We start from the raw sequence: 66,775 nt of genomic DNA, 5'->3' as shown, positions 1-66,775 counted from the left end.
ACCAAGTTACTAGGCAAATTAGTGGTGTTAGGTAAGTTATTAGGTGGTAACTTGTTTGTTTTGCTATTGTAATCCCTTATATGTATTGGCATCATGCCTTCTTAAAAGGTTAATGAAAATTCAGCTTAATTTTATTCAAATCTCTCTCTTTCTTTTCTGTTTTCCATTGTAAGTTTTTTCTTCCTTGATTGTTTCTGCTGCAAGCCTCGAGACTTGCTGTTTAAGCAAAGCTGAAATCAGCTTGCTGCTGCCTCTTGCACCAACAATTGGTATCTAGAGCCCTTATCTTAGTGGACCTGTTGCTTCAAACCAAGGAACCTGATGGCTTCTTCAGGATTTTCACCAGCAGCCCCACCAGTCTTCAATGGAGAAGGCTTTCACATATGGCTGGTCAAGATGAAGACTTACCTACAGGCCTTCGATCTGTGGGAAGTTGTCAACACAGATGCTGAGCCAGCACCACTGAGGGCTAATCCCACAGTAGCTCAGATCAGGCAACATGCTGATGAGAGGACCAAAAGGCACAAAGCCATGTCCTGCATCCAGAACTGTGTGTCAGATGTCATCTTCACCAGAATCATGGCCTGTGAGACTCCAAAACAGGCCTGGGATAAGCTTAAGGAGGAGTTTCAAGGCACTGAGAGAACAAGGCAACAGCAGCTGTTGAATTTGAGAAGGGATTTCGAGAACCTGAAGATGAAGGAAGCAGAAACAGTGAAGCAGTATGCAGACAGAATCATGGCAGTGGTTAACAGTATAAGGCTCCTTGGTGAGCACTTTGATGAGGCAAGGATAGTGGAGAAAGTCCTCTCCACTTTGCCTGAGAGATATGAGGCCAAGATATCCTCTCTAGAGGACTCAAGAGACCTTGCTACCATCTCTTTGACTGAGCTAATCAACACCTTCTATGCTCAGGAACAAAGGAGAGCTAGCAGAACTGAAGACAACCAGGAAGGTGCATTCAATGCCAAGGCCAGAGAAGCCTCGAGCATCAATGCTCCAAGAGAAAAAAAGCCTTGGAAAAGTAGACCTAAGCCTGATGCTGCAAGGAGCAATGACCAGCCCTGCAGACATTGCAAAAGGCCAGGTCATCCAGAAGGCAGATGCTGGTTCAGGCCAGATGCAGTATGCCAATACTGCAAGAAGAAAGGCCATGTTGAAAGGGTTTGCAAAAATAGAACCAAGCCAAGGCAGAGCCAATTTCAACAACCAAAGGTTGAAGCTCGAGTAGCTGAGGACAGTAGTGACCAAGAAGAGCAGGTCTTTGCTGTGTCTTGCTTAGCTGCTGAGAAGAAATGCTCAAAAGGCTGGTTATTGGACAGTGGTTGCACTAACCACATGTCACCAGATGCCTCCTTGTTTAAAACCTTGGATAGAAGTTGCAAAACCAAGGTCAAGGTTGGAAATGGTCAGTTCATAAGGGCTAAAGGAAGAGGAGAGGTGCTGATAAGTACTCCTACAGGCAACAAGATTATTCCAAATGTGCTTTTGGTGCCTGAGATTGACAGAAACCTTCTCAGCATAGCTCAATTGCTCGAGAAAGGCTATTCTGTTGTGTTCAAGGACAAACAGTGCTAGATTGCTGATCCAAGTGGATCAAGCCTTATGAAAGTCACAATGACTGACAAATGCTTTGAGGTGCACTGGCTAAATGACTCAAAGTCAGCATACACAGCTTCTGTTGATGATTCCAAGTTGTGGCATCAAAGGCTCGGACATGCCAACTTCAGATCACTGGCTCGAATGGCCAAAGAGGGCTTGGCAGAAAACTTTACCAGCTCAGTAAAGCATGATGATGTGTGTGAAGTTTGCCAAATGGGGAAACAGGCAAGACTGCCATTTCCTACAAATTCAGCTTGGAGAGCTTTTGAAAGACTGCAGCTGGTGCACTCTGATGTATGTGGCCCAATGAGGACTGAATCACTCAGCAAAAACAGATATTTCATCCTCTTCATTGATGATTTTACAAGGTTTTGCTGGATTTTCTTCTTAAAACACAAGTCTGAGGTAGCTCAAGTGTTTGTGAAGTTTAAAACTGCAGTAGAGACAGAAACAGGTTGCATGCTGAAATCGATAAGGTCAGACAATGGCACTGAGTACACTTCAGCTCAGTTTCAAGCCATTTGCAATGATGCTGGTATCAAACACCAGCTTACAAATGTCTACACACCTCAGCAGAATGGGGTATCAGAAAGAAAGAACAAAAGCTTGATGGATATGGCCAGGTGCCTGCTGTTTGAGAAGAAACTGCCCAAGACCATGTGGGCTGAGGCAGTAAACACTGCTGTCTACCTTCAAAATAGGCTTCCTACTAAAGCTCTTGCATCCAAGACACCTTTCGAGGCTTGGTTCGATTTCAAGCCTTCATTGGCACATCTGAAAGTGTTTGGTTGCCTGTGTTATGCACAAATACCAGCAGCAAACAGAGACAAGCTCTCTGAAAGGGCTCAACCAGGTGTTCTTATAGGCTATAGCTCAGTTAAGAAGGGCTACAGGGTGCTGGATCCTTTGACAAACAAAGTCCAAGTGAGCAGAGATGTCATCTTCGATGAGAAGGCTTGCTGGAATTGGGAAAAGAGTAAACCAGAAGCTGCTTCAGAAGACCTGGTTCCTAATCAAGCTGAACTCGAGCACCTTGGTCCTGAAATGGATGTTGATGATGCGCCTGTGAGAGGCACAAGACCCCTAGATGAGATTTATGAAAGAGCACAAGCTGCTATAGCAGAACCTAGTAGTTTTGAAGAAGCTGAAGGAGATGAAGGTTAGAAACAGGCTATGGTTGATGAAATCAACATGATTGTGAAGAACCAGACATGGGAGTTGGTTAAAAAGCCTGCCAACAGAAAGACCATTGGTGTAAAATGGGTCTATCGAGTGAAGCACAATGCAGATGGAAGTTTAAACAAGCTAAAGGCCAGGCTAGTTGTGAAGGGCTTCAGTCAAAGGTATGGTCTGGACTACTTGGAAACATTTGCTCTAGTAGCCAGACTCGATACAATCAGATTGCTGATTGCAGTTGCTGCTCAGAACCAGTGGACAATCCACCAAATGGATGTCAAGTCTGCATTCCTCAATGGATTCTTAGAAGAGGAGATATATATCGAGCAACCCCTAGGTTTTATAATGCCTGGTAAGGAACATTTAGTGTATAGGCTAAGAAAGGCCTTGTATGGCCTAAAACAGGCCCCTCGAGCCTGGTATGCTCGAATTGACTCATACCTGGTCAGTTTGGGATTTGAAAGGAGTGCTAGTGAGCCAACACTCTATGTTAAGAGGAATGGAGCTGAAACACAGCTTATTGTGTCACTGTATGTTGATGATCTTCTAGTGACTGGAGGAGACAAGTTTATGTTGGCTGATTTCAAAACAAAAATGAAAGAAATGTTTGAGATGTCAGACCTGGGATTGATGACATATTTCCTAGGAATGGAAGTCAATCAAGTAGAAGGAGGAATCCTCTTGAAACAAAAGACATTTGCCTTGAAAGTGCTGGCTAAATTCTCAATGGAGAATTGTAAACCAATGAGCACACCAATGGCTATTGGCATGAAGCTATCGAGCCAAGAGGAACATGAATCTGTCTGTGAAACAGATTATAGAAGTCTTATTGGCTGTTTGTTGTATTTGACAGCAACAAGACCTGATATTCTATTTGCTGTGAGCATGCTGTCACGATTCATGCATTGCTGTAATCAGCAGCATTACAAAGCAGGAAAAAGGGTTCTGAGGTATATCAAAGGTACCTTGAACCATGGTATATGTTTCAAAAGGGTCAAGGAGTTGAAATTGATTGGCTATACAGACAGCGATTGGGCTGGTTCAAAAGATGACATGAAGAGCACCTCTGGTTATGCTTTTACACTTGGCTCTGCAATGATTTGTTGGAGCTCAAGAAAACAAACAATGGTGGCTCAGTCAACAGCTGAAGCTGAGTATGTAGCAGCTGCTAATGCTGTTAATCAAGCTGTGTGGCTGAGAAAAATTTTGAGTGATTTAAACCTACACCAGAATGAAGCAACTGTGATACATTGTGACAACAAGTCAGCAGTTGCTATTGCCAAAAATCCTGTCTTCCATGGTAGGACGAAACACTTCGATATTAAACTGCATGTGATAAGGGAGATGGAACAAGCTCGAGAAATTGAGCTGATTCATTGCAGCTCTGAAAATCAGATTGCTGATATCTTCACAAAGTCTCTTGGTGTATCAAGATTTCTAAGCCTAAAGAGGGAACTAGGAGTCTGCTGCATAGAAGCTGAGGAGGAGTGTTGAAGTCAGCTCCCATGCAGCAGCAAAGGTGGCCATGCAGGGAACGTGCTTCAATAGCAAATTGGTGCAGCAAGCTGAAGCTATTCATTTAGTTTCTTTAAATGAATGTTTTGTATTTAGTTAGGATCAAACTTAGTTGGTAGCTACATTTTGATGTAACTAAGTGATGAATGACAAGTTTAGGTAGCTGTTTATGTATTCAAACAAGTTTACCAAGTTACTAGGCAAATTAGTGGTGTTAGGTAAGTTATTAGGTGGTAACTTGTTTGTTTTGCTATTGTAATCCCTTATATGTATTGGCATCATGCCTTCTTAAAAGGTTAATGAAAATTCAGCTTAATTTTATTCAAATCTCTCTCTTTCTTTTCTGTTTTCCATTGTAAGTTTTTTCTTCCTTGATTGTTTCTGCTGCAAGCCTCGAGACTTGCTGTTTAAGCAAAGCTGAAATCAGCTTGCTGCTGCCTCTTGCACCAACAAAATTGCATTCACTACAATGAATTTCAAGAAATTGGCCTTCTGTTCTAGCTTTTACTTCTGCAGCAAATGAGCAGACAATGTATTTACTGAATCTTGTTGTGTGAGATATTCATTGAGAATAAAGAGTTGGTCATCTTTCATCTGAATAATCCTTGTCCTATTAACCACCTTTAGTCATTAGTTGCATAAGTTAAATGTTATAGAGCTGGCTCATGGATTAAACATGTGTAGCTCATAATCCATTTACTCAAGACATTTACCTGAAAATTTAACAATTTCAGTTATGATTCTATGATCTGAAAATTTTTCCTCTCATAGTATTTATTACTGCCAGAGGATTCTGGATTAGTCTTGCCAATAATTTCAACCAGACTCTTCAGTTTGTATATCTGTACTGAAAAAAATCAGTATGCAACACTCAACATTAAGTTTGTATTACATAATGCTAGAATTGATGAATTAAAGGTACTCATTGACTGCAGGAACCTGATAACACGATAGAAAATGCAAGTGCTGAAGATGGTTTTAAGTACCCAACAGTGAAAGCTCTAGGATATAAAAACTGAAATGGGGTTAAAGTGAGTTTTTGGGAAAATCCTAGGGACAATTAAAGTATAAGATATTCACCTTTTGTTCTATCTTACAAGAACATAACCATGTTAAATTTGGCACATAAATCACTGATCAACTGAATTTCTGGAACCACGTACGTTGGCTGTAGTAACATAATATTCAGGATTTCATGTTAATACTTTTACTACATGTTTATTTCTAGAAAACTAACAAACTATCACCGAAAGTTACTATGTTGCTCCGACGATTCATTATTCTTGAAGTACCCATACAGCCATACATGGTACTTATGTTATCCGGACATTAGTATTGATCCTCATAAGACTCTCTAGATACATGAAACACATAATAAAATTGAAGATAACTGTGTTAGATCCAAGGTTTTGATTGCTTAAAATATTAGTGAATTAGAGTCTTTTCTTTTCAATCTTCTTCAGAGTTCCAATAATATTGGTCTCATGATTCAATGATTTTTCGGTTTATGGTAAGCTAGATGTTATATATTGAAGAGATAAGTAAGATATGTACACAAACCAGAATCGTTTGAAAATTTTTAGGTGCTTTTCTCATACTAAAGTACAAAATTTCACTAAGTGGCAAAAATCCCATAAAATATAAAGAAATCACCAAAGATTCTGGATGGCCTAAAACTCACAAACAGCTAAATTTTGAAGCTGACACTATAAATACTACAATTATAAATTGGTTATGTACATCATCGGCAAACATCAAACATATCCTCTGCAAAGTAACCAAATCCCAAATCACTTGAAATCATTTTCACATATGAATCTGTGGTTATTACAGCGATCCCACCAGAGAAGATGTTTAAGGCTTGCATCCTTAATGGTGACACTCTCATTCACAAGATTGTTTCACAGGCTTTTAAGAGCGTTGAGTACATTGAAGGCAATGGTGAGGCTGGTAGCATCAAGAAGGTCACCTTTAGAGAAGGTCTGCTCATTTATATAATTTTGAATCATATACATATATGTATATTAAGTCTGAAGGGAAAAAGGGTGAAAGCTATGTGTTAATTCTATATGCAGGAAGCCAATTCAAATACATGAAGCAGAAGGTTGAAGCAATAGACAAGGAGAATTTTGTGTACATTTACAATGTGGTTGAAGGTGATGCATTGAAGACCAAGCTTGAGAAAATCACTTATGAGACAAAGTTAGAGGCCTCTCCAGATTGGGGATCCGTATGCAGGACTACAAGTAAGTATTATACCATTGGTGACTTTGAGCTCAAGGAGGATGGAGTCAAGGCTGGCAAAGACAAGGCTTTGGGAATATTCAAGGCCATTGAAGCGTACATCCTAGAAAATCCTAATGCCTATTGCAAATATCCCAATATTGAGATTGCATCCACTGCATGCAATGAATATCAAACAATTGCCTTCTTTCTTCTAGTTTTTGGTGTTGCAGCATACGACCTTCAAACTGCTAATAAGAGTTCATAGTTTGCCCTAGTTACCAGGAAGCTTGAACTGAAATGTAAAGCATGTAATAATCAGAAGAGCATCCAATGTATTTTGTTGGAGTTTTTGTAAGAACAGAGGAAGAAAAATAGGACATAAGACAAGGCAGCAAGATACAAGAAAACATTTTTACATGCTCACAAATGTGCAGCAATGGAGCTTATGGCTTTTAGCTCATTTTCTCATTCATTCAACTAGAAAAAAAACAATACATTTATAGCCAAATACATCACCAAATACTACTTACTACCACTAAGTAGCCTAGTAACTTGATAAGCGTTGCTTGTACAATAAACAAGCCACCTAAACTAGTCATTCAACACCTAATGTATCAAGTTGTCATCAACTTGTTCATTTTCAACTAGTTTGATTACAATGAAACTAAACAAAAAAAACCTTGCTGTTACAGCAAGCATACGTGTTGCAACATGTTTACAAGCTACATGCACTTCAACCAAAAATATCATAGCAGCATGGTTGGCCAATTTTCAACACTCCTCCTTGGACTCCATGTTGCGAATACCAATCGTTCAACAATTTTTAACTTGGCAATCAAAAGATGCTTTGTTTCAAGCTGAACCTGCTCAAGCAATACATTTTCAACCTTGGCCTCATTTTCAACCAAATCTGACTCACACAATTGACCATACCAGTCTTTTGTGCCAAATATTTGTTCATTGTAATACCCAAATTTTGCCTGGCCCGAGCCCTAGTATTAAAACCAAAATATAAAATAAAATAAATAAAATGTTCAGTTCTTTTGTTACAATAGCAGGCCTAAATCCAAGTGGCCCAAACACTAGCCTAGCCCACTACACCCAGCCCAACAATCATACAGCCTAACACCAAAAAAGGATCAGAAACCCTAGCAGCTTGCAACAAGCTACGCGCCACAATCAGGCTCTGCCCTCTCACGTGCGCCTCCATGCACTGCGCCGAGCCGCACCACCTCACCGTACGACCTCCGTATACCTGCAAGAAGGACAAACAAACGAAAAAGGCAGAGAACGCAACAAAGAATAGCAGAAATTGACAGCAAATAATGCGAGATTTTTTAATTTTTCTTTTATTTTTCTGTTGTTTTTCGGCCATATAAAGCCACTTTTCAGCATTTGTAAGGGACACAGACAGAAATTTGAAATCAAAAATAAAAAATTCTAAATACAAAAGGTGATTCAAACTTTCGCTTCGTTTTTTGGTGTTTGTTCTTGGCTTTTAATCTTTTTCTTTGTTTCGAATTGATTGTTCAGCAAATTGATTTTTCTGCGACCGAACCTTTGCTCTTTCTCCACCGTCATCGGAGTTTGGGGCGAGGTTCGGAGAGTCTTTGAAGGAGACGATTCGCGAAACGGCGCCATGAGTGTTTAGTTTAGGTTTTTTTAGGTGAAAGAATGTTTTTCTTTTAAGGTTTCTTTTCCTTTTAAGCACGGTGACTAAAACACTGTCGGTTGGAGTCGATGCAATGACTTCAAAATGGTGTCGTTTGATGACCAGATCTGAGCGGTGACCCGATCCGGGGTAGGATCCACGCCTTATGGATCAATGGGTCTATTTGTTCAATAGGTCCTTCCATGTTTGCTGGAATTGCGGTTTAATTTCTTTAATTATTTGTAATCTATATCGCACATTTGATATTGCATTCATTTAGATCCAATTTCAGACGGTGCCGTTTCTGTGAATTGATTTGAATTATCATGATGTTTGCGTATAATTACCGATTTAGTCCTTCAATTTTGAAGCAGTTTTTTTAACTCAATACTAATTTATTTTTCTTTCTTAAAATTCAATGTTTTTTAAAATTATAACCAATTATATTTTTATATATTATAGTATTTAATATTCTTTATAATATTTATTATGATAGTATTTTAATTTATATCTTAAAATGTAATAAAAATATTATTTTAGTTTGTACTTTGTATTTTAAATTCATTATACACCAATATTTTGAGTCTATCGTGAATTTATTTTTATTTTATTTTTTCTATATTGTTATTTTAATTTTGTTTAAGATTGGATTTAAGTTTTGTTGATCATGGTTCTTGATTTTAAAAATGTTTATGTATTTAATTTTGTTTTCAAACTCCTTTTAAATAAATCAATTTTTATTAATTCATTATTTTAATATTATTTTAATATTGGCTTAATATAATTTTTAAACTAATTATTAGAATAATTTTTAAGATATGACACATTATTCTTCTAAATTATTATCCATATGGTTTAAATTTATCAACATTATTTTAAATTCTTTTGTTAATTCGATACGTTATTATTTATGACATTATTTTAATATATATATGTGTGTATAAAATATATTATAATTTGTAACTTATAAAATTTTATTCTACGTTTTAAAATATTTATTAATTAGATTATTTTGATTGGTTTACTTGTGATTAAATTATTTTTGTATTAATTATTCTCATTTTATTATTTGTAAGATTGATTATTAGTTTATTTGATTATAAATGTTGATGCATTATATGTTTGGTTGCTCCAAATTGTAGAATTAGTTTGCTATTCATCATTTGCTTTGTATATTGTTATTCAATTATATTGTTTGTAAGAATGGCATTTCATTAAAACATTATAATCGTTTTATTTCAAAATTCCTAAAAAAGCTTGGCGTTTAATAGTTCTCGAGAGAATTGTGCCCTAACTTACTGGGCTTCAATTCTTCTTGATGAATTTACATCATCAAGTATCCATTTCATTTAAACCATACAATTTTAAAATAAAGCATTTAAGATTTCAAGATGTTGGATCCTAACTTACTGGATATAACATTTTGTTATCTTGATTTTAAAATAAAGGCAATATTTGGTGTTTAGTAATTTTAAGAAATTGAACCCTAACTTATTGGGTTTTGATTTCTCGATTGACCCAAATAACCAAGTATCCTTCTCAAAACATATGATTTTTTAAAATTTAAAAAGACAAACTTAATTTTGAAGATTTGAAATGTTACACTCTAACTTACTGAGTGTGACAATTTATTTCTCTGGAATAAGTGAACCTTATCATCCAATTCATTTTATTCAGGATAAAAGGATCGAATTTTAAAATCTTTTCAAAATTTCGACATCAAGACATTAAACAATCAATTCGGTACCAATTTTGGGCGTCACGAGGGTGCTAACCCTTCCTCGTGCGTAACCGAATCCCGAACCTGTTTTCTCAAAATTCGTAGACCTAAAATTATTTTTGAGGTGATCCGATCACACCACAATAAAAGATCGGTGGCGACTCCCATTTTATTTTCAAAGTCGATCCCTATTTTTTAACATAAAGGTGGTTTCGACATTCATCAAATGAAGTATTCTCCTCCTTCACAGCCTTAGTTGACAACACATCTTGCCTTGTTCCCTTGTTCATTACAATCCTATTTCTTCTTGCATATACAGTTTACGACTATAGTTTGCTTGCCTTCAGTCTGCCATTTTGGCTTGCACCCACTCAAACTTGCATTTAGATCGTCCGCCACTTCGGTTTGCACCCATTCAAGTTTGCATTTAGACTGTCCGCCACTTTGGCTTGCAATTTTATAGGCTTACACTTTGACAGGATCGCACTTTGCTTACTGTCTTTAACAGGGTTGCAACTTTACAACTTGCATTGAGCTTCCACATGTTGCTGAGCTCGCACCTTTGACAGACTCGCATATTTGCATATTGTCTTCAGTTGGTGTCTTTAACAGGCTCGCAAATATACAGGGCTCGCACCTTTTGATGAGCTCGCACCACTTGCTGAGCTCATAGCTCGCACTTCTCGCTAAGCTCGCAGCTTTGACATCTTGCTGAGCTTGTAGCTTGCACATTTTTGCTAAGGTTGCAGCTTGCACATTGGAAAGCTTACATACTTTCCTTGAAACTCCTCCTTCAGCTTATTCAAGCTTGTTTGGGAGTCTCACAGGGTTGAGCTATTGTCGTCTTCTCTACAAGCAGATTTAAATGACATGCTTTGGCCACTCCTTTCTTTTTAACAAGCAAGCCCTCAAAGACTTAAGCTCATGATACCAATTGTTGGAGTTTTTGTAAGAGTAGAGGAAGAAAAATAGGACACAAGACAAGGCAACAAGATACAAGAAAATATTTTTACTTGCTCACAAATGTGCAGCAAGGGAGCTTATGGCTTTTAGCTAATTTTGCTCATTCATTCAACTAGAAAGAAACAATACATTTATAGCCAAATAAATCACCAAATACTACCTACTACCACTAAGTAGCCTAGTAACTTGATAAACATTGCTTGTACACTAAACAAGCCACCTAAACTAGTCATTCAACACCTAATGTATCAAGTTGTCATCAACTTGTTCATTTTCAACTAGTTTGATTACAATGAAACTAAAAAAAAAAAATCCTTGTTGTTACATCAAGCATACGTGCTACAACATGTTTACAAGCTACATGCACTTCAACCAAAATATCATAGCAACATGGTTGGCCAATTTTCAACATATTTATTGAATCTTGTTGTTAGATATCCACTGATAATAAAGAGTTCTTCATCTTTCATCTTTCAATTTTAAGAAGAAATTTGAAACTAATTCTGACATATACTCCTTAAAATTCAACCTGGAAGAGAAACTATATTGACATATATACTTCATACATTTACTCAAAATTTGAATAATTTCAGTCATAATTCCATGATCCCAAAATTGTTCCTCTCACAGTGCTAAAATCAAGTATCTGTTAGAGGACTACGGATTATTACCATCAATAACTTTCCATTTTATATATCTACTGTGGAAATATATCCATATCCAAAACTCATCATTAAGTCCAAGTAACATAATGAAAGAATTGATAAATGGAAGGTGCCCATTGACTGCAGCAACCAATAACTCAATAGGAAAATTGAGGTGCTGAAGATGGTTTTAAGTACCCAACACTGAAATGGGGTTAAAGAGAGTTTTAGGGAGATTTCACCATTTGTTCTATCTTAGGTGATAAGTGTTAAAAGTAACATGATTTAATCTCATTCTTAATGCTTTGATGTTAATGATGAATTTTATGCTCTTAATCTTTTAAATTCATGTTTTTATACTTTGGAAGAAAAAGAAGCAAAAACCAGAAAAATCGGAGTAATGTAAAGGAGCCATATGAGCTAACCCCTTCCACAAGGCCATGTGTGCCACACGGGATGCCACACGACCATGTAGCATGTCGTGTCGATTTCGCGAATTGGCACTCTAAACTGCGGAAAAGAGAATTTTTTAGATTTTTCGGGCATTTTAAGACGTATATATGACAAACATAAGAAGATAAAGGGAGGGTCACCATAAAATACTCAAGAAAACAACTCAAAAGATACCATTGAAGTCGATTCGAAAGCAGATTTTTGTCAAGATTGAAGACTCCCAATTGATTTTTTAGAAAGCCATCATGAGTTTCTTTATTTCTTGTGGTTATACTACGTTGAGATGTTTTTATTTTCAAGCATAAACTAATTTTCTAAATAACTAAGGGAGATGAACCCTAAAAGGAATTCTATTTTTTATTTTTATTTTACGAAATAAATTCTTAGTCTCTTATTCTCAATTATGTGTACTTAATTCTTGGTTTAATATTTTTAAAATATTGATCTATGTTTGATGTACTTAAATTAGAGGAGAAATAAACCCTGTTTAAGAATAGGTCTTGCGTAATTGAGTGGGGTTGCATACAATCCTAGAAATAGGGTGACATAAATCTATTGGATTCGAGTCAAATCTAATATAGGGGAATCTATAGATTGAGTTAGTGCGATAATATGGGTTTTAATTAGAAAAAAATTTCAATTAATCAACCTAAAGTCAGTTGCTCTTACTCTTGAAAGTGATGTTATAATTTAGAAATTTCTATGGACCAATATACTAAGTAAAGAAATCGTGTAATTTAAATTGATAGTGACAGATGAAATCTAGATGAATTCTTTCATTAGTATTGTTTTGTTTCTTGGTTGTTAATAATTTATTTACTTGTTTTGTTCTTTGTCATGTTCATTAGTTAATTAAACAGGTTAATTTTAGTTTTTGAATCATTCACTTGAATCATTTAAGAAAATGTGGGATTGTGTATATGAACGGATTTGAGAAAAGAAAACAATTTTTGCTTTGTGAAATGTAAGAGGAAATACACATCAAGGTAATTATTCCTGTTTTGGTAACTTAATATCTTATCATTAAGCTAACAGGTTGTTGACCACATTCATCTATATTTTTACTTAATAAAAATTTAAAAGGTAAACTATTTAGATAGTCACCCAAGTTTCATTGCGTTCCTGTTTTAGTTATTCAATTTTTTTATTAATTTAATTACTCATGTAACTGGATTTCATTTTTTAGCCACTCCATTATTAAAATGTTTTGGTCATTAAATAGAAATATTGGCATGACATTCTTTTGAATAATATAATCTTTAAAAGATATATAAGAACATATTTATATGGATTAGATTTGAAAATGAAGCATTTTAAAATATGGGGATAAATTCTAAAATTATAGGTGAACTTTGATTCAATGTGCAACTTGATATATGAACTTTAATTTGATGCAATTATACACATGAAACTTTGATTGTGGTTCAAATGTATACATGAAACTTTAATTTTGATTCAATTATATGCACATTTAAAGAAATAAATACATCAATTTATTTTTATATTGGATAAATATAATTATATGCGTATGTAATATACAAACATAAAATGATGCTATTAATAATTTATGAGAATTTGATCAAATCAAAATTTCATGTATAAAATTACACAAAATCAAAGAACACATATAGTTTTCAAATTTACCCCTAATTAATTCTATGAAATTATTTTAAATGGAAACAATTGATATAATGTCTAAACAATTTTATAGTATTAAAATATCGCATTTAAATCCCATACAACGTACAATATTTAGAATACCTTTTTTTAGTATTATTTGTAAAAAGCTACACATTTTTAAATTAAATTAAATATATTATAATTATCGACATTTATGAAATTTTGTTTCACATTGCTTTCTAGATTGCCAAGCATTTGACTGTAATTTTGATATCTCGGTTATAAGGATTGTCTGGAAACCAAGTTAGTCGCCTTTTGTTTGTACTTTTCGTTGGAAACTAGCCGCCGCCTTATAATTTTCCATGCATGCAGAGAAGAGGAATGAAATTACAATCTTTATGCAAGGTGGTATTATTTTGACTATTTCTTTGTCAATCAATCTTATCCAATGAAGAATAAGATGGAAATGAAATGTGAGTGTATAAATAGCATGTTAGTTTCTCATTTCTTCCCATATCGGATAGCATCAGTTCATAGATATTTGCGTTGAATCAATTTGTTTGTATAATTTGAAGAGAAAGATGGGTGGTTTTGCAAAAGAAGCAGAGGTTAGTACATCACTTCCCCCAGCCAAGGCATTTAAGGCATTTGCTGAAGATCTGGACACCCTATTGCCCAAGGTTGCCCCACAAGCAATCAAGAGTGTGGAACGCCTTGAAGGAGATGGTGGCCCTGGAACTATAAAGAAGATCACCTTTGCTGAAGGTAATTCAATTACTTAAAAAGGTAAACTACAATTTTAGATTATCTTTCCTCACATACCAATGTGCCTGTGGGGTGATAACAAATGCAGGGTATGGATTCAGTTATGCGAAACACAGAGTTGATGTGTTAGACAAAGACAACTTGTTGTACACTTACGTTGTGATCGAAAGCGACTTTTTTAACAACATGGTGGAGAAAATCAGCTACGAGACAAAGTTTGTAGCAGCAGCAGATGGAGGAACAAGTATTAAGGTAAATACCACCTTTTACACCATTGGTGACATTCAGATCACTCCAGACCTAATGCTCCAAATCAAGGAAGCATCCGAGAAGCGAGCCCTTATTTTGAAAGCTATTGAGAATTATGTGTTGGCAAATCCCGATGTCTAATTTGTCTTACCCAAAAACTGTATTTGATTTGGGTAGTAAGTTGTTTGTCTCTCTGGATTTCATCATTTCTGTTTCCATTGTAATAAAAGTCTTTGGAGTTGTTATCATCTTTCATATATACTTGAAACCAATGTTTTATGGTTCATGACACTTACACTCTTATTATTTGTAGACCTCTAGCTTTTGTTTGTGTTTTTAAGGTTGGGTTTATAGTTTTGTTAATTACTTATGTACTTTTTCATGTTTCTATGTATGGCATCTTTTGCTTGGTTACTAAACTCTTAGAGGGTTTTTAGAATCTCTTTAGTGTCAAACACTGTGGAAAAAAGTTGACATAAAGAGACTATTTTATACTTCAATTTTTATTGTTCCTAAATTATTTAAATTGTATCAATTCCTTCATGTTCCTTAAGTGTTTGAAGATTAAATTGATAAAATTTGTATAAATAGAGGATTACATTTGTTAAATTATTTAGAATTAGGAACTAATTGAGGACTAAATGTTATTTACACCAATTAAAAAAGGGTCATGTCATCATTTTCGTTAATGATTTAACGAAGGGTGGCCAAAACAAAATCGATCGAAAATGTTAGTGATGAAATTGAAAGTTTTTGTAATTCGATGACCAAAATAAAAACACGCTAATAGTTGGGTAATTAATGGTATAGTTTACCCAATTTTTTTTTCTTTTTAATAAGTTAATTTATAATAATTATAATTTCATATATAAATTTAGGATGAAACTTATGATAACATTACTGTGGAGAAGTTTAGCAGAAATTGGGGTCCAATTACTTGAAGATATGAGAAAAGAAAGACAATTTATTGCTTTGTGAGATGTAAAAGGAAATACATATGAAGGTAATTATTAAATATTGTGTTTACTATTTGATAAAAGCTTACAATTTTTTATAACAATGTTTAAACTTTCTAAAAAACAAATTTGGTCCTTTATAGCTTAGTAAATTTTGTGTATCCCATCCTTCATATCAACAAATGGTAAATTCTAGTAATATTTGAATAAACTTTATTCAAAACCAACAACTACTTAGAAAAAGGTAGGAATGGACATTTTTTCTAGGCATTTAAATCAAGTTTGAATTTTGATGTCATCATTGTGGGGAGCGTTTTACCTAAATACTGTCCTACCCGAACAAGATTATTCTTAAACCGTAAAACGGATGATGACACGTGTACTTATATAAAAAAATGAAAGCAAATTTCATTCAAATATTCTTATTTTATAATTAAAATTTTTTATTTCATGCGAAAATATATCTATATGTTAATGTTAAAATATGACAAGGTTTGTCTTTATTGGTGATATTCATTAGAATGGGAAGTTACCTTGTGGATGGTGGGGTAGGACCCCAAACTCTACAACAACAGTGGACGTAATCTATGGAGAAACACACACAATGGGGAATTTAGGGTCAAAATTGTGGTGTCTTAAAATGCCTTTCAAACTAGTAATGTTAGAACTATGAACTCGTGCCTCCCATGCAAAGTGGAAATTCAAAGAAGAATTGGATCAGCTGAGACGAACTGTGCCATCTGTCTTGAGGAAGATGAAAGTGAAGATCATCTTTTTCTATCGCGCCCTTTTACTAGAACAGTCTGGTTAGGAACATCATTTGCAATTAGAAGTGATGCTATAGGAACCACCTCAATAAAGAATTGGACCTATGAGATCAAGTACATGGGATGAACAAAGACAAATGGATACTCTACACCTGATCCCACTAGCATATGTATTGTGGGGAATTCGGACTCACTGAAATAAAGTTATCTTTGAAGGACAAGAGCCTAACTCGGTTGCAATAATAAGACAAGTGATCGATCAATTAAAACTGGCCAAACAAGCTTTCCTACCAAAGGAGGAACAAAGAAAAAGTACCATAATGGCCCAGAGTGGAGTTATCACACGACAGACTTCTCACCAGCTCATATTGGAAAGGAAACCATTAGGAAATATGATAGGTGCTAAATTTTATATAGTTTCTTTTATATATTGTGGCTTGGTATCGAAAAGAAAAGAGAAGAAATTAATGTCTTTTAAATACTTTTGTGGGATATGGTGCATTCATTCAAATGCAATTATATCTGGTGGCGGAGCTCAGTAGAGAACCAGAAGATATGATACTCTTAAAATGTTTAATTTAGGCTCTTTATAATTTATAAAATTTTAAATTATTAATGGTAAAATTACACATTGACTCCCTAAAAATAATAAAAATTTGATTTAATTTTTTAAAAAATTATAAAAATATAAGTTATTAAAATAATGAAATTACATTTTTATTATTGTAAAAATATACAATTTAATTTCGGCCCAAAAAATTTTATGATTCCACCACCTATTATAATGAATATCACCAATAAAGATAAACCTTGGCATGATGCTTGTAAAAAATGCATCAAAAAAGTTGAAATTGATGATGAGAACAAAGTATGGTGCAAGAAGAAAAAAGAGTTGATGATAATAAATCAAGATGACAAATTCTTTTTCATTGTTAAAGCAACACATTCTAATTTGTTGTGAAATTTCAAGATATCTTAAATACTCGGAGGATAAGATCATAAAATTTTTAATTTCTTAATTTCATTTAATAATATAATACTTATAAACTTATTGTCATTTACTTACAAGAAAAATAAAAAATAGAGAGCTATTATTAGAATAATTTGATTTTCAAATCAAAATAAATAATTTGAATTAATAAATTCATGAGACTTAATTTGTGTATTTCCGCATCTTTTGTTTTAATTACATTTTTTTTAAGTTTCTTAAGTATTCGGGCGATATTGGATAGTTTCGAATGATTGCCTTGTCAATTAGAATAATTAAATTTGTAATTATTCAATTCATTCTAATACTTTGATGAATTGTATAATTATTTATGTTGTAGTTTATGATTATGTGGTCTGGATATGTGATGTAGCTTAAATAAACTTCGTTCAAATAAATTTGTTCTATTCAAGACTTTTCCAAAACATACCATTTCTTGGCCATATTGAGATCGATACAACATATACCAACTTTGGTTATTTCTAAACATGCATCAAGTTGACCATATTAACCATAACCAACAAAATATCAATAGTATCTTAAGTACCTCAAATTCAAAGGCAACATTTCATGCTATAATTATCAACATTAGACATTAGACATATATATATACATATATACCAAACTCATCAATTAAACATTAGACATAATCCACCTATACATGCCATTATAACCTTAAGGTCTTACCACTTGAACATAATTAATCATTCAAATAGCATAAATTATCATATCAAAAATATTTTTAAAATTATATTTGACTCGTAAATATTAAATAATAACATTTATGAACTTACTCGTTGGATTTGGTTGACTCGTAATTTACTTATTTAAAGTATCAAATTTATTTAAATGGGTTAATTTTTTATTAAAATGATCATATTTGAGATCTAAGCTCGAAAAAATGTGTCTTAGAATATGTTGCGGAACTAAAAGACAACTTTTCATTCAGTGAGAGACAATTCAACCTAAGAATCCCGGGATCCCATCCGAAAATGAGTTGTAAGAAAGCTGAGTTCTAAACTTGAAAAATGACAATATTGCTAAATTTAATCTAATAAAGTCCATCCCATGTATCAAATTCTATTTAGTGTTATTGTTTCTTGCCTGCAGTCTTATGTTTTGTGTATTTATCCTGGATTTCTGTTTTGCCTTTGTTTTCACCACTTGCCCATGTCGTGGTCCTTTGCGTCTTGTATACACTGTTTTTATTTGCTTTTTTATAAATTTCTCACTTTCTCTTTAAAAAAAACAACTTATAATTACAATGTGCCACATTACTAATAGTCCAAGCACTTGAATTGAGTGTCTTATTGATGCGTTTAAAATATTGGAGTTCTTTTAATCATTCTTCTGATAGACTGCTTTCAAGATCCATGGTTTTGTTCTTTTTTGTAAGCTTATATCTATTCATATCCAAGACGATCTAATGCCAGTACACAAACCAGAATCAATATTGCAAGTGGTGATTTCCAATTTATATTACAAAATTTCAACTAATAAATTAACAATCCGATAAAATATGAAGAAACGAATCACCTGGCTAGGATTTGAAAGAGGCTATTCTTCATTATTCCCAGTCTATAAATACTACATCATCTGGCCTACGTCTCCACAGCTCAAAAACCTGTTTGATCATTTCTGAAATCAGTAGAAAGTCATGGGTGTTTTCACTTACGAATCTCAGGTTGTTACAGCCATACCACCTGCCAAGATGTTCAAGGCTTGCGTTCTTGATGGTGACAATCTCATTCCCAAGATTCTTCCTCAGGCTTTTAAGAGCATTGAGTACATTGAAGGCAATGGCGAGCCTGGTAGCATCAAGAAGGTCACCTTTGGAGAAGGTCAGCTCATTTATATAACTTTATACTTTGAATCATATACATATATGTACCTTAATTTTGAAGGGAGAAGGGTGAACATTATGTGTTTTTCTTCATGCAGGAAGCCAGTTCAAATACATGAAGCAGAAGGTTGAAGCAGTAGACAAAGAAAATTTTGTATATATTTACAGTGTGATCGAAGGTGATGCGTTCATGAACAAGCTTGAGAAAATCACTTACGAGACGAAATTAGAGGCCTCTCCGGGTGGGGGATCTCTATGCAAGACTAGTAGCAAGTATTACACCGTTGGTGAGTTTGAGCTCAAGGAAGAGGGAATCAAGGCAGGCAAAGAAAAGGCATTGGGAATGTTCAAGGCCATTGAAGCCTACCTCCTGGCAAATCCTGATGCTTACTAAGATAGCATTATCCACTTCAATGAATATCACGTACGCTATTGGCCATTTTTCTCTTCTAGTTTTTAGTTTTGAATTTGGTGGTTCGTATGAACTTCAGACTGCTAATAAAGAGTCAATAGTTTACTCTGATTACCGGGAAGCTTGAGCTGAAATGGGTGAAGCCTGTAATAAATAAATAAATAAGTAAATAAAAATCATACAATTTATTTACTGAATCTATCAAGATTTATATTATCCGCAACGTGTTGAATTTAGATTTTCAATTTATTCTGGTTTTACTTTATTTTATTCCCCAAGTGAAATACCACTAAAGAACAATTTGTGAAACTCGAAAGCAACATGCCTGGAACTTTACAACAAGAGCCGAAAATTTCTTTAATCATAGCTGGTTTATTGATCATAATTGTCCATTAACCTTGTACCTTGCAGAAATAATTACAAATATTGGAACTGGAATTGGGTGGAGTGCGCCAGGCCCGAGCTATAGTGCAAAGCCTGGGCGACGCCCGAGAGACCCAGTAGCAAGCTATTGTGATGGACTCTCCCCCTTCAAAAATAAATTTAATATCATGTGAGCCAATGGCCCACGTATCAGATATTAAACTGACAAGAACAGATACTACACTTGATCTTAGCCAAAAGGCCGAGAAAGGTATGCTCTTCTCTGTCAAGTATCGCGCTATTTAAAACCTGCTTCTCGCCTCTTCTTGCGTACGCTCCTTGATGTGGGATCTTATGCGAAGGAGCAAGGCACCATCCCAGCAAAGATTTAGTTTCCGTAGTTGCATCAGACAAACAAATTTAACATTGAAAGAAGCATGCTTAAGCTAATTAATTCAACAATAAAACCACTTTTCTAACGATCAAAACTTTGAAAAACAAAAGCTACATTTGCAATATCACGCCAGGAATGGGATTTTGGCTTTGCTCAAAGAAGCAGCAATTGGATTTTAGAATACAGATTATCTTGTTTCAAGACTTTTTATTTGGAACAAAATGGAAATTTTCTCTGGAATCCGGTGGTGATGGGAATCATCTGGAAGTAGATGATGGTGAAGGTTCTCAAGAAGATGTGGATAGAAATACTAAGAAGGAAGAGACCAACGGTGAGGCGAACACAGAAATGATGGTTGACCCAAGGCCGACCCCAAATCTATCATGGAAGGACAAACTAATGGGGATTGGAACCGGTAATATTGCTAAAACGGCGATGACAAATTCTGGCATGGGGGATGATGATGATCTTGAATTCCTTGAAGGAGATATTAACAGATCTACTATCAATGGATTCCTGCAATAGATTTTTCTGATAGGATTCCATGAATCTTTTAAGGAAATGGAAACTACGGTGGTTCTGAAACTGCTAGGTAGGAACATCGACTATGGAGCTTTAAACAATCGGATCAGTAGCCTTTGGAGACCCTCTAAACCCTTTCATCTTATGGCTATAGAAAACATATATTACTTGTCAAAGTTTCAGTGCACGAATGATTTTGTTTTATTGCAAGGCCCTTGAATAATCTATGGGCAATACTTGACTGTCCATCCTTGGACCAAAGAGTTTAATCCGTTACAACATATCCAAGCATGGTGATGGCTTGGATATGTCTACCAAGACTCAGGTTTTTCATATCGGTTCAATTAGTTTGTACTAGTTCGTGGGTCAACTAATTTTCTACTACTCAAGAGACCAATATCCCAACCCATTCTTGATCCAATCAATCTAATTTGGTTTAGATAATATTGAGTTTTAGATTTTTTTTATATTTTAAAAATATTTTCAAAAAAATATTTTTATTTTGAATTTTAAAGAGTTTTTATTTTTATTATTTTTAAATTATAATTTTTTGTTTAAAATATGACAAAAGTATTTTTTTAATTTTTTTTATGTACATCTAGGGTAATCAAACAATTTAACAAACCAAATAATTTTTAAAAAAGTAATTTTGAAAATAATTTTAAAAATTTTGTTAAGGATGGCTTGAATTTAACAAGCCATGACCTAGCAAATGTCAAAATTGGTGGCTAATAAATCTGCTCATGGGTTGAGTCATCTGTCCAGGATAGAAGGTTTGTCTAAAAAATGGGTGAGTTTTGGACAAAATACGAGGTCCGTAAAATGAGTTCGGGTAAAATTTAAGGCTCGTTTTCTATATGGGTTGGGCATTGGACAAGTCTTTTTGACCCAAGCCTGGCCCGAATATATATTATGTTATAAAAAATATTATATTAATTATAAATGTTAAATAATAATTATATATATTTATATTTATATTAAATCACTAACAAAATAACAATTAAACTCCCTACCCAAACCTAAAAAAAACTAACTAAATAACCCAACACAAAATATAAAATTTTAAAAATTATATTTAATACAATAAAATATTTATTATATTTATTTGTGTTTTTTAATATAATAAAACATTATTATATTTATGGTAGTGTTTTTTAATATAAATACTTTTTAATATATTTTTAATGTGTTAGAAAACTTCTATTTTAGCGTTTTTTCAATACACTTAGTGTATTATATTTTTTTTAAAATTATTTTAAAATAAAAACTAATCTAAAAAATCAAATATGAGAGAGCTGGATTGGAACCGAGTTTACCTTTCTTAAATTGGGTTGAATTTGGACAAAAAAATAAGCACACTTTTAAGTCGAACTGGAAAAAAACTTGAAAAATTGGTCTAGATACTATATATGAACCGACCCGACCCATGATGCACCAATTTTTATCGTGGAAACAATTTTTATTACCATCTTCCAATTGCCAAACCGTATTAAATGTGGCTATTAAAAATTATTATTACCATCTTCCAATTGTCAAGCTTTATTAAATGTAGCTATTAACTTGAAGCTCATGCAAACTAATATAAATACGGCTTAATTCTAAGCCACGAGACACTATTTTTTACGATTTTTCTGTGATGGAATCTTATCCAATGAAGAAAGGAAAATATGAGTGTGAGTACATAAATAGCATATTAGTTTCTCATATATTCCCACACCTCATACCCATAAAGTATCAATTCATAAATATTTGCGTTTAATCAAATTGTTTGTATAATTAGAAGAGAAAAATGGGTGTTTTTGCAAAAGAAGCAGAGGTTGGTACCCCACTCCCACCTGCCAAGGCGTTTAAGGCCTTTGTTGTTGATCTGGACACCCTAATGCCCAAGGTTGCCCCATAAGCAATCAAGAGTGTGGAGCTCCTTCAAGGAGATGGTGGCCCTGGAACTATCAAGAATATCACCTTTGCCGAAGGTAATTTAATTACTTAAAGGGTAAACTACTACAAATTGAGATGTAGTTATATTAGTTATCTTCATATACCTACGTGCAAGTCTGATTTGGTTGATATCAAATGCAGGGTATTGATTCACATATGCGAAACACAGAGTCGATGTATTAGACAAAGACAACTTGTTATACACTTACGTTGTGATCGAAAGCGATTTTTTTAATAACGTGGTGGAGAAAATCAACTACGAGACCAAGTTTGTAGCAGTAGCAGATGGAGGAACAAGTATTAAGGTAACTACCACCTTTTACACCATTGGTGACATTCAGATCTCTCCAGACCTAATGCTCCAAATCAAGGAAGCATCCAAGAAGCGAGCCCTTGTTTTGAAAGCTATTGAAAATTGTATTGGCAAATCTGTTGAAGTTGGCCAGCATGCTGCCTTGTTCTTTCAGAAACAGCTTGAGCCAGTGAAGTTGCTGCAGTCCAAGCTATTGTTTTGTTTTGTTACTTTTGAACTAATGTTTTGTAACTTAGTTGAAAGCTAAACATGTTGTACTTGATGTTTTAGGGGATGAAAAGATGAAAAATTAGCTTGTTTATGAGTGCAAGTAAGGTTTTGTAAGTTACAATGTAATTAGTGGAGTTAGGTAGTGTTTTAGGTGCTGATTTTGTTTATGCTGACCAGCTCATGTCTGGTATTTGTATTGGCTTATGCCATTGTTCATTTTTAATGAAAATTTATTCAAATTTCATCATCCAATACTCTATTTTTTCAGCTTTCATTTTTCTGCTCATAGAAGCTTAAATTTGTTCTTGAATTTTGATTATTTCTTTTGCAAGTCTCGAGCCTTGTTGCTCAAGTCTCAGCTGGCTTTGCTTATAACACCAACAATTGGTATCTAGAGCCATAATCTCAGTGGACCTGTTATATATCAACATTTAAAACCATGGCTTTATCAAGCTTCTCACCAGCTACACCACCAGTCTTCAATGGAGAGGGCTATCACATATGGGTGGTCAAAATGAAGACCTATCTGCAGGCATTCGACCTATGGGAGGTGGTCAACTCTGATGTTGAACCTGCACCACTTAGAGCCAATCCAACTGTGGCTCAGATCAGACAACGTGCTGATGAAAGGACCAAGAAGCACAAGGCCATGTCCTGCATTCAAAATTGTGTGTCAGATGTGATCTTTACAAGGATCATGGCATGTGAGACACCAAAGCAGGCCTGGGACAAATTAAAAGAGGAGCTCCAAGGAACTGAGAGAACAAGGCAGCAATAGCTATTGAATTTGAGAAGGGATTTCAAGAACTTGAAGATGAAGGAGGAAGAAACAGTCAAGCAGTATTTAGATAGGATTATGGCCGTGGTAAATAGCATAAGGCTTCTTGGAGAGCAGTTCAGTGAAGCAAGAATTGTGGAGAAAGTGACCTCAACCTTACCTGAGAGGTATGAGGCAAAAATATCTTCCCTCGAAGACTCAAAGGGCTTGACCAGTATCTCATTGACAGAGCTAACCAATGCTCTTTATGCACAAGAGCAAAGAAGAGCCAGTAAATTGGAGGAGCACCAAGAACGTGCCTTCCAAGCAAAAACCAAACCTACCTCGAGCACCTCTACCTACAAAGGCAAAAAGGCTTGCATAGACAAGCCTAAGTCAAATGCTGCAAGAAGAAGGGATTAACCCTGCAAGCATTGCTAAAAATCTGGTCATCTAGAAGCCAATTGCTGGTTTAAACCACATGTGCAGTGCCAATACTGCAAAAAGATGGGTCATGTTGAAAAGGTTTGCAGGAGCAAAGGCAGACCAAGGCAGTATTAACCACAATAGCCAAAGGCTGAAGCTCGAGTAGCAGAAGAAGGAAGTGACCATGAAGAGCAAGTTTTTTCAGTTTCATGCTCAGCCACTAAAGAAAAGGCTTCAAAGGGTTGGCTCATTGACAGTGGTTGCACCAATCATATGACACCAGATGCTGCCATCTTCAAGTCAATTGATAGAAGCTTCAAAACAAAGGTGAAAGTAGGAAATGACCACTTCATCAAGGTAGAAGGCAAAGGGGATGTTCTGATAAGCACTCCCACAGGTAACAAGCTTGTTTTAAATGTGTTGTTAGTGCTTGAGATTGACAGAAATCTGCTCAGCATAGCTCAGCTACTGGAGAAAGGCTATTTCATTGTGTTCAAAGGCAAGGAGTGCCAAATCGATGATCCAAATGGATCTAGGCTCATGTCAGTCACTATGGCTGATAAAAGTTTTGTTGTTGACTGGACAAATGACTTAAACTCAGCCTACATAGCCTCATCAGATGAATCCAAGCTTTGGCATCAAAGGCTTGGTCATGCCAACTACAGATCGATGAACCAGCTAACCAAAGAAGATCTGGTTGAGAACTTCATCAACTCAGTTGAAAATGAGGAGATTTGTGAGGTATGTCAGCTAGGAAAGCAGGCCATGCTGCCATTTCCTTCAAACAAGGCCTACAGAGCCTCAGAAAGGCTGCAGCTTGTGCACACTAATGTGTGTGGCCCTATGAAGACTTAGTCATTGAATGGCAGCAGGTACTTCATTCTGTTTATTGATGATCACTCGAGATTTTGTTGGATTTATTTTTTGAAGCATAAATCAGAGGTGGCCTCAGTGTTCTGGAAGTTCAAGGCTACTGCAGAGACTGAAACATGATGCAAACTCAAGACCCTAAGGTCTGATAATGGAACTAAGTACACCTCAATTTAGTTTCAAGCTTTTTGTGATGAAGCAGGCATAAACACCAGCTCACCAACACCTATACTTCTCAACAGAATGGTGTTAGTGAAAGAAAAAATAGAAGCTTGATGGATATGGCCAGGTGCTTGATGTTCGAGAAGAATATGCCTAAAACCATATGGGCTGAGGTAGTTAACACTGCTGTGTATATCCAAAACAGACTCCTAACCAAGGTTTTGGCTCACAAAACTCCATTTGAGGTCTGGTTTGGGTTCAAACCATCATTGGCTCACCCGAGGATCTTTGGTTCATATGCTATGCACATGTCCCAGCTGTGAAAAGGGACAAATCGTCAAAGAGGGCTCAACCTGGCATACTGGTGGGCTAAGCACAATTAAAAAGGGTATAGGATCTTGGATCCTTTGGCAAACAAAGTGATTGTGAGCAAAGATGTGGTATTTGAAGAGATGTCAAGCTAGAATTGGGAAAAGAATGAGCCAGAGGCAATTTCTGAAGATCTTGTAGCAAATCAGACTGAATCTGATCAGAATGGTCCTGAAATGGGCATTGATGATGAATCAGTCAGAGGCACTAGACCATTGGCTGAAATTTATGAAGGAGCTCAAGTAGCCATAGTGGAACTAAGCTGCTTTGAAGAGGCTGAAGCTCAGCAAGGCTGGAAATAAGCAATGGCTGATGAAATCAGCATGATTGAGAAGAATCAAACTTGGGAATTAGTTGAAATACCAGCCAACAAGAAGATCATTAGGGTGAAATGGGTCTATAGAGCCAAACATAATGATGGAAGTTTGAACAGGTTGAAACCAAGGCTAGTTGTGAAGGGGTTTAGCCAAAAGTATGGCATAGACTATCTAGAGACCTTTGCACTAGTGGCCAAACTTGACACCATCAGATTGTTAGTTACCTTAGCAGCTCAAATGCAGTGGAAAATTCACCAGCTCGATGTGAAGTTAGGCTTCCTCAATGGATTTCTTGAAGAAGAAATATATGTTGAACAACCTCAAGGCTTCGAAGTGGCTGGTAAGGAAGACATGATTTACAGACTGAAGAAAGCCTTGTATGGCTTGAAACAGGCACCAAGGGCCTGGTATAGCAGGATCAATAGCTACTTGGTCATTTGGGATTTGAAAGGAGCATTAGCGAGCCAACATTGTATGTCAAGAAGGAAGGGGTGCAAACTCAGCTCATTGAATCCCTGTATGTTGATGACCAGCTGGTGACACGAGGAGACCAAGCAATACTGTTTGACTTCAAAAATAAGATGCAACAGATGTTTGAGATGTCTGATCTAGGAATGATGACTTATTTTCTTAGCATGGAGGTTACACAAACACAGAAGGGAATATTCCTAAGTCAGGAAGCTTTTGCCTCCAAAATTTTGACCAAATTCTCTATGCAAAACAGTAAGGCAATAAGGACTCCAGTTGCCATGGGAGAACAACTATCGAGCCAAGGCAATTTTGAGCAGATTAGTGAAACTGTCTATAGGAGCCTAGTTGGTTGTTTGCTATACTTGACCACCACTAGGCCAGATATCATGTTTGCTGTAAGTTTGCTCTCAAGGTTTATGCATTGTTGCAATGAGAAGCATTTTCAAGCTGCAAAAAGGGTGCTCAGGTATATCAAGGGTACCCTGAGTTATGGAATGCTGTATAGCAAAACTGAAAGCTTGAGATTGGTTGGGTATACTGATAGTGATTGGGCTGGTTCGATGGATGAAATGAAAAGCACCTCAGGGTATGTTTTCACCCTCAGTTCAGCTATGTTTTGCTGGAGCTTGAAGAAGCAAACAATAGTTGCTCAATCTACTGCTGAAGCTGAGTATGTAGCAGCTGCAAGTGCTGTCAACCAAGTCATTTGGCTAAGAAAAATCATGGCAGGTTTCAATGTACACCAAAGGGAAGCAACATAGATCTATTGTGACAACCAATCTGCTGTTGCAATTGCAAAGAATCCAGTGTTCCATGGAAGACCAAAGCACTTCAACATTAAGTTTCATGTTGTCAGAGAAATGGAGCAAGCACAGGAAGTGAAACTGATTCATTGCAATTCAGAGGATCAACTTGCTGACATTTTGACTAAGCCCCTTAGTGTATCAAAATTCGAGCACTTGAGAATGATTTTAGGAGTTTGCAACATACAAGCCAAGGAAGAGTGTTGAAGTTGGCCAGCATGCTACCTTGTTCTCTTAGAAACAGCTCGAGCTAGTGAAGCTGCTACAGTCCAAGCTACTGTTTTGTTTTGTTACTTTTGAACTAATGTTTTGTAACTTAGTTGAAAGCTAAGCATGTTGTACTTAATGTTTTAGGTGCTGAAAAGATAAAAAAAAAAATCAGCTTGTCTATGAGTACAAGTAAGGTTTTGTAAGTTACAATGTAATTAGTGGAGTTAGGTAGTGTTTTAGGTGCTGATTTTGTTTATGCTGACCAGCTCATGTCTGGTATTTGTATTGGCTTATGCCATTGTTCATTTTTAATGAAAATTCATTCAAGTTTCATCATCCAATACTCTCTTTTTTCAGCTTTCATTTTTCTGCTCATAGAAGCTTAAATTTGTTCTTGAATTTTGATTGTTTCTTCTGCAAGTTACGAGCCTTGTTGCTCAAGTATCAGCTGACTTTGCTTATAACACCAACAAAATCCTGATTTCTGAAACTCTACTTTAATGGCGTTCAACGTTTAATGGTGTGGTTTGGATGATGTTTCATGTTTTGTCTTACCCAAAAACTGTGTTTGATTGTGTACTAAGTGATTTGTCTCTCTGGATTTCATCATTTCTATTTCCATTGTAATAAGAGTCTTTTGAGTCGTTTCAAAAATATATACTTGAAAGCAATGTTTCCTGGTTCAGGACAGTAACACTATTATTATGTACTAGAAATAGGCAATGATTGGTTGAATTAACAAGTTAATTATGTTCTGTTGACATACCTTGCAAGGTCAAATGGAAATACCAAAACAAGAAAAAAGAATTACAAATTGCCACATTCCAAGCAAATGAATTCAGGGTCTTACATTGGAACATTATCCAAGGTGTCTAGATTCAGATCATCCTCACGAACTAGATTAGGCCATCACTTATTTGACTTGTAAACATCATTGCCACAACTAATTATCTTCAACGATAAATTTATATAAGTGTAACTTATAGAACTGGAATTAGGTGTGGTGCGCCAGACCAAAGCAGTAGTGCAAAACCTGGACGACGCTCGAGAACCCCAGTAGCGAGCTACTGTGATGGACTCTCCCACTCAAAAAATAAATTTAATATCGTGTGATCCCTTGGATCACGTATCAGATATTAAACTGATAAGAACAGATACTACACTTGATCTTAGCCAAAAGGCCGAGAAAGGTATGCTTTCAATCATCAAGCATCGGGCAATTTAAAGCCTGCTTCTCGCCTGTTCTTTCGTACTCTTCCTGATGTGGGATTTTTTGCAAATCAGCTATAAAAGAGCCGCCTACTGGTGCTCCTATAAAGACTGAATCCTTCCTGAATAGACTGGTGTTGGGCCACTTAGGATTTGAATCAACAACCAAGGCACCTTTCAACAAGAAAACCACTGCATTTGCAATTTGTAAAACACACCACGAATAGGATTATGACTCTGCTCAACGAAAGGCTAAAATGACTCATTTTATAAAGTTAGTGGACTAAATAAGTTATTATGTCAAAAAATATCAATATTTGAATTAGGGGTGACCGTTCGAATAAACCGAGTTAAAAAGTTCGAGCTGACGAGTCTCATTTTATCATACTAACTTGATTTGAATTTTTTTCAAATCGAGTTCAGTAAAATGAAATTCGAGTCGAGTTGAATCGAATGAAATTGTTCGAGTTAAATTAAAAAAAATTAAACATGTCAAATTAAAATTTTGTTACAATATACAAATTCCATGCTACAACACATAAATTTAAAACCATATATTTTTGAAAACTCATTCAAAGCAAAATAAGAGGGAAAAGAAAGATACTTTAGTATGATAAACTTGAATCATTAATTTATAAGGTCCCAAAAATTATTATTTTAGATTCTTTTTTATGTTCTTTAGATTTTTTAAATTTTTGTAATATTTTGAAATTTTTATAAATATTTTGAATTTTAAAATTTATTTTGAATTATTTTGTAATTATTGTTGAGAGAGACCAATTTGCTCATTTTCAAAATTGAAAAGGATCAAATGTGTATTGCACCAATATGCTATTTGAATTATTCGAATTGTAAAATTTAACTCAACTCGAACTTGAAACTCTAATTACTTATTCGAGTTGACTAAAAAAACTGAATGACTCAATTCAATTAACTTGGAATTCAATTTTTTTTAATTGAATCAAGTTTTGCTAACCCCTACTTTGGCTTACGAAAATTGTAATTTTATTCAAGGAAGGTTGAGAAAACTCGATTCGACTTGAAAAAATGAATTCTCTTTAGAATTTGAGTTAATCAAATTGGGTTTTTTGGTTTTTCAAACCAACTTGAATAAGTGATTTAGCTTCTCAAGATTGACACGAGTTGAATATTACAACTCAAATAACTCGAATTGTTGGGGATCAACCCGTGCAAACAATGAGAAAGAAGGAATAGAGAAAATTGGGCACACAAATTTACGTGGAAAAACTCATCCAATCAAGAGGATAAAAAACCATGGGCAAATGAGACTTCACTAATGAGCAAACAAATGAAAAGTACAAGATGGAGAAATTCAAAACAAACCTAACCCTGAATACAAAGTTCTCTTTGGTTAAAACACAAAATTCCCTTAAAGCTCTCTAAAACTCTCACTTGATTTTCTCTCTAATGTTTTATTATTGTCCCCCAATTTTAAGGTTGTTATGGCCCTTTAAATAGGCTAAGATTAGAATTCTAATATGATTTAAATATCTTTAAAATAATCAGAGTTTAACTAGAAAAAGTAACCCTGCTAAGAGTCTAATACGTAGCTGCTTTAAGTTTGGAATTCGTCACGTTGTCGTGACGTCCTAGGCTCCTTGTCACGATGTCGTTTCTGTTTTGCCTCTGTTTCGAACGTTGTCGCGTCGTTGTGACGTCCTGTGATTCCTCGTCGCAACGTTGCCTCTACTTTGACCGAAAAATGCGAGACACACTCCACACAAATAACTCAAATAACTGAAATTAAAAATTGGTGTAAATACCTCTTGGTCCTTATCAATTTCAAAATTGAGCAAATTGGTCACTTATAAACAAAATTACAAAAAAACTTCAAAATAATCCTCAAAATTTCAAGCTATTTATTAAAAAAATTCAAAATTCTATAAAAATCTGTAACACCCCAAACTCGACCTAGACGTTATGGCTGAATCCTAAGGAGTTACTTTAACTCACTTGAAAACTTGAAAATTTACTTTGAAATCATGTGGTTAAAACAATGCTCACATTGATAAATCATTTTTCAATTTTAGGGAATATTCTTGTTAATATTGTTATTTTATTACAAGAAAACATTAAATTGATTATAACGTTTTGCAGCGGAATTTATTGAGCTATAAGGTTTTGAAAATTGTGGTTTAGTTTGCATCAAATCATTTTGCGGATAGAAATTTAATACTACTTAATTCGGAAAAGCACGCTAAAATGAAAGTAAAGTCTAAAACAATTTACAGTTCAAAAGTCTGAAAAGTCCAAATTAAACATAAAGTCCATTTAAACCATTTTATCGAAAGAATCCTATTCTGAGTTCCCACACGTTGTCCGCTCCTAGGTTTGCTAATTACCTGAGAGGATTAAACAAAAGGGTGAGTTGACGAGCCTAGTGTGAAACTTAACCCAACAAGCAAATAAAAAATATAAAATTTAACAGATACATATACAGTTGTAGTTTAAGTACAAAACCGAATGCATATTTAGATACAAAATCAAATGCATATTCATATACATAATTAGATCCAACCCCCATCCGTTATACATCATCTCCGTCCAACCCTACACACCAATTAGGGTAATAAATATTCATCCAACCCCACACACCTATAAGTGAACGAATGTCATTTTTCAGAACAGTGCAGACAAGTTGTCAGAAATAGATAAGTGTGGCAATGCCACCAGAACAGATATGTGGTCTTAGCCACCAGATAAGGCAAATTATTAAACTGTCAACACTTCCTCCACCTTTTTCAATATCCCACCCCAATGCTCATGCCATACTAATAAGATATTAGATACATACATGCTATACATGTTAAACACATCAAATTACAAAATCATGCTTTCAGAAGTCATGTAAACAGAGACAAAATATCAGGTTTTATAACTATATATCATACATAACACATATCGAAGCCTAGGAAGTGGCTAATCTCAATCGCACTTCAAATACGACCATAACTAAATTTTACGAAAATTGGGCCCACAAGCCCGTGTGGCCTACACGGTCTAATTGGCCTAACCCGTATGGCCCACATGGCCTAACACATGCCCGTGCGGCCCACACAGCCCAAATAACCCAACCAGTGTGGCTCACATGGCCTCACACATGGCTGTGTGACATCGACAGTCCACTTTTCAACTTCGTGTCGTTTGCTATTTTTCAAGTTTTTCGTTACACACCTAGTTAGTTTTCGATGCAAATCCAATAGCGAGAATTCCAGTAACTAAAAACGACATTCACCTAATGAATTAGCAAACAAAATGAGAATCAATTAAGAGAATATGACCCTTGTTTCCTAAAATTCTACCCAAAATAATAGGGCATTCAACCCAAAACAACCACAACAACCCTCAATTTGGCATTTCAATGCTTACCCTTGAACAAACAACAGCCTCACGAACCCTTAGCTTGCCGAAAGGTTAATTGCCACACGATCTTCACCTAGGAAACCCACACGATTAAAAAATGAGGTTCATAGCAAACTAAAACGACAATTGGGTGTAAGGGAAAATTTAAAACCCCAGCATAGAAGAACAACAATACTTACACCAATAATTAATTAATTACAATCAACTCTAATGAACATCACTCAATCGATCGCACCAAGTGATAGCAACACAAAAGCAATAACGCTAGCAAAAGGCAAAAACTAGAAGAATAAGAGGAAAAGAACGATAAAAGGAAAAGGAAAAGAGATAGAGGAAAATGGAAGAAGCTTGGAACATGTGAGAAAAAAAGGGAATGAGGAAGTAAACGTCCGTTTTGGGAGAAATTTAGGGAATAATTTTGGGATAATTTCAAAAAAAATTAATGAAACTAACCACCTCTCCACTAAATTTGGTACACTAAGTTAATCAATTTTCCCTTAGAATTCAAATTCCACCCAACTACTACAACATGTGTGGCACACTCATGGAGAAGAAAAAGTTATTTTTGTTTACATGCGCAAGGATTTAAACACTAGACCATAGGGTAAGCTGAAGTCTTACCATTACACCAGCAGGCTCATTCTATCATTAGTTGAGCGAAAATAATATAAAAATCCAATATCCAAAGTCAAGGGTTAGGCAAAAATTAACAAAATTTAAAAGAAAAAATGTTCTAACCCAAAACCTTTCACACACTATTCACAATCCTTAACCACTAAACCAGGTCAATTCACTTTGATAATTTTTTTAACAATTCAAAAACTAAAATTTTAGGGTGTTACAAAATCATAGTAAAATATTAAATTAAAAAATTACATAAAATTCTAAAAAATTATATAAAATGTTAAATAATAATAAATTCAAATGATAAATTTGAGCCTTAAACAAGTAACTTACCAAGTCAAGTTTATGATACTAAATTTTTCTCTTTTTTTTCTATTATTTTATTTTAAAAGAGTTGTCAAATATATATATGGGCTTAAATTTATATGCTCTAGCTTGAAATTAGTCATATTGTCAACAAGATTTTAATTTGTCATTTTAATTCTTAGAATTTAACTTAAAAAAACAAATTCAACTTGACTGGACTTAAATTTTGTTAATGAACCAACAAAACATTAATCTTGTCAAGGAAATTCAAGCTAAGAACGAAATCATAATTATTTAAATAAATTAACTTGAAGTCTTTCTTGCTTTTTCATTGGCCAACCTGTACCTCGAAGTCTTTCTTGCCTTTTCATTGGCCAACCTGTAGCTTAACTCTTTGTGTTACTACCACAGTTGAGACTTTTTTAGAATTAACAGTCTTGATCTTTTTAGTTGATTTGCTAATTGAGAGACTAAGTTTACCCATAACTTTCTCCGATATGAACAAATCAGATTCCCCTATCAACAAGAGCACTTCTCCTTCGACTAGCAATGTCGATGTCCATAAATATCAAGCCTTTCTTCTTGCAATTCCTCTTCGCTTTCGCAAAACTTAGTATCATTGATCCAAGCTTCAACACCTCTTCCTCATCAAGCTTTGCTTTCTCTATTTTACTAATCGCGGATATCTTAGATCGCTTTGGAGAATCCTATTGGATTTGGTTCCCTAAGTATGGTATATTCATTTTGTATACTTGTATTTTTCAAACAAATTAGTTTAATAATATCTATTAATTACATTATACCCTTTTTATTTTGTCCTCAATTGTTTTTACACTCAAAGAAAAAATGGAAGCAAATATTGGCTCACTGGTTATCTAATGTTTAACTATTATTAAGCGGTATTATGTGGTAGGATCGTAATATGAAAGACAACTTGAACTAGTAGATGAACCTAAACATGTCCTTAGTTTAACCGAAACTAAGCAACCCGATTGAAAGACTAATATGTCGTCTGTCAAGTTCAACTGGAGAGATATTTTGTCTTGATCATCGAAGTGGGTGACTCCCAGAAGAAAAAGACATAGATGTGGCTGACTAGATTGATAGTACATTGGACAAGACCCATGTAGAATAGATCCTATATCCGTTTATGAATTTATTCACTTGTGACGTTCATAGTGTGACATACATTAATTCTAAGTTGATGATGAACTATGTATGTGTGATTCGTATTCTTTGATGTAAGTAAAAGCCTGAGTTTAAATAGATAAGGAACTGAAAGCTGATGTGTTGGATATACGACTTCTGCAGTATATAACATCATTCACAATAGTGAAATTCATAACCCAAGAAATGGGTAAATGATATTCTCTCATTAACATTACATGATAGATGAAAAGTAAACGTAGTCATGAGTCGTTCATCTTTATATCTACAGCAAGGGTTGATGTTTGTGGACATCGACATTGCCAAATACAACCAGTGATTGGTTTCAACCAATCTACTAATTTTAACCAATCTCTATATTTGCAGAGCCTAGTTCTATGAGAAGAATATACTATTTTCAACTAAATACAACCAGTGAATCTAAAAAAAAAAGAATCTATTTTTAACACACCCTAGTGAAGAATTCTCACTCTTGTACTTCGAAGACTAGACCTCTCACCATTAAATTCTCCCCTTGAGAATTACAACACAAAGGTTTTATAATTAGGGGTGAGCCTTCGATCAAATTGAATCCAATCGAATTGAATCGAATTGATTGAAAAATTTCAAGTTAATTGAGTTGACGAGTCCTACTTTATCATCCTAACTTGATTTAAAATTTTTTTCGAATCAAGCCGAGTGAAATGAAATTCGAATCGAGTTAAATTAAAAAATTTAACGTGTTAAATTAAAATCTTGTTACAATATAACTAATTCTATGTTACAGCATGAAATTTGAAACCATATATATTTAAAAACTTTTCAAAACAAAATAATAATAATAAAGATACTTTAATATGATAAACTTGAATCGTTAATTAACTTATTTAGGTTCCCAAAATTATTATTTTAGAAAATTTTTAAAATTTTAACTTTTTTTATATATGATTTAGAATTTTTTTTAATGATTATAATTTTTTTAAAATATAAAATTTTGAATTTTGAAAATTATTTTGATTATTTTGTAATTTTTATTGAGAGAGATCAATTTGCTCATTTTCAAAATTGACAGGGACCAAAAGAGTATTTACACCAATCTGTTATTCAATTACTCGAATTGTAAAATTCAACTTGATTCGAACTTGAAACTCGAATAACTCGATTCGATTAACTCACAATTCAAATTTTTTTTATTTTTTTAATCGAATCGAGTTTTGCTCACTCCTATTTACAACTATAAATGCACTCACACGAATAATGCTCCTCATTTGAATAGATAAGTGCTCTCAATAATCAATACATTAGTCTATACAAGTCTCTCAATTATATAATTTTTTTCAAGACATACTAACATAATAAAGATCTATCACAATCCACAATAAACAACATTTGAAATAGTTATATACAATATAATATTAACAAACAACATAAAATAGGCTATTGACAATATAGGTCTTCAACGTTTCAATTCAATCTAATTTTAATTCCTCTATTAAAGGGATTTGATTCGCATGATTTGACCTAATATTCTAAATAAGATTCTGCAAGTGATTTGATCTTCATTCTATAATATCAACTCAGCCCATATATACAATTCAATAAATTATCAGTCTTCTGAATATGACAAATTATTTTGTTGCAATAGTTAAGGAAATGAACACTTCCCTAACACATTTCAACAACCTCAAATACTTTAACGAATCATATTTTAAAACCCATATCCGTATATGTATATGACACAGATTCACAAGGGTTAAACGATTTACAGGAAAATCTTAACTTCAGAATAGTGTACCATTAGTAAATTATTATAATTATAAGATTTATACTTGATGCAATAATCTATTTTTGTTTGTAAAATTTTTAAAAATGTATATGTGTGTAGCTTATTGTAACGTATAAATTTATACTCTAACAAGGCTCACTACACCAAAACAGACTTTTAGCGGCGTTTGGATAAAAAACGCAGCTAAAGATCGATCATTAGTGGCGCTTTACGGAAATCGCCGCTGAAAATAAGCATTAGCGGCGTTTTTGAGAAAGCGCCGCAAAAAAACTAAGCCCAACGACGCCGTTTTGTGAGCTTTTGTTGATTTAGCGGCGTTTTTAAGAAAGCACCGCTAATGCTCAGGGCTTTAGCGGCGTTTTGGAGGAAGCGCCGCAAAAAAACCTAAGCCCAACGACGTCATTTTTGAGCTTTCGGGGATTTAGCGGCGTTTTTAGGAAAGCGCCGCTAATGCTCAGGCCTTTAGCGGTGTTTTTGGGGAAGCGCCGCAAAAAAACCTAAGCCCAACGACGTCGTTTCCTGAGCTTTCGAGGATTTAGCGGCGTTTTTAAGAAAGCGCCGCTAATGTTCAGAGCTTTAGCGGCATTTTTGGGAAAGTGCCGCAAAATCACCTCAGTCCAACGACGCCGTTTTCTGAGCTTTCGGGGATTTAGCGGCGTTTTTATGAAAGCGCCGCTAATGCTTAGGGCTTTAGCGGCGTTTTTGGGAAAGCACCGCAAAATCACCTCAGTCCAATGACACCGTTTTATGAGCTTTTGGGGATTTAGCGGCGTTTTTATGAAAGCGCCGCTAATGCTCAGGGCTTTAGCGACATTTTTGGGAAAGCGCCGCAAAATCACCTCAGTCCAACGACGCCGTTTTATGAGCTTTCGGGGATTTAGCGGCATTTTTATGAAGGCGCCGCTAATGCGCAGGTCTTTAGCGGCGTTTTTCGGAAAGTGCCGCTAAAAATATTTTATCTTAATTGGTTTATTCATATTAAATAAAATTCAATTTATTTCTAATTGAATATTTAAAATCTTCAGAAAAAAGTAATGACACGTAGAAATAATTTGAAATAAAACACAGGGAAAAATTAAAATGCTATTATTTAAAATAATTGTAAGAGAGATAATAATAAATTTGTTTAGGGTTTTTGGTTTAGGGTATATGATTTATTTAAGATTTAAGGCCGGTTTAAGAGTTTATATTTTAAGGTTTATGGAGTATGGGTTTAGGGATTATGGATTAGGGGTTGGTATTTAAGGTTTAGGGGTTTAGGGGTTAGACGTGCTAGGGGTTAAAAGTTAGGGATCCAGGGTTCGAGTTAGGGTTTTGGGTTTAGATTAATTATTTTTTAATTTATATTTTAAATATGTTCTTATATAATTGTAAAAGAGATAATAATAAATTTGTTTAGGGTTTTTAGTTTAGGGTATATGATTAATTTAAGATTTAAGGGCATTTTAATAACTAATATTTTAAGATTTAGGGAGTATGGATTTAGGGATTATGAATTAGGGATTATGGTTTAAGGGTTGGGATTTAATGTTTAGGGGTTAGGGGTTAGATGTTAGGGGTTAAGAGTTAGGGATTTAAGGTTTAGGGATTCAGGGGTCGAGTTAAGGTTTTGAGTTTAGATTAATTATTTTTTTAATTTATATTTTAAATATGTTCTTATATAATTGTAAAATAGATAATAATAAATCAAATATATTGAAATTATGAGTATTGTTTAAATTATTTAAGAGATATATAATAGATAGGCTTTATATGTATTGAATGGTTAATTTAGAGGGTTTAAGGTTAAGGTTTACTTGAGATTTGTTAAATGATAAAATTTTATACAATTAATTAATACTTTTATATTTAAAAAATTTAATCTAAATCATTTGATATATTTAAATATTAGTTTAAATAGAATTAATAAATAAGTTAAAAAAGTAATAGATTGATATGGATATTTATGCATAATTATTTATTTTGGAGAGGACCAAATTATAAGAAAAAAATACAAAAATAAAAATGAAATAAAAATGATATGAATATATAGGAAATTATTTAATTTAGATAATTCTAACTTAATAATTAATTACAACCATTTTATCATTTGTTTTCTTATTAAAATATTTATTTTGAGAGTACTTGTTTTTTTTTATAAAAACTATTTTGTTCAAAATAAATCAATTAATAAAAACCAAAATAGCAAAACGGCGTCATTTTGTTCAAAATGAAATAGCGGCGTTTTTAATAAAAACGCCTCAATAAATAAATAAATATATAAAAAATAAAATAAAAACTAGCGTCATTTTGTTCAAAATGAAAAAAAATTACGCTGCTAAAGGTAAGCAATAGCGGCGCTTTTAAGCAAAAAATAAATCAATTTATAAAAAATTAAAATAAAAAATTTTTAGCATAGCAAAACGGCGTCATTTTATTCCAAATGAAAAAAATTTTGCGGCGTTTTTTTGGAAAACGCCGCAAAAAAATCAATTTATTAAAAAAATAAAATCAAAAATTTTAAGCATAACAAAATGGCACCATTTTGTTTAAAGTGAAATAGCGGCGTTTTAAAAAAAACGCCGCAAAAATAAATCAATTTATAAAAAATAAAATAAAAAAAATTTTAGAATAGCAAAACGGCGTCATTTTGTTCAAAATGAAAAAAATTTTGCGGCGTTTTTCGCTAAAGGTAAGCAATGGCGACGTTTTTATAAAAGCGCCGCAAAAAGTAAATCAATTTATAAAAAAATTAAAATAAAAAAAATTTAGCATAGTAAAACGGTGCCGCTTTTTTAAAAAACGCCGCTAAAAGTGAGCAATAGCGGCGTTTTTTATAAAGCGCCACAAAAATAAATAAATTTATTAAAAAAATAAAATAAAAATTTTAAGCATAACAAAACGTCATTTTGTTTAAAGTGAAATAGCGGCGTTTTGTAAAAGACGACACAAAAAACATTTCACTTTAAAAAAATTAGCGCCATCCTATAAAAATTCCCCCTCCGAAATCCCCAACTTTCCCCCCTCCGAAACGTCTTTTTCTTGTTCCTTACTAATGCAACATATTCTGTTTTTTATATGATTAATTTTTTCGAAAACACTGTCATGGCTATGCAAACCGGAGTAGGTTTGTCGAAGATCTTGATCTTAGCCGGCGCCGGTACCGTTCCAACTGAATTTCTTACTTCAATTCTTCTTTTTTATTTTTCTTACTGTTTTAATTTTGACTTCAACTTGTTAATTTCGTTTTCAGGTTATACGGGTACTGTCCTCCTGAAAAACGGTAAATTATCGGACATATTAGGCGAATTGCAGGTTAGTTTTGATCGTTTTGTTTGTTTTGATTTGCTAGTTTCTCCCTGCCGTATGATTCAAATATTTTTCCTTTCGATTTTGTGTTGATTGACTAGGTTTCTACTTTTCATTCTTTTTCGTCTATTAATTTTAGCTTTTAACTCCTTTTTTCCTGATTTGGCAGTCACTGGTGAAGGGACTCGAAAAATCGGGGGAGCAAGCTGATGATTCAGATGCACTTCTAGCTCAGGTATATGAGGAAATAGAGCTTAAAGTTTAAATCTTTTGGTTGTAATATTGATCTTTTTCTATCAATTTGTAGGTGCGTCGTTTGTCAACGGAGAGCAGGCAACTGGCATCAGCACGGCAGATAACTGTTCTGAATGGGGATTCTGGCGGTATTTTCTTAATTATATTTGCTTAAATAGTAGTTCTTTTAGGCGCATATATGTGAAACCAGTTTATAATTGCATTAACGGGATTAGATGAACCATTTTCTAAGTGGATTTGCTTTGGTTGTATTAGTAATACGGAGACCTCGCAGGTAATTTAACCAAATAATTTAACCAAAAAGCAATTTAAGTATTTGAATTTTGGTTCTCAAAAGAAAAAAAATAGTGATTTTAATGTTAATGGAGTGTTTTACATAGTAAATAGTTAATAAAAATAAGCATAAATTCTGTGTTTTGTTTTAATGTTAATGGAGTGTTTTTAAGAAAACAATTTCAGTTGGTTCACTTTCATATATAAGTCAGTTTCTAAATTACATTCTTTCTCTTCCAGTTTAATTGCTGCACGGCAAGATCAACTTAGTTCAGTCTGCTATATGTGTCTTTTATCTTTTTGTTACTAATGATGTTGCTCTTGTGACAGGAAAAGTATGTATTCAAACACACCCGGCCAAAAAGACCAAAATCACTTAGAATTTATGAGTCACATGTTGGAATGAGTAGCCCAGTATGCATCTCCCTTTTCCTTGGCATGTAGCAAATTGTTAGTTAACTCTTCCACAAGTTCAGTTGCATATGGTTTTTCTAATTGTGAAGGAGGATCATAATAAGTTCTATAAAATCTTCATTCAATGCTATAATATGTGGGATCTTATTTTATATTCTATTTCTTTCTAGACTTGTTAGAATAAATCTTCCTCCTAGGCATTAGGACTGAAAGTAAAGCAGTAGTTTTTTAATAAAATACATTTTACAGGAGAAGTTTTCTTTACATGTGCAGTCTTCTATTCGTCAAAGTTGAGCATCCTGTTTCTTTCTCTTCACTATATGAATTGTTCTGTTTACAGGATGAAGATTCATTTATGATATGTATAAGGTGATTGTTGTGCATTTTAATTTCCTAACTATGAGTAGTTGATATTTAAGTTTGTGATAATCACACTAGATCTTTCTTTATACTAGTTTTGGTGGTGATGGCATTTCTTAATAAGCAGAGAATATTTCTAAAGTTTAGGTTTTAGCTTCGGTGACATTTTCAAGAATTAACCTTGAAGCTTTGTTTTAGCTGCTAGTTAGTTCTCCTGCAATTTCTTCGAGTTTTCTTGATGATGGATTGAAAAAGATACGAAACATTGCAAAATTTGTTTGTTCTCAAATGTTCGCCTCTATTCTGTTCTTTGCAAGTGATGACTGCTGCGTTGTGTTTAATGTTTGTATCTTAAGACTGATCATTAGGATAGCATGGCTCTGAATGGAATTGAGGCTGGTTATTTTGAGCTATAGATCTAGTTGCCTTATTTACTCTTCTTTCAACAGTGTGCGGAGAGGTTACCTGCTCGGATGACTAGTTAGATCAGATAGCTTTCTTGATTTTTACTTAAACAACATTGTGAAGTTGATTGTTCTGGCAATTATCATCTTTGAAATCGACGGCAAGGATTTACATTAGTTAAAAAAGCAAACCTATTTGTCATTCACCATTTGAGCCTTGCATCATTTTTGATCTTTCCTTTTTTTTATTTTTTAGTTTTTATCTATATTGATTTTTGGGCAGCTATAATAGAAACTCCTCTTTTTTTTTTCCTGGCAGGGATTAGGACCTTATTCAACCAGCATAAAAAAGTTGAAAAGGAGATCAAGGAGATGGCAAAGAAAGTAAACGATTTATGTGGTATGTGTTTCTACTTTTTCTAGTGCTTATGTTTACGAATCCATTTGCTGGCTTTATTTTTCTGTTTTCACTTATTATTTGGAGTTAGACATAGGATTGTGTTTAGGCATATGTTTTGGCTTGTTTTTTTATGTTTTTCTTTACAGCATCTTGAATGCAATAAGATACATTTCTGTGTACTATATGCATCTTTGCCCGAAAAGAAAAAAAAAGGGGGTCTATAAATGTTTATATTTCCATGTAATAATCTGCGCAAACGGTTAATGTAGATCAAGCGTAAGCTAGCTGCCTGGGAAATATACAACCTTCTTGTCTCTAAATTCCATAATTTGCAGTATCTAACCAGTTTTGAATTGGAAATGCTTCCCTAATGCCATTGGCACATTTGTACAATCTCTCTACCTTTCGTTCTGCTTTCTCTCTATAGCATTAGGTGTTATTGTCACACTAAGCTATTTCTTAATGAATAGCTTGTTTAAAGATTTTGGCTTCCTCCCTTCCAGTTGTAAATATTATTTCTTAATTGTTGCTTTAGGTACTGAGGTATCTTCTTTCAAATGCAAGATGGTGGCTGGAGGAGTATAAGTTTGATGGGTACAGATTTGATGGTGTGACTTCAATGATGTACAAGATTTTCTTGATTAAGTAAATGTATTATATCTTTTATTACCAAGATTTACTTGATTAAGAAAATGCATTGTATGTTTTATTATCTTGCATATGTATTATTTATTTTAGTTTTGATTCTAAATTTTTATTTTTACTTAAGAGTTCTAACTTTTAGATTTTAATTGTGTTATTAATTTATTATTTTAAATTCTAAATTTAAATTCATTAATATTTAGTTTTAAAGTTAAAATTTTCGTAGAAAATTTCATTTAAATAATATTTTTTATTTATCCTTAAAACATAATATAATATTTATCATAGAAATAAATATTATTTAAAAAAATATTTTTTAAAGATATGTTTTTAGCGGCGTTTGTGTGAAAAGCGCCGATCTATAGCGGCGTTTGTGGAGAAAGCGCCGCTAAAGGTATTGATCTATAACGGCGTTTGTGTGAAAAGCGCCGCTAAAGATATTGATTTATAGCGGCGTTTGTGGAAAAATCGCCGCTAAAGGTCCTGATCTATAGCGGCGTTTGTGAAAAAAGCGCCGCTAAAGATCATGATCTATAGCGGCGTTTATAGAAATAAACGCCGCAAACATTTGCGGCGATTGCAATAGTGGCATTTTTTGCGGCGCTTTTAAAAACGACGCAACTACTTTTAGCGGCGCCGCTAAAGGCATAAAAAAACGCCGTTAAAAACTTATTTTGGTGTAGTGGCTTTTTCTATTTTTATAGACAACTTAAACATGAAAGATACTTTAGTCGTAAAAAAATTTTAATATGTCATGTGGAATGCTTTCAATGAGTTTATTCGAGACCGCTATTAGTATACTTTAGTTATAGAATACTTCAAAAACACGAAATTCGATCCGCCTAAGTGTTCCAGAATTTGACCCGATCAGGAAAGGACGACACCACCTTGTGGCTCTCTGCTAGCTCATCACTCTGCTAGCTCGCCTCCTCCCTAGCTCGCAAGATCTTAGCAGAGATAATTCTAAGGATACATGTTGAGTCTAAGGGGGGTAACGTGTCATTATGCATGACATCTAGTTACCCCTAACATGTCACATCAAAGAACCGTACATCATAAATATGAAGGATAGCCTCCATGAGAGGGGGACCGGAAAGATTTCACTTTGGCTCTCCTAAAAATGATACAAAATTGATTTAATCCTTGAAAAATTATAAAGATATTAGCTATTAGAATGAAGAAATTACTTTTTTAATGTTATAAAAATTATAATTTAATTTTTACCCGAAAAATTTTCTGACTTCGCTGTATAGAGAATTATATATTTCTCACTTTAAAAAATATATATTACAATACGCCACATTACTAATGGTCCAAGCACTTGAATTGAGTGTCTAATTGATGTGTTTAAAATATTAGAGTTCTTTCCTTTTAATCTTTCTTGTGATAGACTGCTTTCATGATCCATGTTTTTTTTTATTTGTAGTAAGCTTTTATCTGTTTCATATCGAAGAACATCTAATGTCAGTACGCAAACCAGAATCAATATTGTAAGCGGTGATTTCTAGATTGTATTACGAATTTTCAACTAATAAATTAACAATCCAATAAAATATGAAGAAACGAATCACCTGGCTAGGATTTGAAAGAGGCTATTCTTCATTGTTCCCACAGTCTATAAATACTACATCCACTGGTTTACATCTCCACAGCTCAAATACCTCTTTCATCATTTCTTAAAATCACAAGAAAATCATGGCTATTTTCACATATGAATCTGAGGTTATTACAGCAATCCCACCGGCAAAGATGTTCAAGGCTCAACCTTATACCGAAGATTGTTCCTCAGGCTTTTAAGAGCGTTGAGTACATTGAAGGCAATGGTGAGCCTGGTAGCATCAAGAACGTCACCTTTGGAGAAGGTCACTTCATTTATATAACTTTATACTTTGAATCATATACACATGTCTATATTAAATCTGAAGGGAAAAAGTGAAAGTTACGTGTTTTCTTCATGCAGAAAGCCAATTCAATTACATGAAGCAGAAGGTTGAAGCACTAGACAAAGAAAATTTTGTGTATATTTACAGTGTTATCGAAGGTGATGCATTGATGAACAAGCTTGAAAAAATCACTTATGACGAAGTTAGAGGACTCTCCAGATGGGGGATCCATAAGCAAGACTACTTGTAAGTATTACACCGTAGGTGAATTTGAGCTCAAGGAAGAGGGAATCAAAGCAGGTAAAGAAAAGGCATTGAGAATATTCAAGGCCATTGAAGTCCATCTCCTGGCAAATTCTGATGCTTACTAAGATAGCATCATCCACTTCAATGAATATCAAGCAATTGCCTTTTTTTCTCTTCTATTAGTTTTTAGTTTTGAAGTTGGGGGTTCATATGAAATTCAGATTGCTAATAAGAGCTCATAGGTTGACCAGGAAGCTTGAACTGAAATGCATGAAGCCTGCAATAAAGCATCCAATTTATTTACTGAATTTTTCAAGATTTATATATTGAACTTATAAACTCAAGTTTAGTTGGAAGATTGTTGAAATTAATTGTGACACATTGTTGAGTATTTTTCTCTCTAACTCTTAAATGGTGGTGATTGTCTATTTATATGATATAGATATTGTTCATTGATATGACATATTAGATAGGTTTCATGCACATCAGCACTTAGCTTACTCTAGGCTTAACACATGTTTATGTAGTTTCATGCATGACCTTGGAGGAGAACATAGGTATCCATCCTGTGAGCTCAGTTTGCGAGATCAATGTACGAGCTCAATGGAAACCGGCCCATCCAACCCAAACCATTCGGGTCTTGGGCCGGTGATAACAATTATTATAACACACTTCAATTCCACATCATGAATATTATCGAGAATCAATTCAGAGTCAGATCATTTCAAATATTAGGTGATTGGATTTAGGCCTGAAAATTGTGGTGGTTTCTTTATACACTGCCATTTTCATTATGCAATCATCAACAGATCTTACCTGAAACTTTGCTGGTAATCTATAGACTGTCAGTTGTTTCTTTCTTCAGAAAAAAAAGAACAACAATCAAGCTTTACCATAAAAGAACAAATTAGTGAATCTTAATAGCAACATTGTTGGAATTTGGAAAAAAAAAGGAAGGGAAAACAATTCTAATAGACTATGTATTGATGACAACATATCAAATATTTGCATTTTTTTAAACAACTTTTTTAATTCAAATTTACATAATTGCTTCAAAAATCGAATTTACATATTAAATTCAAGTGTTATTATTCAAAAATTTAAATTAAATAACAATATTAGTCAGATATATGAATTCAAGTTAAAATTTTAAATAAGTATAAAAATAAAAAAAATTATTTTAAATTCAAAATATAAAACAAAACAATTTAGTAACTTAATTAATTTAATTTTACAATTTAACATTTATATATTCATGTATAGGTATTAAATATTTGTACTCCTAAAGTTTACTTTCTTTCATGTTTCGGCTTCTTAAATCTTTTGTTTTATATATATTAGTAATTCTTTAGTAATATTAATTTAATTTTTTTAAGTTTACATTCTTCCTTGTTTAATTCGGTTCCTTAAAGTTCACTTATAATTGTATAACATCATACCTGAACAAAAGCTAATTTCTCATAAATGATAAAACTTGTTAATACCACACAATTGCTAAAGATACAATTTTTTTTAATATAACATATAACATTTCATAAATCAAAATAAGTAAAAGATTCATATCTTGTCCATAAGCATCAGTCTTCAATAGAGACAAAGGGTCCCTTTGAGTAGATATCTACTTTCAGTGCATTTAGCTTTCTTTATGTCTCACTTTACAATATAATCTAATCGTCGTTGTTTTTACACTAACTATAGATAAATACACCACCCATTTAAAGGGTCCCTAAATACAATTACAAGCTTCCATACAAATGAACAAAAAGTCCCTAATACAAAAAGTCCTAGAAATTCATTGTGGAAAGCTGCCCCCTAGCTGAGCTGTCATATCTGCTCACTGTTTTTCATCCCTATCAGATATGATTGCAGCCATCCCGAATTTGGACATGAGTGACATATAGTCATTTACAAGTACAGAGAAGATCATATTAGAATCAACATTTTTAATGATTTTAACATAATGATTTTAACAACAATTTCAGCATCAAATTTCAATCTCCAAGTGTGAAATATTCAACTGATGAAATAAGGAGAGTCCATCTCTAAGCACCCATAATTCAGCATGCCTATATGAACCTCTCACCCACTCCCCTTTCTTATCTTGTATAATTGCACGCACACCACCTTTCCCCGGATTACTGGAGGATCCATCCGTATTAACTTCGAAAGAGCAGGCAGCTGGAGGTTTCCTAGTCACCTGAACTATCTGTGGAAGGGAGCGGGATATCAACCTCTGTTCAGCTGAAAAACTAGATAAACGAAAACAGGGCAGACTTTTCGTACCATATTAATTCTACTACACATTTTTACATCTACAGTTAAAATTTTATTGATTATACTTGAAATTCACTTTCTAAAACCAATGCACTCGAGGCTAGTGAAAGAGTAGAACAACGTTTTAAATTCAGTGCTAGGTCATACCATGTTATTAATTTTTTTACTGAAATTGGGTGTGGTGCGCCAGGCCCAAGCAATAGTGCAAAACCTGGGCGACGCTCGAGAGCCCCAGTAGCAAGCTACTGCGTTGGACTCCCCCACTCAAAAAACAAATTTAATATCATGTGATCCAATGGACCACGTATCAGATATTAAACTGATAAGAACAGATACTACACTTGATCTTAGCCAAAAGGCCGAGAAAGGTATGCTGTTGCCCCGCAAGCTTCGCGCTATTTAAAGCCTGCTTCTCGCCTCTTCTTACGTACGCTCCCTGATGTGGGATGTTATGCAAAACCAGCTACAAAGGATCCGGGTACTGGTGCCGGAATAAAGAGTGAAGCCTTCCTGAATACCCTAATTCTGGGCCACTTGGAGTTGATTCAAGAACCAAGGCACAATCCCATCAAAGATTTAGTTTTCATAGTTGCATCAGAAAAGAAAATTTAATATTCAAAGAAGCATGCTTAAGCAAATTAATTCAACAATAAAACCGCTGTCCTAACGAGCAAAACTTTGAAAAGCAAACAGGCATTTGCAATGGTAAATCACACCAGGAAAAGGATTATGGCTCTGCTCAGAAAAGCAGAAATGGAAACAGCATTAGTTTGAATCAGACACCTTCCCATAAATAAACAATACACAGTTCTGGATCAGGCACCTTTCTTTCATTGTAACAAAAACAAGTTTAGCTTGATTGAATCCCAATCAAAGTCGGCAATTTTGTTCTAAGTTGAAAACTATTGCAGCTTTGAAACATTATATGCATGAACATGTTCTGTGCTGCTTCAGTTCACATATGACTCTCTGCCAGACAATTGGCAAGCCATCCACAAGTTGTAATTTAAGTGGTTTACTTTCTTCCTCGTTTTGGTTTTCTATATCTTTTGTTTTATTATTCTTTTCTGTTAAGGATGGATTGAATTTCCAAGCCAAATAGTCAAGATTTTGGTTTGAATTTAACAAGCCACGAATCCTAACAAATGTTAAAATTGGTGGCTAATTTATGCACCAATTTTTACCACCCAAAAATTACTACTATCATTTTCCAATTGTCAAGTCTTATTAAATGTGGCTATTAACTTGAAGGAGATGTAAACTAGTATAAATAGGCTTTAGTTCGAACTAAGCCATGAGACACACCATTTTTTTTAGAGTGAATTAGCTAGTGAGTGGTTAATTTGACAGCAATTGAATAATAATTTTTGGGTAATTTTTCGGGTGTGAGTTGTAAACTTTCCGGGTTGTGTTTTGAGTGTCAAAACACTTATAATTCTCACATTCTTGTTATAGTGAAATTTCTTGTCGTCCTTGCCCGTGAAGGTAGGCTTTAAAGTCGGACCACGTAAAGCCTTGTGTCTATTTTTTTTTTCACACATTATTTCTTGTGGTGTGTCCTATTTAGTCTCAGTAAATTTATTTTTGGTTGTATTGACATCCTTAGTCTAATCCATTCTCAACAAACTGGTATTAGAACTTTGTTTCGATTACTTTTGTGGTATTTGCAAAGTGGTTGTGCTCTTAAATTTTTTTTTTGGCTTCCATTGTCACTTAAAACATTGATATGACTACAAGTGTATCATTGACTAAATATGAAGTCAAGAAATTCACTAGGAAAAACAGTTTTAGTCTATGGCGCATCAAGATGCAAGCAATATTGGTTCAACAAGGATTGCTTAAGGCGTTGTTTGGTAGAGACAAATTGCCAAACATGCTTTTAAAAGAGAAAAACACAAAAACACACATCTGGCGTAATCTATTTTAAAACATATTTCTTTTTCATTTTTTTCTGTTCGTTAATATAAAGAGGATATTAAATATTTACATTAAATCTTTGAATAGCGTAAGATGTTACAACATAAAACTTTATTAAAGCAGACTATTCATGGTGTAGTGTACTATACGCCACACTCCTATGATACCTTTGTATGCATAATATCGCAACTCACTGCTACCTGGTGCAATCCTGGCTTGATCTCTCCTAGCGTACCCACTCTACAGTAGAACTTGAAACGTGAACAAATACCTATAAGTTCAAATAAACTTAGTGAGTTTTAATTCTAGATTACCTTGAAACATTTCTAGTTAAATTCATCATCTTGAAGGTTTTGGGTTTCATCTCTGTCTTTTGCGGATATTTTTCTGTAACGGCGTATACATATTCATCAATTTCCATGCTTGACCAATCTATTCACAAGTCACTATTTGAACTGATTTCAAACTTCACCAATTAATACAAATCTCATTTCCTTCTCAGAAAACAAATGTAATTCTCAAAAGAATATCCATACAGAACCTATCTTTGACAGAATCTTCTTCAAACAAACATTGAATACTTTTCCCCCAGGATGAACTCCATATTGATCTTACCTTTGGTGGATTCTCATATTGATTATGATAACTATCAAAATACCAAAAAGATCATATCTTAAATTAACCCCTAATCACTTATACTAATAATGAAATATTCTAAATCATTTTAAGAATTCTAGATAACTACGTAACATATCATGATAACGTCCAACTTGACAAACAACTTAGATTCCAGATAGCCTCTATGCATAACATGAAAATTTTTCAGATTTGGCAGATACCAGATAACTCAAATCACTTTGTAGGAGCCCAATTTTGCCCGGGCCCAATAATAAAACAAGACCAAATAATAAAAGTCCATTTACAAATAGGGCTTGATATATTACAAGCCCAAATGGCCCAAATCAAAAAAAACCCTAAGCCCATAACATTAAGTTTTCAGAAAAACACTAAATAGAAACCCTAATTCCTAAGCCTCTAGCCGCCACCGCTCCTATGCCTTCGCTATGTTAGCACGAACGTCGCTTGAGGTTTGACGCCTCAGGAGCGCCTCTTCGTACTGTCGGTCAGGGACACCTACAAACAAAGAGAAAAATTGAATACAAAAAAAACACAACAATCAACAAGAAAACAGAATACAAAAATTCCAAAAGTGATTTATTCTATTTTTTCGAAGTAAATAAATAAAAAAATTTCACCTGTCGTTTGATTGTCGGTGCCTCCTCCAGTTCAAAAGGTCGTCGAATCCCTAGGGATTCGACCGAGGCTGCGGCGGAGGGCATCAGGAACAGAAGGGTTTTCTTCCTTTTTGGGAGTTTCGGCTTTAGTTCGACATTTTTAACTCCGAATCGGAGTTCTACTCAAAAAAGGGGTTAAAATGGGTTTTTCGAGCGATTTCCGGCCACCGGAGACTGTGTTCACCGTCGCCGGCGACTGACGGCCACGACGGACATCCGTAGTTCCTATGGCCGAACTCTGAGACCCCTTTCAAAAAAAATGAGAGAAAAGAGGATTTCTTTTTTAAAACAATTCAAAATGATTTTTTTGAAACATTGTTTTGACTTAAATAAGGTCCCCTAAACAACGTAGTTTCGTCTAGGCCCTAAACGCCCCAAAATGGCGTCATTTTGGGCTGACTCGGATCCCCTAGGATCCGTGTGTTTTTGTAAATGGGTCTATTTGTGCCTTTGGTCCTTCCGCTTTTGCTGCTTATTTTTCTATTTAGCCATTTAATTTCATTTATTTTCATTTTGGTCCATGGACCATTTTAAGAAAAGGGCACCTGAAATGGAGTCGTTTTAGTCGACCCAATGACCTCACCCGAATCGCGTAGGATCCGCATGTTTTTTATGTGGGGATCTATTTGTGCCTTTGGTCCTTCCGCTTTTGTGACTTGTTTCATTTAGTCATATTCTTTTTTAATTATTTTATTTCTTCCCCTGTAATTTTAATTTGTTTGCAAATCGATCCCTTGACTCAGCATTGACCTTCGGGGAGTGACACGTATCTTGCGTTTTGGGATATTTTCCCGTTTACCCCCTGTTATTTTTCGCATGTTATATTTTAGTCCTTTATTTACTTATTTATTTATTTAGAATTTATGCTTTTAATTTCATTTTTATTCTAATTTAGTCCTTGTTTTATTTAATTTTAACCTTTTTTTGAATTTATTTATTTATTTCTTCATTTATTTGTGTATTTATTATTCCTTTGACCCCTTTTAATAATTAAATTCATATCATTCATATTTCCTTTTACGATGCATTTTTCATCCTTATTATTATTATTATTATTATTATTATTTTATTAGTCATGTTAATATTATGATAACAACTATAGTACAATGATCACTATTATTACTAAATTGTCTTTTTTTTATTGCCATCATAGTCGTGTTATTATTACCCACTTGCATAATACTTTTATTTTTACTTATTTATTCATTTATCATTTTAACGTCACCATTCCATTTTTACCTGTTATTATGTTATTTCGCTAACACCCGTGTTGTATATTGTGTTAAAACATATTCGTCCATTTTATTCTTATATCTAGATAAATAAGAAATATATCATCAAAAAGTAGCATTCGTTTTACCACATGAACAGAAAATATTTTAAAGGAAAAAAAAGGCAATGTTCATTTTTTTTGGAATTAAAATGGTCGTGTTTCTAACTCACGGAACATGGTTTCTTTCTAAAACCGAGATAGTTGAATATCAATTTTAAAAATAAAAAACGAGATTTAAATAATAATCAAATGGTGTTTATTCTCGATTTCGAGGATTTAAGGCATTGTGTCCTAACTTACGAGACATGATCCTCTCTTCTCGATTAACTTGAAATAAGCCATTTTCGTGAAAATTAATTTAGTTAAGTAATGCCTTAATACAAAAAGGGGTCGTGTTTTAAACTCCCTTCAAATTTTCAATTCTTGACGCTAAGACATCAAGTAATCAACTAGGTACCAATTTTGGGCGCCATGAGGGTGCTAATCATTCCTCGTGCGTAACCGACTCCTGAACCCATTTCTTGGATTTTGTTGACCAAAAATCATTGTTTTAGTAAACCAAACATTTTATTAAAACAATCAAATTACGAGGTAATCTGATCACACCTCATAAAAAAATTGGTGGCGACTTCCATTTTCGTTTTTTTAAAAATAAAAAGTCGATTAAAAAAAAGCTTCGACACACTTCTTTACATAGCGTAGACAAACTCAGATTTGATGATCACATAAACCATCCATATCTACAATTACACCAAGTTTTGTAACAGCCCGATTTTAACTAAATCAGAACAGTGGTTTCAGAACAACAAATCTGAGGTCGTAAAATTATTTTAATATTATTTTTTTATATTTATAGTATTTTATTTGATATGTGTGAAAATTTTGTGATTTAATTTTACCGATTGGTTAGTTAATTTGATAAAAAGGACTAAATCGCGTAAAGCGTAAAAGTTGAGTTCTAATAGCTAAAGGTATTAAATAGCTATAGAACCTTAAAGTAAAGGTTCTTAAGTGGTTAATAGACCATTGGAGAGTTAGTGGAAGATGATAGCATGGTAGTTGGTGTAGTTTTAAATATTTTTAAAGGTTAATTTAGTCATTTGATTATTAATGTTAATAATAAATAAAACAAACAAAATTCATTAATTCATTCATCTTCCTAGCCAATTTTTAACAAGAAGAAAAAGTCATTTTTAGGTCTTAATATTCGGCCAAGCTTCTCAAGCTCAAATAGGTACGGTTTTGACTCGATTTTTAATGATTTCTACGTTTTTGAGCTCGTTACAGCTTAATCTAGCTAGCCCGTACCTTCGTTTTTGAAACTGTTATAGATTTCAAATGATGCCATTGTTGAATGCTTGGTTGCTTAAGTGTTTAATGATAGATTATGAAGGTTTAATGTTAGATATACAAGTTTTGTTAAGTGATTTTTGACAAAAATGTCAAAAAGGGACTAAATTGATAAAATGTGAAATGTAGTGGTTAAAAGTGTGAATAAAGTGAAAATATGGGCTGCTAGTAACATGTATTAAATTCGGCCAAGCATGGGTTTAATGAAATTATGTGTATTTTGTGTTGTTTTGAAATAGGGACTAAATTAAAAATGTGAAATTTTAAGGGCTAAAATGCAAAAAGCTCATTTATGTGTTTTTGGATGAAATTAAATGGATTTGTGATTAAATGAGTTAAATTTGAATTGATTTAGATCAAGAAAGAAAGAAATCAGAGTTAGATCGGGGAAAGTCGAAAGTTGTCGAATAGTCGTTCCGATCCGTTCGTTTCTGTACGAGGTAAGTTCATAAGTAAATAAATGTTTTCGAATTTAAATGTATATGTTTTATACATGGCTGAATTTGATTAATTATAGATATATATTGCCGAATTTGATTGTTTTATATATTGCTAAATTTGAATTGTTTATAGTTATACATTGTCAAAATTGATTTGTATATGAAGATAAGTTGCCGAATTAATTCGTATATGGTTATACAATGTCGAATTTGATTTGTATATGATTATACATTTCCAAACTTGATTCATATATGGTTATACATTGCCAAATTGATTTGTATATGATTATACATTGCCGAATTTGATTCGTATATGAATATATATATTGTTGAATTGATTTGAGCATTGGATGACTGGTTACGTGCATGAAATGATTTAATTACGAAGTTGATAGCTTTGAATGAACCTTAGAAAATGTATTGATTTTGATGACATGATATCAGGACTTCTGAGGTGTGATTTCCTGTAAGACTATGTCTGGGACATTAGCATTAAAGTAAGAAAACGTGTAAGACCATGTCTGGGACATCCGCATCGTATATGATTCGTATAAGACCCTGTCTGGGATAGTGGCATCGATATGCATTAACATGTAAGACCATATCTGGGATATGGCATTGTATGAGCTTTTATATGATTTCTGTGTGTTCTTAACAAATCCGAATGTGAATTTGAGTTGAATGGTTCAGGTATGTGTGAAGTTATATGTTATAAAATATAAAGGTAAGTTTAGTACTTAATATAATAATATGAATTTATGTGAGATAGTTAAATATATATGTGTTTAAGATATATTTGAATTTGACCTAGTTGAATTGAATTATAAATATTATTGAAATGATTTATTTGCTTATGGCTTACTAAGCTTCCAAAGCTTACTTTGTGCATCATTCTACTATTTTATAGTTTATCGAAGCTAGCTCGGACTCGGGGATCGTCAGGAAACATCATCACACTATCGATCATCTTGTTGGTACTTTTGAAGCTTTGTATATATGGTATATGGCATGTATAGGCTAGTGAACTTTTGTTATATTTTGAATTGTAATTCTAGCCATGTGAGTTGGCTTGGAAATGGTGTATATGATGGAGTTGTGTTTGGGATTATGTTATGAGATGAATCATGGTAATTGATGTGTATGTATATTAGCTATGTGTTTAGCATGCTTATTACGATAGATGACATTTTGATGATTTAAATGTTGGCAAAGAATGAATATGTTTTATGATTGATTGGATGGTTATTAATTGAGTTCGGAAAAAAAATTGCAAATGAGATTATATTACTTTGTGCTTGAATTGTAATGAATGATTGTTTTGAACTATGTTTTGATCAGTAATGTCTCGTAATCCTAATCTGGCAAAGGATTCGGGTTAGGGGTGTTACGAGTTCTATATACTGACGGATTATTAAGGTGAATTCCCTCTTTTAGAAACACTGTTGCGAACTCTTTTCAAGAAACGCCCCTCAAAGCACATTCAATCTCAACACAAGGCTAACCAAACATAGTTATCTTCAGACTTATCAGATCTTTATCATAGAGTTAGTTAGTAAAGAAACCTTAGATCTTGCCCAGATCTTGTCACAAAGGCGATTAACTAGATTTTTACCACGAAGGCATTACTGAATATGCCACATAGGCGTTACAAAATACACCACACAAGCCTCACAAAATATGCCACTGAGGCTTTGCAGATCATGTCACACAGACATTACAGAGAGTTACATGTTTACTATCCCGATGGACTTTCTCAAAAAACAAGTGCTTAATTAGACCAAAACAAAAATATATTAGCAACAAGTCAGCTTGAGTGATCAAAAATACAATCACCTAATACTTATCTAACAACACTAATACATCTTGAAACTCTAAAAGAAACTTGTACACAAAGATAAGTTGATTAATCAAATCAATCAGCACCTAATCACACCAAATATCTTACCAACTTAGTTTAATTACAACTAATCAACATAACAAAAGAACTAAAGGCAGCAATCTATCATGTTGCAACATGCATGCATATAACATGCAACAAAACAAGCTCAGCTACATATAAGACATTTCTTAACAGAAAATTTTGTGTACATTTATAGTGTGACTGAAGGCGATCCGCTGATGAACATGCTTGACAAAACAACTTACAAAATAAAGTTAGAGGCCTCTCCAGGTGGAGGATCCATATGTAAGAGTAGTAGTAGTAAATATTACAACATGGGTGACATTAAGCTAAAGGAAGACGCAATCAAGGCAGGCAAAGAAAAGATTTCGGGTGTATTCTTCAACCATTGAAGCCTACCTCCTTGCAAATCCCTATGGCTACTAAAAATCCCAGTATTATGGTAGCATCCACTTCAATGAATATCAAGCAATTGGTTATTTTTCTTTCTAGTTTTTAGTTCTGCAGCAAATGAACTTCAGATTTCTAATAAATACTTTATGGTTTGCCTTAATTACCAAAGAGCTTGAACTGAAATGTGAAACATGTAATAAACAAAAGAGAATCTAATGTATGTACTAAATCTTGTTGTGTGAGATATTGACTGAGAATAAAGAGTTCATCATCTTTCATCGTTCAAGATTTACTATATTAAATTTGAACATTAACAAACTCAAGTTTAAGAAATTTGAAACTAATTCAGACATATATTCCTTAAAGGTCAACCTAGAAGGCAAGAAAATTGTTGGGGAAATTCAAATCCATAAAAATCTTTATTATCTGGCTATCTCCTTACATTTTTTGGGTCATTGATATAATGAATTCCACTAGCTTTGGTATTAAATAATCTTGGTATTATAAAACCCTATTGTTGGGGTTTTGACAACAGTAAAAGAAGAGAACAAGACAGAGAACAAAGGAGCGAAAAAGTTGACATAATTTACTTCGTCACAAACGTGCAGCAAAGAAGCAATCTGCTTTACACAACTGATATGCTTGCTCATTCAATATGAAAACAATACATTTATAATCAAAATACATCACCAAATGTTCAACTAATCCCACTAATCTACATTGGGACTATTAAAACATTGCTTGTATGCATGCTACAGCAATTGTACATGCTGTATGCACTCAACAAAATCATCATAGCAACATGCACTTTAACAAAAACATAACAGCAGCATGGTTGGCCATTTTCAACACTCCCCATTGGCCTCCGTGTTGCAATTACCAATCATTCATCAAGTTTTTTGAGCTTGGCAGTCCTTAGATGCTTTGTTTCAAGTTTACTTTGCTCAAATAATTCATTTTCAACCTTGGCCTCATTATCAACCAAATTTAACTTACACACTTAACTATCCTAGTCTTTTATGCCAAAGATTTGTTCATCAAATGGAGTCTTCTCCTCCTTCACAGCCTTGGTTGGCAACTTGCCTCCTTCAAACACATTTTACCTTGTTCCTTTATTCATTACAGTCCTTTTTCTTCTTACATATACTCCTTTCTACTGTGGAGTGTCTTCATGCACATACTCCATCAACTCCTCATTCAGCTTATCCCAAGCTTGTTTGGAAGTCTCATAAAGGTGAGTTGCTGCTACCTTAACAAGCATCCCTCAAAGATGTCAGACTTTGGCAGCTTTTGTCTTTCTTAACAAGCAACATAAGTAAAATCAATGGCCTTCAAAGACTTAGACTCTGATACCATTTGTTGGGGTTTTGACAGCAGTAAAAGAAGAGAATAAGAAAAATAACAAATGAGCAAGAAGCTTGACATAATTTACTTGCTCACAAACATACAGCAATGAAGCAATTTGCTTTACACAACTGATATGCTTGCTCATTCAATATGAAAATAATACATTTATAATCAAAATACGTCACCAAATATTCAACTAATCCCACTAATCAGCATTGAGACTATTAAAACATTGCTTGTACATATGAATAAGCTGACTTATTAGCTCAATCATCACCTAAACCCATCAAGACATCAACAACTAAGTTCAGTTTCAACCAAACTAAATTACATTGCAACTAAAATATGAAATATGTTATTGCAACATGCACAATTGCTGCAGCATGCATACAAGCTATATGCACTCAACAAAGTCATCATAGCAGCATGCACTTTAACAAAAACATAACAATAGCATGGTTGGCCATTTCAACACCTATTATCCAAACTCTTCAATCTGTATATTGTGTCTACATCCGACACTCAACATATACTATAGGAACCTGATAACATAATAGGACGATAGAAGTGCTCAAGATGGTCCAAGTACCTAACACCGAAGTTTAAGAGACAGCTTTTGGGACAATTACTGAAAGTCTAAGATTTCACCTTTTGTTTTATCTTACAAGAACATAACCGTGTGAAATTTGGCACATAAATCACTGATCAAATTGAATTTCTGGAACTACGATGGCTGTAATAACATGTTATGTCAGGATTTCATGTTCATACTTTTCGTGCAACATGTTTTATTTCTAGAAAACTAAGAAACTATCACCGATAATTACTATGTCACTCTTAACTATTCATTATTCTTGAAGTACCTATATATAGTGTCTGTGTTATCCGAGAATTAGTATAGGGATATGATCCTCATAAAACTCTGTAGATACATGAAATACATAATAAAATTGAACTTAATTGTGTTAGATACATATCTGGAAGTCTAACTAATTTAGAATAATATATTGACTACAATGTCAAAATAAAAGCTGCAACAATATTCTGATAGTCCAAGCACTTGCATCCAAGGTTTTGATATCTTAAAATATTAGTCTATTAGAGTACTAATCTTCTTCTGAGTTCCAATAATATTGCTATGAAGATTTAATAATTTGTTCATTTATGATAAGCTTGATTGAAGATATAAGGAAGATACGTACACAAACCAGAATCAATTGAAGATTCAATAATTTGTTCACTTATGTTGAAGGTTGGTTAGCATGCAACACCAGTAGTAGTCAAGAAGCAGGCCATGCAGGAGCTGCTAAAGCAAGTGCAGCTATTGATCTTTTGTTCATTTTGTAACTTTAGTTTGATGAAATGTGTTTTAGTTCATTTTGAACCATGTTAGGTTAATGTTTGATGTACTTTGATAGTGATTGTGTTGTTAACTCAACTTTGTTTATGTGTACAAGCTTTTTTTTTCAAGTTTCAATGTATTAGTGGTAGTAGGTACTTATTAGGTGACCACACACTGATTTTGACAAGCTTATTGCTTGGTTTATGTATTGGCATTATGCCATTTTTTCAATTCTGAATGAATTCATAAGTTTTCTTTCCATATACTCTCCATTTTTCTTGTCCTTGTTTCTTTTCTTCCTTCTAAAATTCTGTTGTTTCTTCAGCAAGCATCGAGCCTTGCTGCTCAAGCCACAAGTTGAATTTGCTTGCACTTGTTCTTAACACCAACAATTTATGATAAGCTTTATTGAAGACATAAGTAAGATAAGTACACAAACCAGAATCAATTAAAAAATATTACTAAAGTACAAAATTTCACTAAATGGAAAAACATCCCATAAAATATAAAGAAATCACCAAAGGTTCCAAAGGCTTGAAACTCTCAACAGCAAAATCTTGAAGCTAACACTATAAATACTACACTTATATATCAGATATGTACATCAGCAAACATCAAACATATCCTCTGCAAACTGCAAAGTAATCAAATCCCAATTCACTTGAAATCATGGGTGTTTTCACTCATGAATCTGAGGTTATTACAGCAATCCCACCAGCCGAGATGTTTAAGGCTTGCATCCTCGATGGAGACAACCTCATACCGAAGATTCTTCCTCATGCTTTTAAGAGCGTTGAGTACATTGAAGGCAATGGTGAGCCTGGTAGCATCAGGAAGGTCACCTTTGGAGAGAGTCACTTCATTTATATAACATTATACTTTGAATCATATACATATGTGTATATTAAACCTGAAGGGAAAAGGTGAAAGTTATGTGTTTTTCTTTACGCCGAAAGCCAATTCAATTACATGAAGCAGAAGGTTGAAGCACTAGACAAAGAAAATTTTGTGTATATTACCGAAGGTGATGCATTGATGAACAAGCTTGAAAAAATCACGTATGAGACAAAGTTAGAGGCCTCTCCAGATGGGGGATCTATATGCAAGACTACTTGCATGTATTACACCATAGGTGACTTTGAGCTCAAGGAAGAGGGAATCAAAGCAGGCAAAGAAAAGGCATTGGAATATTCAAAGCCATTGAAGCCTACCTCCTGGCAAACCCTAACGCCTATTGAAACTATCACAAGATTGAGATTGCATCCACTGCACGCAATGAATATCAAACATTTGGCCTTTTTCCTTTTAGCTGTAAGTTTTCCATCATATGACCTTCAAATTGCTAATAAGAGTTCATAGTTTGCCCTGATTACCAAGAAGCTTGGACTGAAAAGTGAAACATGTAATAAACTGAAGAGCATACAATGTATTTACTGAATCTTGTTGTGTCAGATATCCATTGAGAATAAAGAATTCATCATTTTTCATCTTTCAATATTTACTAATTATATATTGAACAAAACAAATTCAAGTTTAAGAAAAAAAAATGATATAATTCCACTAGCTTTAGCATTGAATATATCTTATAGAACATATTATCCACCTTTAATTATTAGTTGGATAAGTTATATGTAATGGATTGTGTTCTTGGCTTAAACATATATAGTTCATACATTTTCTCTAAATTGGAATAATTTTAGTCATAATTCCATGATCCCAAAATTGCTCCTCTCACTGTGCTAAAATCAAGTATTTAACTACTGCCAGAGGACTCTGGATTAGTATCATCAATAATGTTATCCGGACTTTTCATTTTATATATCTATAGTGGAAACATATCCGTATCCAAAACTCATCAACAAGTCCAGGTAACATAATGAAAGAATTGATAAATCAAAGGTACCCATTGACTGCAGGAACCAATAATTCAATGGGAAAATGGAAGTGTTGAAGAGGTTAAAAGTACCCAACACCGAAATGGGGTTGAAGAGAGTTTTTGGGAAGATTTCACCTTTTGTTCTATCTTAGGATAACATAACCATGTTAAATTTGGTACTTGAAACACTGATCAAACAGAATTTCTATCACTATGGTGGTGGTAATAACATTTTCTGTAAGGATTTCATATTTGTACCACCTTTCTAAGTCATTTCATTTATTTTGTTACTTTTCTGCAACGTGTTCTATTTCCAAAAACTAACCAACAGTCATCAACAAATAATATGTTGTTTCAACTTTTCTCTTCTTTTTTTCTTAAAGTACTCATATTTGGTAACAGTGTGGAAATATGATCCTTGTAGGCCTTTCAAAAACATGAAAATCATAGTAAAAATTGAACATAGCCACATATCCATGTCAGAAAAATCGGAGTAATATAATCTATTGGTGTTGAAGTTGGCAAGCATACTGCCATGGTGCATCAGAAACAGCCCGAGCCATGCAGTTGCAGCAGAAGTACAAGCTACTGTTTTATTTTTGTTTCTCCAAGTGATGTTTTGTAACTTAGTTAAAGTCGAGCTAAGTTGTACTTGATGATTAGGTGCTGATAAGTTGATAAATCAGCTTACCTATGTGTGCAAGTTATGTTTTGTAAGTTACAATGTAATTAGTGGAGTTAGGTAGTGTTTAGGTGTTGATTTGCTTATGCTGACCAGCTCATGTCTGGTATTTGTATTGGCTTTATGCCATTGTTCATTTTAATGAAAAATCATCCAAGAATTTATCATTCTACACTCTCTCAATTTTTATTTTTCATTTTTGTTCTTCAAAGCTTAATTCTATCATTGTTTGTTCTGCAAGTCTCGAGCCTTGTTGCTCAAGAATCTGTTCTGTTCCTTTGTCTTTGTTTCATTGTTCCAACAATTTGTTACAATATCAAATTAAAAGCTGCAAGAATAAGCTACCAAAAAAAAAAGTTACAAGAATAATCGAATAGTCCAAGCACTTGCATTCAAGTTTTTGATTGATTAAAATATTAGTCTATTAGAGTTCTTTTCCTTTCAATCTTCTTTAGAGTTCCAATAATATAGTTCTCAAGATTCATTAAGTTGTTCATTTATGGTAAGCTTGATGTTGTATATTGAAGAGATAAGTAATATAAGTACATAAACCAGAATCATTTGAGAAATTGTCGGTGTTTTTCTCATACTGAAGTACAAAATTTCTGTAACTGGCAAAACATTGATCCCATAAAATATGAAGAAATCATCGAAGATTCCAAAGGGCCTAAAACTCACAAACAGCTAAATCTTGAAGCTGACACTATAAATACTTCCCTTATATATCAGAAATGTACATCAGCAAACATAAAAAAACATCCTCTGCAAAGTAGTAATCAAATCCCAAATCACTAGAAATCATGGGTGTTTTCACATATGAATCTGAGGTTATTACAGCAATCCCACCAGCCAAGATGTTTAAGGCTTGCATCGTTGATGGTGACACTCTCATTCCCAAGATTGTTCCTCAGGCTTTTAAGACCGTTGAGTACATTGAAGGCAATGGTGAGCCTGGTAGCATCAAGAAGGTCACTTTTGGAGAAGGTCAGTTCATTTATATTACTTTATACTTGGAATAATATATATGGGTATATATATAATGGTGAAAAATTATGTGTTTTGGACATGCAGGAAGCCAGTTCAATTATATGAAGGAGAAAGTGGAAGCATTAGACAAAGATAAATTAGTGTACAGGTACAGTGTGATTGAAGGGGATGCATTGATGAACAAACTGGAGAAAATCACTTACGAAACCAAGTTGGAGGCATCACCGGGTGGGGGATCCATTTGTAAGACCAGCAGTAAATATTACACCATTGGTGACTTTGAGATCACAGAAGAAGGAATCAAGGCTGGCAAAGAAAAAGCTTGCAAATATTCAAGGCTGTTGAAGCTTATCTCCTGGCAAATCCTGACCAATATTGAAAATATCCAAATATTTTGTTTGCAGCCGCTGCAATCAGCATATTAAATGTTTGATTGCATTTATGCTTAATTTTTCCCTTTTGTATGTTTGTGTGTGTTTCACCTTTTAAATTTGCTATTGCTGGTCCAGGTGATCTTTAGTTAGCTAAATAACAGGTCAATTTGTCAAGCTTATGTTATCAGTGTTTGCAGAAGTAAATAAAGAAGCTTCAAAGATATTTGGAACAAACTGTAATTGATGCAGGCTATTTATTGCAATTGCTGGTGCATCATCTATTTATCTTCATCTTTCTTCCTTTCAGGATTTACGAAATTGGTGATCAAACTGTAATTCTGTCAATAGGATTTGGAATTTGGTTGATCAAATCAGGTTTTCTGGTTTGATTATAATAGATCGGTCTATTGACATCTTATCAAATATCTATGATTTCTTTTGTAATTTAAATTCGAATTTGAATTTATATAATTGCTTTAAATCTAATTTGTTGGGTTATTCAATTGATTGAATTTTAACTGAGTCGACACTGATATTATTACAATGATTAGGAGTAGTAAATTTCAGTGCGTTTAAGCTTCTCTTATTCTGTCGGAAGGGATTAGTGATAAAAATAAGTTTTCATAAATGAGTTGAATAAATTTATTTTTTTTAATTAAAAATTAAAATAAATTTAATTTAATTTTAAATTCAAAATATAAGGTACAAAAATTGGTAACATAATTAATTAATTCAATTTTTATAATTAATTTATTATCATTTCCATTTTGGAAAATATTTTAATTATTATATTTATTAATTAATTCAACTATTATTGATATAAATTAATTTTAATTGCATATTATATCCAAATTTGACTTTACCTGTTGTAGGCATTAACTATAAAAGCTACAGATCCAAGGATTAATATCACATATATTCGGTAACCCAAATAGTATGCATGCAAAATGGAATCTACTCATTACAGTGTCAACAGTGAGTTGCCAGAATAATCTAACAGTCCAAATACTTGAATTCAAGGTTTTACTTTTTTATAATATTTAATTAATCTATCATATACTTCTTTTCTTTCAATCTTCCAAGTAGCAACAAATTTATTTTCAAGATTCACTAATTTGTTCTTTTATGGATTTACAATTATGCTTTCTCTGCTAAAGTACAGAATTTCTATTGATGAATATTGCATTGTAACAATGGTTGGCACTGCATTGAATCAAATATAAAGAAATATCAATTCAACAACCTCTACCCCAAAATCTCACATTTGCAAAATAACTATCAATTTCTGTTGGGGGTTATCAGGACATAGAATAAGGAAGCAAGATGCATGAAATATATTTACTTGCTCACAATCGTGCAGCAAGGGAGCTTATGGTTGATAGTTCATTTTGCTCATTCATTCAACTAGAAAAAACAATACAATTATAACCAAATACATTACTAAATACTACCTACTACCACTAAGTAGCCTAGTAACTTGTAAAACATTGCTTGTGCACATAAACAAGGCACCTAAACTAGTCATTGAACTACCTAAACACTTCAAGCTTTTATCAGCTTGTTCATTTTCAACTAAGTTTAATTACAATGTAACTAAACAAAAAACTTGTTAATGCAGCATGCACAAGAGCTGCAACATGCAAATAACATGATGCACTTTAATAAAAACATAACAACGGCATGGTTGGCCACTTTTCAACACTCCTCCTTGGCTTCCATGCTGCAACTACCAATCATTCATCAATTTCTTTTTCAAGCTTGGCAGTCCCAAGATGCTTTGTTTCAAGTTGACTCTGCTCAAGAAATTCATTTTCAACTCATCTTCAGCCTTGGCCTCATTATCAACAAAATCTGACTCACACACTTGACTATCCCAGTCTTTTGTGCGAAAGATTTGTTCTTCAAATGGAGTTTTCTCCTCCTTCACAGCCTTGGTTGGCAACTTGCCTTTAAACACATCTTACCTTTTTCATTATAGTCTTCTTTCTTCTTGGACATACTCCCACCTGCTGTGGAATGTCTTCATGCACATACTCCATCAACTCCTCATTCAGCTTATCCCAAGCTTATTTGGGAGTCTCACAAGGATGAGCTGCTGTTGTCTTCTTTACAAGTAGCCCTCAAAGATGACAGACTTTAGAAGCTACTGTCTTTCTTAACAAGCAGCAGAAGAAAAATCAATGGCCCTCAAAGACTTATGCTCATGATACCATTTGTTGGGGTTACTAGGACATACAACAAGTGTTGAACTTTGGCCTGCAATGCAACAGCTGAGAAGCATTGAAGCTCAACCAATACAGCAGCAACATTTTGTTCATATGTAACTAGCTTTAGTTCTTTTGTAATTTGTATTTAAAGTTAGTAGGATTAGTTGTTGATTTGAATATGATGTAATAGATGATATGTCAGCTACATTTTGCGTGTAATTTAAGCTATGTTTTAGTCAATCAATTAGTGGGAGCAGTTATGCATTAGGAAACTATCATGTAACTTATATGTTTCTTTTATCTTAATGAAATGATAATAGAAATCAATTTTTCATGATATCAATTTTGTTCAAAATTTCTTTGCATTTGTTTCTTTGCTTTTTCTCTTTTTTTTTTCTATCAAAACACCAACAAATGGTATCAGAGCCTGTCATATTTGAGGGCATTTATTGTTGGTAGTTGTTTTTGTGAGAAACCTTGAAGAAAAAGAAACTGAAGTTGTTATTTTTATTGTTGCTGCAAAATAAATTTTACACCACTACCACCACCTGTCTTTGCTAGTGAAAACTACCACATTTGGGTAGTGAAGATGAAGACTTACCTGTAAGCACATGTAGAATGTGGTTGAAAATGACACAGAACCAGCTCCAATCCCACTATTGCACAAATCAGACAACATAGTGAAGAGTGTGCTAAGAAGCACAAAGCAATGTCATGCTTACAAAATGGAGTGTCTGATGTGATTTTCACTCAAATAATGGTCTGTGACACTCCAAAACAAGCCTAGGAGAAGCTGAAGGAAGGGTTTCTGGGGTTAGACAAAACCAGGCAGCAGCAGTTGATCAACCTTAGGAGGGACTTTGAGAACTTGAAGATGAGAGAGTCTGAAACAATTAAGCAGTACTCTGATAGAATAATGGCCATAGTCAACAACATCAGGCTTCTTGGAGATGATTTCTGTGAGAGCAAAATTGTTGAGAAGGTCATTACAACTCTTCCTAAAAAATTTGAAGCAAAAATCTCCTCATTGGAGGACTCGAGAGACTTATCAACCATTTCACTGTCTGAGTTGATAAATGCTCTATATGCACTAGAACAAAGAAGGGCCAATAGGCTAGAGGAGCATCCTAAAGGAGCTTTCTAAGCAAAAACCAAAAAAAGCTCAGGTTCGAGCTACAAAGGGAAGAAACCATGGCTTGAAAAAAGGGAGAAACCAAAGAGGGATGCAGGGAAGAAAAAATTTCCACCATGCATTCACTGTAAAAAGTCCACACACTTGGAGAGGTACTGTTGGTACAGGCCTGATATTCAATGTAGGAGCTGCAAGTAGTTTGGTCACATTGAAAAGGTTTGCAAAAATAAGGGAAGGGCACAAACTCAGTAGTAAAATCAAGCTTAGGCTGCTGAGGATATTCAAACTTAGGAGGAGCATGTTTTCATCGCATTCTGTTTTGCAACTTCAAGCAAAGTCAGAAATAACTGTTTTGTAGACAGTGGTTGCACTCTTCATATGGCATCTGATGAAGAGTTATTTAAAGATCTTGACAGAAGCTTTGCTTCCAAAGTCAGGATTGGAAATAGAAACCTCATTGAAGCCAGAGGTAAAGGCAATGTTGTAATCAAAACACATTCAGGTAATAAAATAATCTCAGATGTCCTTTTTGTACCTAATATAGACCAAAATTTGCTTAGTTTTGGTCAGTTAATAGAGAAGGGTTATTCACTTGTTTTCAAGAATAACTCCTATGTTATTGAGGACTCACTTGGTCAAGAACTAGTCACAGTAACCATGACTGAGAAATGCTTTATGCTAGATGTGAATTAGTTGGAAAAGAAAACCTATACTAGTCTTGCTGATAAAGCTAGTTTATGGCACAAAAGGTTAGGCCATGTTAATTATAGATCACTTAGTTTGCTACACAAATACAATCTAGTTGAAGACATGTCCAAGTTTGAATTCAAAGACAGAGTTTGTGAGATTTGTCAACTTGAGAAGCAAGTGAGACTTCCTTTTCCAGTTAACAAGGCATGGAGAGCTCGAGACAAGCTTCAATTGGTCTATACTGACATTTGTGGACCAATGAAGACTTCTTCTTTGAATGACAGCAGATACTTTATGTTGTTCATAGATGATTATACAAGGTTCTGCTGGGTGAATTTTCTGAAACAAAATTCAGAAGTACTTGAAGTATTTAGCAAGTTCAAAGCCTTAGTTGAGACTCAATCAGGTTGTAAGCTTAAGACCTTGAGATCAAATAATGGCACTGAGTACCTGTCAGGGAGGTTTTAGAAGCTGTGTGAGTAGGCTGGAATTCAACATTAGCTGACAACCATCTATTCTCCTCAACAAAATGGAGTTTGTGAAAGAAAGAATCGAACAGTACTTGACATGGCTAGATGCTTACTGTTTCAAAGCAAATTACTAAGTAAATTTTGGGCAGAGGCTGTGAGCACCTCAGTGTACCTGCTTAACAGATTACCAACCAATCTTGTCACAGAAAAAACTCCTTTTGAAGCTTGGTTTGAACTTAAGCCAACTGTTTCACACCTAAAGGTGTTTGGTTGTGTCTGTTATACTCTTATTCCAGCTGAGAAGAGAACCAATCTGGAAAAAAGATCTATGCCAGGGATCTTTGTTAGTTACAACAGGATAAAGAAAGGTTATAGGGTCTTTGATCATTCCACCAAAAAGATCATGGTGAGTAGGGATGTGAAATTTGATGAGAAAAATGTATGGAACTGGAATGGAACAGATGCAAGCTTGTGTGAACAAGGTCAACAAGACAGTAATCTGCAACCAGCTGAAGAAGAAGAAGAACCAAT

The 66,775-nt window shown here is 33.9% G+C and overlaps 4 protein-coding genes, 3 non-coding genes and 4 pseudogenes across 16 annotated transcripts; 8 read left to right on the top strand and 3 right to left on the bottom strand.

Annotated features, from left to right (window-relative positions):
• Window positions 1–6,101: 6,101 nt before the first annotated feature.
• LOC107907656 (major strawberry allergen Fra a 1.06) lies at window positions 6,102–6,784 on the top strand (the record flags this gene model as incomplete). The annotated part of the gene is made up of 2 exons (XM_016834992.1): window positions 6,102–6,273; window positions 6,369–6,784. Coding segments are annotated over 2 exons (588 nt in total), but the record flags the coding sequence as incomplete, so codon positions are not given.
• Window positions 6,785–14,075: 7,291 nt separating this feature from the next.
• On the top strand, window positions 14,076–14,875 carry LOC107908510 (major allergen Pru ar 1). The gene is made up of 2 exons (XM_016835685.2): window positions 14,076–14,335; window positions 14,424–14,875. Exons 1-2 carry the CDS (start codon window positions 14,152–14,154, stop codon window positions 14,723–14,725), a joined length of 486 nt encoding a protein of 161 aa, XP_016691174.1. The 5' UTR covers window positions 14,076–14,151; the 3' UTR covers window positions 14,726–14,875.
• A 4,040-nt stretch (window positions 14,876–18,915) lies between these two features.
• On the top strand, window positions 18,916–19,806 carry LOC107908511 (major allergen Pru av 1). Its single transcript, XM_016835686.2, has 2 exons — window positions 18,916–19,136; window positions 19,237–19,806. Exons 1-2 carry the CDS (start codon window positions 18,953–18,955, stop codon window positions 19,530–19,532), a joined length of 480 nt encoding a protein of 159 aa, XP_016691175.1. The 5' UTR covers window positions 18,916–18,952; the 3' UTR covers window positions 19,533–19,806.
• A 186-nt stretch (window positions 19,807–19,992) lies between these two features.
• On the bottom strand, window positions 19,993–20,188 carry LOC121215011 (U2 spliceosomal RNA). The gene has a single exon (XR_005910746.1). It is a non-coding gene; the product is annotated as a U2 spliceosomal RNA (small nuclear RNA).
• Window positions 20,189–22,488: 2,300 nt separating this feature from the next.
• Window positions 22,489–23,449, top strand: LOC107907658 (major allergen Pru ar 1-like; annotated as a pseudogene).
• Window positions 23,450–28,673: 5,224 nt separating this feature from the next.
• Window positions 28,674–28,869, bottom strand: LOC121215000 (U2 spliceosomal RNA). The gene has a single exon (XR_005910735.1). It is a non-coding gene; the product is annotated as a U2 spliceosomal RNA (small nuclear RNA).
• A 10,223-nt stretch (window positions 28,870–39,092) lies between these two features.
• On the top strand, window positions 39,093–42,287 carry LOC107908514 (uncharacterized). Of its 10 annotated transcripts, none has more exons than XR_001687070.2 (7): window positions 39,093–39,269; window positions 39,363–39,424; window positions 39,588–39,653; window positions 40,277–40,360; window positions 40,701–40,729; window positions 41,444–41,524; window positions 42,060–42,287. XR_001687070.2 is itself a non-coding variant. In XM_016835694.2 (6 exons), exons 1-6 carry the CDS (start codon window positions 39,188–39,190, stop codon window positions 42,107–42,109), a joined length of 417 nt encoding a protein of 138 aa, XP_016691183.2. In that variant the 5' UTR covers window positions 39,100–39,187; the 3' UTR covers window positions 42,110–42,287. The 10 variants fall into 10 exon arrangements, 6 of the variants coding, with proteins under 6 accessions (XP_040944140.1, XP_016691181.2, XP_016691183.2 ...); XR_005910098.1 differs by lacking the exon at window positions 40,701–40,729 and adding an exon at window positions 39,726–39,801 and having other exon boundaries at window positions 39,101–39,269; window positions 40,277–40,396; window positions 42,060–42,197; XR_005910099.1 differs by lacking the exon at window positions 42,060–42,287 and adding an exon at window positions 39,726–39,801 and having other exon boundaries at window positions 39,101–39,269; window positions 41,444–41,507.
• Window positions 42,288–43,861: 1,574 nt separating this feature from the next.
• Window positions 43,862–44,492, top strand: LOC107908404 (major strawberry allergen Fra a 1-2-like; annotated as a pseudogene).
• A 2,253-nt stretch (window positions 44,493–46,745) lies between these two features.
• On the bottom strand, window positions 46,746–46,941 carry LOC121214989 (U2 spliceosomal RNA). Its single transcript, XR_005910724.1, has one exon. It is a non-coding gene; the product is annotated as a U2 spliceosomal RNA (small nuclear RNA).
• An 11,554-nt stretch (window positions 46,942–58,495) lies between these two features.
• LOC107908129 (major strawberry allergen Fra a 1.05-like) lies at window positions 58,496–59,064 on the top strand (annotated as a pseudogene).
• A 2,088-nt stretch (window positions 59,065–61,152) lies between these two features.
• Window positions 61,153–61,750, top strand: LOC107908131 (major strawberry allergen Fra a 1.05-like; annotated as a pseudogene).
• Window positions 61,751–66,775: the final 5,025 nt, after the last annotated feature.

This window comes from Gossypium hirsutum, chromosome D02 (assembly GCF_007990345.1).
Source record: "Gossypium hirsutum isolate 1008001.06 chromosome D02, Gossypium_hirsutum_v2.1, whole genome shotgun sequence".
NCBI classification, from domain to species: Eukaryota; Viridiplantae; Streptophyta; class Magnoliopsida; order Malvales; family Malvaceae; genus Gossypium; species Gossypium hirsutum.
The sequence above is the reverse complement of the archived record's forward strand: the minus strand, read 5'-3'. Positions and strand labels throughout refer to the sequence as shown.

Coding starts and splice junctions, on each gene's coding strand:
- LOC107908510 (XM_016835685.2), top strand. CDS start 14,152: ATGGGTGGTTTTGCAAAAGAAGCAGAGGTTAGTACATCACTTCCCCCA. Junction 14,336..14,423: donor GAAGATCACCTTTGCTGAAG/GTAATTCAATTA, acceptor TAACAAATGCAG/GGTATGGATTCAGTTATGCG.
- LOC107908511 (XM_016835686.2), top strand. CDS start 18,953: ATGGGTGTTTTCACTTACGAATCTCAGGTTGTTACAGCCATACCACCT. Junction 19,137..19,236: donor GAAGGTCACCTTTGGAGAAG/GTCAGCTCATTT, acceptor TTCTTCATGCAG/GAAGCCAGTTCAAATACATG.
- LOC107908514 (XM_016835694.2), top strand. CDS start 39,188: ATGATTAATTTTTTCGAAAACACTGTCATGGCTATGCAAACCGGAGTA. Junction 39,425..39,587: donor ACATATTAGGCGAATTGCAG/GTTAGTTTTGAT, acceptor CTGATTTGGCAG/TCACTGGTGAAGGGACTCGA. Junction 41,525..42,059: donor GAAAGTAAACGATTTATGTG/GTATGTGTTTCT, acceptor TTGTTGCTTTAG/GTACTGAGGTATCTTCTTTC.